The sequence below is a fragment of the Pecten maximus genome, chromosome 14 (assembly GCF_902652985.1).
Source record: "Pecten maximus chromosome 14, xPecMax1.1, whole genome shotgun sequence".
Taxonomy (NCBI): domain Eukaryota; kingdom Metazoa; phylum Mollusca; class Bivalvia; order Pectinida; family Pectinidae; genus Pecten; species Pecten maximus.
This window is the reverse complement of record NC_047028.1, coordinates 13,862,301-13,934,389: the sequence shown is the minus strand read 5'-3', so window position 1 is coordinate 13,934,389 and position 72,089 is coordinate 13,862,301. Positions and strand designations below refer to the sequence as shown.

The following is a 72,089-nucleotide window of genomic DNA, read 5'->3' as shown; positions in this document are numbered from 1 at the left end:
TTTGAAAGTATGGAGGAATCAATACGAATTACGGATTCCTTTTCATGACATCAATAATTGAAATCCAGCAAAATCAAACATGGCTGAAACTTAAATAAAATGCTAATGTAACGAAAACGAACATAATAGCAGTGTAAGAAGGTCAAATATGACAAAATTATTTCGGATATGTTTCAAAAATGATCGAACGGAAATAAAATGAGAGGAAGCGTAATGAAATGTATAACCCGTAGGTCAGAGAACCGAATACAAGTAGTGGACTAGTGGAGATTTCCATGTATTTCTTTCCTATTTAACTATAGAAGGTACCGACGTCATTAATATAATAGATTCCAATAGAAAAAAAAACCAGTAAAATATTATGCGGTGGACCGACATCGACAAGATTTTAAAAATATAAGTCGTTTAAATATGTTAATACTTCATATTGACTGCAGTACTCCCGATGTTATTCTTCATATTTCATATTTTTATATAATAAACAAAATATCACAATATTAGCCACACGAGTGAAATACATCTGGCATTACTGAACATACTGCTAGATATTATGTTTATTAATCTTTATAGCAACAAAATACCGAGTTAGCTTTTAATTTTCCCCATTGTTGTTTGTAAACAGTGTTCTAATTGGTCAAATCAGAAAAGTGATTTTTATAGAATGATTCTTTTCGATATTTAACGAGTAAACATGTAATAAATGTCTATTTTCCATTCACATTGTTTGCAGACTGTGTTACGAGGACCGATGTTATATTTCTCCTGGATGCATCCGGAAGTATTGGAAGTAGTAATTTCATACTAATGAAATATTTCATTAAAAACTACACTGCGAATATTTTGTTGGATAGTAACGCTATTCAGATTGGTATTGCCAAGTTTTCCTCCAACGCGAGCAATGAATTCTGGCTAAATGAACATTATGGAGCATTGACTATTAATCCAGCGATAGATGCGATATACTACACCGGCGGATCAACATATATAGCCAGGGGACTAGAGTTTGTTAGATCAAATTCGCTTGCCGTTGCGAATGGAGCAAGACAGGACGCTTCGAAGGTAATCATTCTTATGACTGATGGAATAGCGCATGATCGCCCGGCAACAATCGCCAGTACACTAAGAGATGAGGGCGTCATCATAGCTTGCGTGGGAATAGGGAATGGAATTAATATGAACCAGTTAAACAACATCGCATACAACTCCTCGTTCATTTTTTTCGCGTCCGATTTCAACGTGTTAGCACAAATTGCGGACACGGTGAAAGGATCATCATGTAAAATTGATAACGGCTCCGGATAACTTCTTAATAGAGCAATATAGACACGATGAACAGAGAAGAGAAGGTAGATGTGAGGAAAATTATAAAACTTTGAGAAACGATAAATGCAAAAAAAAGTAACACAGAGCTTATAAATATTAGGGTAAGATCACCCCCATTAATCATATTAGTTGTTTTAACCAATTAAAAAGCACCCAACATTGTAGATAAAAGAGATATATCTGTTATATCCGATACATAACTTGTAATCCTCTGTTTTCCTGGTTATGTAGTCGATGAAAAAACATGAACATATTATTCTCTCACACCTTTGCCTATGTAAAATACATTTGTTCCATGTGGAACACCAATATCTGTATCCAACATGAGTTCACTAAGTGACCTCGTCAACTTTAGTGCAACTTGACTGTGAACAGAAGTTACGTTAGAAAACACTCATATTCGATTCAAGCTCAGATTGAGCCATGCCCTAAACCTACTCAGTTGGATAGACTTACTAAATGCCGCACACCAAAACTGTGTGACGTCACTTGGAAAACCCTTCTGTTTGTTTATATGTGTAATAACTTTCACAAATGCACTGTATCATTTTTTTCTTTATTTCATTTCAACAAATACTTAATTGTAATCATTGACCTATTTATACAGAATGCATTCCATCATATTGTTATTATTTGTCGAGAAATTGTGTTTTGCATCGGAAGACTAGATAGCTTTCGTTGTGCAAGCAAGCACAGGCACATGCGGTGGAATATGACTTGATGTTCAACATCAGTCGGCAGTTTCCGGAAAGCCGAACTCCTCTTTTCTCATCTTTTCAAATATGTTATTGGTTTTATTGTCAGTCACCGAGAGAGCCATTTTGGATACATTTCTCCATGCATATCACTAAACAGGTGTGAGAAAAATAGTCCATCGTAAGTTAGGTATGGGGGATAGGGAATGTCTATCATCGGTTGTAGAATGTGAGGCAAGCCTCGGTTCTGACCGCAAATTCCAAACAATGGGTAGACGTTCCCACATACCTACATATGATGGACTCTGGTTCATTATATATTTCGTCTCTGTAATTCCTTTTGTGAAACATTTTACTATGTTACATTACACAATATATTTTGTCATCCTAAATCATTAGTATTATAATTTACTATGTTGCTTGATTATGTTATATATATTGTCATTGCTTTTCATAACGTTATAGTTACATTCTGTGTTTTAATTGTCTATATGTCGTTAACAAACCAAATTATAGACTGTATACTTTATTTTACAGTGATTTGATGAGTATGTTCATGGTAAAACAAATTTCAAATAGCTGCCAATTACTTTCGGTACACTATCAACAGGACAAGGGAGCCTTAACATGTGTTAGCATTTAGTAACATAAACCACAAAAAAAACGAAGACAAAAACCATTACAGTTATTACGCTGAATATGCATTACAAGAAATGTAGTTTTCACAAAAATATTATAAGCGTTATTCTAGATACAAAAATTACAAAATTTATTGACGTCGTCATAGGGGCTCGTTTCCGAATTTCAAGAAATGTAAGACATGGGGACAGCAAAAGTCAAGCATTTATAAAAACCTTTTGAAAATCTGGGACATCGTTATGGTTTTCAGATGGGTATACATGTATATATATACTGAATTTTATTGCTGTGGTTATTCAGTGATGTCAACTCGAAAATCCGAAACCGAACCCAATGAAAACCGTCTTCTACCTAGAGACACTGATTTGACCGATTTGACATCCAATCTCTTTCAATATCCTTCGAATGTTTTTCACCTACTGTCAGGATGACTTTCATTTGGAGTTTAAGAGCCGATATCCTTCCGAAAATAACGCAAATTCTGTCGAAAGAAACATAACCGTTCCTGAGGAAACAAAAGAATCCACCCGGTGCAATACACGTTCAACGCCAGAACACTTCTAAATGATGATTATATGTCAGTGCGCCAAAATCCTCTCTAATTATCACACACAAAAAAATGCCTACTTAGCAGCCAAACATAGATCAGTAGAGGAATAAGGTTTTATTCACATTTGTTACGCAAAATGTGTCATAAAACAACACAGAATAACTTGCCGTTTTGGTATAGAATGTACAATAAAAACCCCTCAGAACAAATATTTAGATGCCGTCTCCTCTTCTGCACAATACCACCTGATCGGCAAATCATAGCGAATTCTCGCGTCCACATTAAATTACCATGTCACGTTCTCAAAATGAAATCTGAGGTTCCGTGATTAATTAAAGCAGACTTTGTGGAGCTTTAAACAGATCTGGCTTCATTTAAAATGTAATAATGCTTTGAATTTAACACTGAAATACAATATATATTAAGTTTAGCGTTTCTTTGACGCTATATAGCCAATATAATCATACATGCGATGTCAACTTGAAACTGAAATGTTTTAAATGTGTATTCCGCAAACGATATTATCGATATGCTTGTATCATACCACTAATAATTAATAGATATGATTAATCATTATGGTCTTTTAGAGTTAATCGGTATACTGGAGTATTAAGATATATAATTGTTTTCTTTTGTATAAATTGTGTAAATCATCATTTCAATTTTCTACTTGTACTATAAGTATATCCCACCCACTCAATTTTGTCTTTGTTTATGGTATAATATTAAATCCACTATATTTACTAGAACGTATGCTACGTAAATATGTTAATACGGTATATTTATACCAAATGTATGTACCTTTATCGACTGTTATTGTACATTCCATTTTTATATATTTTCATATTTTTTTTATTTTCATTTTTGTGCATATGTACTTGTTAGTCATATTAATAGACAAGATGTGGATCACAAAAGATAACGTCCCTATATCTAATTGTACAGGGAAAAGCAGTAATAATCTTTTGACATGAATATACATTTATTACATTATTGTTATACATTTGGGTCAAGGGCTTCACCAACCGGGGAGAAACGATTTCAATGAAAATAGTGACAATAATATATTGTATAGAAAATAATGTTACCAACTGAAGGTGTGTTTATTTAGGCAGAATGCACTCTCACAAATCGAAGTTATTTAGCTTAGTCGATAACTAATGATAAACATGTCTTACAATACGACACATTATGATTTAAAGTGTGACAAAACCCCTTTTTAAGGACACTTATTTAACAGGCCTATATTTAATGAAATAAAGCCAATGTTTGGCCCCTGCTTTTGGGATACTAATTTAACAAACCTATGTTTAATGCAATAAAGTCAATATTTGACCCCTGCATTAAAGATAATAATTGAACACGCCTATGTTTAATGCAATAAATTTAATGTTTTACCTCTGATTTAGGGACACTAACTTAACAAACATATATTCAATGCAATAAAGTCAATATTTGACCCCGGTTAGTGAAAGCCGAATCACGTTTTTGGTTATGATATACGACAAATATACGAATTTTGATCATTGAAATGTTAGGGCAAGTGTCGAGATGACCACCATTTCCAAGTAAACATATCAGGAATCATATGCGCCAATACCTGCATTCATTGGGCAGTTATCTTATTGTCCACGGTGGTTTAGACAATTTAAAAAAGGCACGTTTACCTTGACAATTTGCCATTCTGCTTGTCGCCTTTCCTGTATAGGTAAAACTTTTATTGTTTTAAAGATATCGCTTATATTTAATATTGTACGGCTAAGGTTCCACGTAATCACATTATAGTAGTTATTCTAACAAAACGTAGCTCTCTATAAAACCTTCTTGTTATTTACTGAAAAAAATATTATAGTTATATTGAATCTGAATTGTTGTAATTATTTCAACATATGTATTGAGAAACGGATAAGCGTAATGATAAACGAAACTGTTAATGTCCATGGTAATTGTTGTATACGTCTTATTTGGTTTTAATTCAAGTATTGTTTGAAGTATTGTTATTTGTTATTATTGTATATTGATTCATTCTTTATCACAAATAAAGTATAGAAGCTGCCATTCTACATGTCTCCTTTCCTTTATAGCAACAGACACACACGGGAAACCACTGAGGTGCCACCGTACTTCTATATTAAAAGTAACTGAGATACAGGTCCGACAAGTACCTAGTAAACCTAATAAAAGACGGAACAATTATCTTGTTTTTACACGACTTCAATTCATATTGTTGACTTCTATTGCGGTCAATCCATAATACAATTAAAATTTTAAATCATCACATTCATTCACAGAACGTTACCGGGAAGTATGAGAAGGAAATACTCACTGATGGTCAAATGAATGCAAAACCATCACCATCTCCCTGTTGGTGAGAAATGAAGAAGCTAGACAGACATACTCTGGTTCCATCTGAAAGACAAAATCCATTTTGTATCACACATGGTGACTGTAGACAATGAGATGACTTTAGACAGCGTGGTCACTGTAGACGGTGTGGTGAATATCTCAGTTTGAAATACCTATCTAATTAGAAAATCTTATCAATGTACTATATATGCACGCTTGCATATTTGTCCTTACACATACACACACACACACCTATATATATAGTATGCTTTATTGTCGGTGCATTATTTTTGCAATTAAGGTAATGTGTACCCCCGCTTACGTCACCATAGCTTTGTGCGTGAGCAGGACGTATACCGTACACCGCGTCCTGTGTACACCGTTGTAAACCACGTATCATATTTTTCACAACAGGCAGATAACAGTTTAGACCTGACTCGTAAATGGACAGTTGCTCGGCCTTTAAGAACAGGAAGCCTACTTGTGAGCAGAAAGTCTGGTTATAACTTAGCGTTACCATTTTACATATATGTATACTGTATACATTAGTGTCCATGAATTGACTTTGACAAACACGGAAGTAGTATCAGTCGTCACAATACAGGCAAGGCTATATTGGTCTTCTATTGTGTACTACTCTTGAAACCTGTCTTGACTTCAATAATATTTAGCAAACAACAATTACTGTAATCAAGAGTAAGACTCATGAAAAACAATATATGGTACCTTAGATGTGCAGTTTGGAAAATGGTCTGAATGGTCTAAGGTTCGTGAAATTTCTACATACTTGATATCAAAATTATATCTAGTTGTAGATATTGAACTGTTTTAAATAGTGATATAAAATATATAAGAAGGTCTTGTATAATATTATCTAAACACGATAAATATGACGGGGAAAGACAACTATTACACCGTTTTCAGGTAGTAGTTACAAGAAGCCTGCAATTCAATTAGACTACATAGCTTCCCTACCGTAACGGTAAAATAAGGAATACCTTATCAACGTGTCTACCGAACAGATAATCACCACAGAAATTCAAGTGACCGTCCTTTTTAAGGTAGGTGTTAGGCATTATAAGGTTAACTATAATTAACTATAATTCTTTAAATTATACTATTAATGTACAATTCAACACACATAAAAGCATTAAATGTTGAATGCATTATTTCGTAATGCTATGTCAGAGTATATAGAAGAATGTACGCAGTAATACTTATGTTTAATATTACATTCGTCGTACTTTACTCATCATGGTTATTTGTCAAATAAATTACTTATACAAATATATTATATTTCCTGTAAATGTGAATGTCTAAATATGATGTGTAAAAAGGACGTACACAACACAATCCATATTTTATATAATATAAACTACGTATGAGCTATTCGTATTGTGTATACATTATTGAAATCGAAAAAAAAATTCCCGACATTGAATGGTTCCTAATTACAAATCATTAATTTTCAATACACGCTCTATGTATGGAACGACCCCAGACAAATCTCAATGTGCTTTGAAATGGTAATAATAATGTTAAATGACGGTATTACGCACTTGATAGTTTTATATTAAATTAGGTTTTTTTCTAAGCATGGGTAAACACATTGAACCATCATAAAGTAAAAACATTTTTGTTTTATTATTTGCTGACAAATTTCAGAAGATTAGCAGTGTATGTGTCTATAAATAAATGCCTTGTTTTTCATTGTCATAGTATAGTTGTGTACCAAAGGAGGTGAATTATTCAGGTACATTTCTCACTCTCAATTTTAACGGCACCGTTCTTAGAATAGAGCTCAATGTACAGGATTCGTGTCATTAAGGACAGAATCTTACTGATAGGTTTTTTTTTTTTGTTTTTTTTTCAAAACTAACTTATGATTTGTAGGGCTTAATATAAAAAATCACTTAAAAGTCCGCTGTAATCTTTATATACAGCGACGTCACCCTGTGTCATAGCGAACTCATACTGGGACGCCGCTGGGGCATGCTACATGATGAGCAACGCATATTTGTTAGATCGTAATTTGTGATTATATAATTAGAAAAGGAATACATATCAATATTCTATAAATGCATATGTGTTTTGTGTCACACTAAATTTGATGATAATTAGACTGTAAACTGCATTTGTTTTTATACAAGTTAATGGAAGATTGCCCTATATATCGCTAGAGTGTAAATAACAACAATAAGCGGAAAGAGCGTGTCATTTCACCAAAATAAGGATTTTCCCCCATATTATTTCAATATTACTGCTTTGCAGTGATGCACAGTCTCATATTATTATGTTATGCTGTGACATAATAGTCAATATTACAATTAAGCTCTTCAATCGAGACATTTTTTCACGTTGTACATAACGTGCCAAATTTAATCTGTGTCGGGTAAAAATACAGCAGCTACGTAGACACAATGGGTACGTAATAAGAAGAAGTTTATCTGACCTCATTGACCTCATTGTATGTATCTATTGATAATATAAAAATGTCTGACAAAGTGAAATAAATACTAAGACGACAGTATCCGATATATGACAAGGTTAAATAAACAGTTAAACGACAGTATCCGATATCTTACAAAATAAAATGAAATCATCATAAGTGTTAGGACAAACTTTTTATTGCAAAACTCCTTTGGTTTCTGTAAACTCATGTCAGTCTACATGCCTGTTAATTTGAATAATTCGTTATTATTCGTAACCTATCATGCTAAGTAATGTGATGTTCCATTATCATGAGCACATCAGTCGTTTTAAGACATTTAAGGTAAGCTTGTACAAAAGCAAAAACACAGTAGTAGTAAGGTAAGCGGTCTCACGACTGCAAACTTACAATGTACTTTTAATTCTTTTACGAAGATTTACAAAGAACCTAGGTTTAAACTGTGTATAAGATGTGAACATGAGCAATGTTCGTACAGGTTCGCGAGGTTTTACTCTAAATAATACGACAAATGCGTATGAATAGCTCTTTATAAACACAGGCCTGATATAATGGTTTGCTGGTTTGTATTTTAAATGTTCATTGGTAATTCAATCCAATTAAAAACAAGGTATCTTTTGTGTAGGATGATTCAATATATGGGCTTCTTTTAATTAGGCTGTACAAATTCATTTAAACAAGACCTCGATGTACAGTTACTATATAACAACAGAAACATTGTGTGATGGAAAAAGACTAAGTACAACCATTGCATTAATGACACAAAGATTGATTTTGAAAAACGAAGAATGCAGTTTTTTAATATGTCGCGCGGTGTGGAAGAACTTACAACATGCAATTTTAAAATCGTAATCAAGCTCAGATTAGATACATTCATTATATGTTATAGGTTCTATGTTTTCAGAATAATTAGCTAAAATATTAGCAATGACTTTCAAATGTTTGGGAAAAGGAAAACTTTTCAGGTTCCTGAATTTTCCGTTTAGAAAAAAAAAATAATTTTGGTTGCTATTCCTAAAAATGTTTCAAATGTCATCTTCTTTCGGAAGATAATTACGTTTCATTCTTGCTTCATGCACGACAATATCTCTATTGTCTGGACATCTAAATCAGTTGTAAGGAAAACAAAGTCTTTCTAAACACGTCATGTAAAAGCTTATCAGGTTCCGTAACCTTACGTTAAGACCGCTTGCATGATCAACTACACGATATTACAATTTTATCATTGGAACAAAACAAAAGGCATGTTATTCAGCAACATTTTTAGACAGGAATTAATGTCATCTTTGATATTCTCAAACCCGTTTAATTAGCTAACAATTAATTCCTATTTTATATTAAAACTTGTTCCAGAATTCCCCTTGGCAGCATCTGTCCGTGTTACAGAGCTGATTGTACAGCAGTTTATACAACACGTACAGCTACTAATATCTGTATTTAAGCTAAATCAACAGCCGAATAAAATGTTTGTATTAACTGGTCATTTAAATATCATATCTAAAGACATAAGGTTTAAAAATACAAAAGGTTGAATAGCATTGTTTGTTATATCACACCATAATGATTGTTTGCGTCATATTCTTGCATCAATAAAATGTATTTACAAAGTAACTGACCCATTAAAATAGACTCGGGAATATTATCCGACATTGTTCAAGATAAGGTGTACACGTTGATACAGTAAATATCATTAGTCCAAGTCAAATCGTTTGGAAGATATAGTGAATAAGTAATCTAAATAGGGAACGAGAGGAGATAATGGACAAAACTTGGTAAAAAACAATCCCCCGATTTTTTTTCTTTTTAACATAATGATCAGGAGCAGCTACACAGAGGAACATACTGGGTATTGTGGGCTCAGGACAGAAGTAGTTACACGGAGGGACATACTGGCTATTGTTGGCTCAGGACAGGAGTAGTTACACGGAGGGACATACGGGTAGTTATGGGTGATACGGAACTAAACAGTACAGCTTAAATCACAACGGTGGACTGGCACTCCGGTCAATATTTTACAGGAGTTTATATAACTTTAATACCAATAGAGGTCTCATAAGAATAATATAGAAATTTAAAGTAACGTAAGTATAGTGTTTTGCGATATCTTTCAATATTCATGCTTCGTGCGAATAGCCCTCTGTTTTTGTGGTTACTTTGTGCTCATAAACCGTTTTCAACTTCGCGGGTTCATCAATGTGGCGTTGTGTGACGAAATATGTGTATTTCCGGTCTGAATCTTCTCAGTCATTCTAAAACAAGCTATCAACACCTTGACGTAACTGTTTAAGCATTTGTTTTAAATTATTATCTTATGTTACATCAAAACGAATAAACTATCAGAAAGTATAGTGTGCAGTAAATATGATAAAAATTAAGATCTTATACCTAACATTAAATCTCGATTAATATGAATACTCGGAAACCTCGAGGATTTCACTGCATGAAACTTCGAGCTTATAAGGTTTGTTCATATCCATTGTCTGTATTGTGATAGTTTGTGATTTTCTTGTGTCTTGATTAATGGGTAGATTGCCTCGAAAACTGGACAATTTATAATTACTTGTCGACAGAGTCGCTGTTCTGATCATATATCCATTTCATACATATATTGGTTTAATTGAAATACTTCATTTATTTCCAGCACCGTGTGTAAGCGTTTTTGACAAACCGAAAAGAAGAATGTACTACAATGACAAAGGAAAGCCGGGATGGCGGAAAACACATGCTCCAATTTATGAAAACTATGATGTGAACCCCTTCTCCCAAGAAGTATCTCCAGGCTGGTACAAGATGGCTCTAGCCATGTCAAGTAATCACTGGTCACAAGTAGGTCTCCGCCAAAAATGATTATATTCATTATACGTAATTGTTGTTGAAATATGTCTTGATTGCGTTTAATGACGATAACAGCACGTAGCATTATATATACTCAACAGGGTTGAGATACCAAACCATCGGATGGGGATGTAGTAACCGAATGATTTATAAATTATATTTCTAATTTCTGAAATAGCTGTTATGATTCTTTTATAATGCTTTTTAGCCTGTCCAAAGTTTTTTAATCCAGCTGATAACCCCTTTTGTCTCATCCCGTTTAAAGAATTATGATTCGATGGTTTTCTCATTAGTTTTGTCCTGTTTTTCTTTTTTTTTCACCTTGATTAGGGCTTTCCTCTCGAAATTTTCAATCAATTTCATTGACACGTGTTAGACACCTGCAAGTGTATCCGTACTGTCTTCAAGTAGCATTTTGATTAATTTATTTGATATTTTTTTCATATTTTACATTTGCATTACATATTTTTCGACAGTTTTAGACAACAATGTATTTTGCTTGTAAGGTAGGCGATCAGTTCGTAAATTTTAATGTAGTTAATGTGTTCCAATGTGTAGGTTGTTTACCCCAGTTTAATAGATAAAAGTTGTGTGTCTTCGAAAGCACGTTATGTCATTGAGCTGGCATTCCGCCTTTTCATTGTTCTGATATTGCCCCTCTCAGATTCCGACTATGAATATGAACTTGATTTCGGAACGACACCTTTTAAGACGTAAGGTATTTTTTCATTCTAAAGAGGTGAGGGGCGGGTATCTGTCAGCTTTTTGCACTTCATGGACCTTAGCACTATTAAAACTAATGCTCCGTAGCTATTCTCATTTTAATATTCGTTTCGTGTCATTGAAGACCAGGTGACAATTTTCCTTGTATACGCTTCGATTGTCTTTTTATTTATCTATTTATTTATTTATTTTATTTTTTATCACCCAAGCAACCACGAATATCATGAAGGTCATCATAGATCCATCTTCCGCCAATCTCGGCCCAGCCTTGTGACTCGACCTCCATCCAACAGGAAAGAATGTAGCATGAACATAATTATCTCGCTCCTGGCTATACTCACCATAGCGATTGTTGTAGCTACCCCGCTGTGTTTCATTTACATCTTTACAGAAGGTAATTGACAAGGGGATGAAATTAAAAAGTATATGGCCAACTCTACAACTCTATTTCTCTGCTCCTGCACAAATCCATCCACACTTGTGTGTGAGATGGATAAACACTTACATGGCCTGTTTTGTAGACAGGAATATATCAACCCGAGTGTAAGAATTTGACCAGCAGGCACGATCGAGGCTTTATGCATGCTACATGTTTGCCAGTCAAACCATTACACGAATGTTGATATACCCCTTCCATGGTACAGGCCAATGTTTGATTATTCTTTTCACATACTTAACCTAACAAAGTAACGAATTGCAAGATGTTTTAAAACTTTTTCATCGTGCCATCATGTAGATTTGCGTAGAAATTGATGACGTTATCAATTTGCTACTTGGTAACACTACATACAATTATGGCATTACCCTATTGTGAGCGGCGTCAAAGTGCGCGGTAGTTGTCGTTCCTTACCTGTGAGATCAATTTATTCCATCCCTAGCAACCATGTGATCACTCTGTGAAGTATGTGAGAATTTCTTATCTCACGAGCTCACGTGAATGTGCAACATCAATATTTGTATGACCTCTCGCTTACCATTCAATAACGCCACGTCCACAATTAAATCTCGTCGTGTCAACATTTTCTTGCATTGATGTAATGTCAATATAAGATGCTACAAGCGTAAACAGAGTTTAAAGAATAAGACTTTTGAGTGAGACAGGGGATCTCAACTCACGGAAACCAAATTCCTAAGATGCCAGGCAAACCTGGTCTTTGGCAACTTTAAAATATTTTCCTTCATGTTGAACCTCCGTTTCTCCCCCGAGGGGGGGGTTGTGAAAATATCCGTCATGCTTTAGTACCCTTAGTGTTGAGACAGTGGTGTTTAGGGGAGACAATCACGTGGCTTGTGAATTGATAGATTATTTGCTTAATAATCATACCTCGAGGTATATCACTCCCATAAGGTGAATTCTGTTTTTCTCTCACCTTGTTTTCCTTGTAAATTATCAAATTCCCGATTCCCAGACATCATAATCCACATATATGTAGCAGTTGGTTATTTTGTTTTACTGTAATAAATGTATTGTTGTATATGAATTGCCAAAGTGGCATATATATTAAAAGATGGTGTGAGTATTGTATGTGTGAATTTTAATTGTCATTTTAGATATTAGGTATACTTAATGTGCATCAGGTCTGGTTTGTAAAAGTTTTGTATTCCCGCGTCTTGTGCTTACATTTGCGTAATGTTCAGTTTCCCGCGTCTTGTACATGTACCTTGTGTTGCCCGTGTATGTCATGTTTATGTTGTCACGTGACTGAGTGTACCCGACCTGTAGGACCGCGCCACCCGTGGACTATCACATCAGCGACACACGGGTGCGGACGTATATACATGCACGGCTTGACTGTTGACTATCTGCCAGATTATTGTTAAAGGATAAAGTAAGTTTAAAGTATAAATTTTCAATTATGATAGAGAAGTTGTATAACTGTATTTCTATTTTCTATTATTGTTGAATATAAATATATATCTAGTGGGGTTCATCCGTTGTGCTTTTTACAACGAGAGGCCGTATTCTATCTTTAAAATAAAGTAAGTTCTGGTAATTTTAAATGGTTTTATTTATTATATTTAGTAAAATGGATAACGTTAACTTGAAGCGGGTTATTTATCTTTAGCTTTCTTTTCCTTAACAGAACGCTTGCGTGCTCGATATTTATGATACTTTGTCTACGAGTCCCGTAATACTATCGGGAGAGGAACCCCTGTCCAAGGGATAGGGTATGTATGTTATTTCTAGTGTAGGGTAATTGTAATGTAACATGTATAATATAGCCGTTATGGAATTTTATGTAGTTTAATTGTCTAGAACTGTATATTCTCTGAAAATATGTATAAATTGTAAAAAGAGGTTGTAAATGTATCGTAATGTAAAGCGCATTAGGTATTGTGAATTGTAGTTTTAAAATTGTGTATTTGTATGTTTTTACAGGGTTTTTACCTGGAGAATAAAGTGTAAACCAAACTATGGCTTTTTGGATTCTCTATAACCCGTGACAGGCATGAGCACCCTGTTACATTTTGGCGCCCAACTAAAACCTGAAGGCGGAGTCAGCAGTTACGATATTGTCGGAAGTATGAACCGGACAAAAGCAAGTCTACAAACTGTGGGAGTGATATCCGGTGATGACGTCATCCGGTCACCCATCCTGACCTTGACCTACGTTAACCGCTTCCGGTGAAGAACGTGGTTTTTTCTGTGTGATGTTTATAAACAATTTTCTATGATGGTGTTCCTTGCTGAATACTCATCTGTGTTTATTTCATGGACCGTAGCAGTGGATTGGGAACAATTGACAATGCAGGTAAACTATTGACAGTTGTCACAGACAATATTAACAGTGTATGCAGAGCCATTTATGGAGAGACACTCGTGATTTTTTATTTCAGATTTGTGCTGTTTTCAAGTGAATGACTTTATAAATTTATTTCAGATTTGTATTTGAACACGCGTACGAACTTTTTGAAATAATTTTGTGTTCAGTGTGGTATTGCGGGGAGATAAGTAATATAATTATTGCCTTATTATTGATTGTGATAAACTGTCCATGTTTATTTTACATATTTATGATACTGATAGGCTTACTGTATAGATGACAAGTTAGATTTTGACAAGTTGATTATTGAGATTTGGAGAGTGGTTTCTCATAGTCAGTTAGATCATGTTGTAGTGAGCACAGTTCTGTTTACATTTTTTTTTCGAATTTTCCTGCTTTGAGATCTTTTTGATTTAGATTGTGCTTTTTTTGCTCACTATTTTTGGTAAAACTTTAGATTTTTTTTGATTTTTTTTTATTTTTTTTTTCTATTTTTGCCAGTTGATATTTTCATTTTTTTAAATTTGATTATTATTCTTAGTAGAAGGTAACATTATAGATTTATGTTATAGTGGTGTTATGATTGGGTATAGATCTATTTTGTAAATTTTTCTTTGATTTTTTTTCTTGAACAAAGTTTGCATTTGAAACTTAAAATTTTGTTTCGAATTTGACATTGACACTTTGACATTGCTGATTGGAACTGCTATATAGGATGACGGATATATGTTTCATGTTATATGTTTTATGTTGAATGTTCCATGTTTATTTGTTCGGTGTATGGTGAGGAAGTAGTCAGTTCATTTAAATTATCTTCTGATAATTTATTCAGAAGTTGATTTATTTGCGCTGCTGTATATATTCATTATTGTTGTATGCTGGTGTTGTGTTATATTTATTTCATGTGATATTTCCCATTGGTTTCAGATTTAATTTGATTTCCTTTATCCTATATTGATATAATAGTTGACTGTTGTATCCAAGTTTTTGACTTTGTAATATTCACCAGGTAAGTGTGTTGTTTACTTGTTTATTACTTGGAATTTAAACATTCATAATGGAATTCACTCAGGATCAGTTAGGAGTACTTGGTGCTGTCTTCGCAGAGATGGGATTTAATCCAGGTGATGAGGTTAGTGAGGCAACTGTAAAGGAATGGATTAAGACGAAGGCTATTAAAGAAGATCCTGATGAACAGCCGGCACCTGCCCATACTGTGACAGTTAATCCTGCGGTGAGGATTTCAGTTTTCTCAGGGGAGGAAAAGGACACAGCTTATGATGTGTGGCGATATAAGGTGGGGTCCTTGCTGGTAACACATGTAGAGGAAGTGGTGGCCACAGCATTGAGGAGGTCATTGAAGGGAAGAGCCAGTAAGGTAGCGATGAATGTGGGACCTAAGGCAAGTGTAGGGGCGATTGTTGCCAAGATGGACAGCATATTTGGAGCAGTTGAGAAGGGCGAAACCTTGTTAGCTAAATTCTTCAGTGCTCGTCAGAAGGAGGGAGAGGATGTGTCTACATGGAGTTGCAGACTTGAGGATATAATGAATAAGGCAGTACAACAAGGAGATGTCCCAGATCGGAATGCAGAGGGAATGCTACGTACAATGTTCTGGACTGGGTTGAGACGAGAAATCAAAGATGTTACTGGTCACAAGTATGATACTGTCAGACCGTTTGATGATCTGAGAATTGCAGTACGCCAAGTCGAACGTGATTTGATGCAGCGGGAAGAGGAGACAACTCGAGGTAAGGCAGCTGATAAGGTCAAACCTGTTGCGCATATGGCTGCAGCTACAGATGAGCTGAAAGAGATGAAGGGACTTATCCAGCAATTGACAACAGATATGGCGGAAATGAAGAAAACCCAACAAAAGTCTACAGCAAAGCAGAGTGGAGCTAAAGCAAACAAGGGTAAAGGTTCCCATAGTAACCAGAAAAAAGGATCTCGGTCTTGGTATCAGACCAATTATACTCAAGGCCAGCAGCAGGCGAGCTTTCAGCCACAGCAGCCAAATCCAGTTCAACCACAGCAGCCCCTGGCCCAGCAACGAGGCAATCCTCCACCACCACAGTATCAAGGAAATGAGCCCCAATGCTTCAGATGTGGACAGTACGGACATATACAACTAGGCTGTCGTGCTAACATAGATCATCGATGGGAAGGTTTAAACGCCAATCAGTCTGCGATGTAGGGTCAGTTACAGACTGTGATCTACCACAGACCCATTACATGAAGCGTAGTGGTAAAAAGGTTCCGGGAGAACTGGTTGGATCTTCGAATGAGGCAGAGATTCAGGTTTTTGGCACGCAGACCACAGCACTATTAGACACAGGCTCCACCGTGTCAACGGTTTCTGAGGCTTTCTACCAGAAACATTTAGCTCATATTCCAATTATGCCTTTGAGTACTTTACTCAGTGTAGAATGTGCAGATGGAAATATGTTACCTTACTCAGGATACGTGGAGATACAGTTGAGTATACCAACAGTAACCGGATGTGACTCGATAGATTGTTTGCTGCTTGTAGTGCCAGACAGCAATTACAACACATCAGTGCCAATTTTACTTGGAACCAACGTGCTATCCGTAGCTATGGAGCAATGTCGACAACAGTACGGAACTAGATTCCTGCAGGATTCCAATCTAAGTACGTCTTGGTTCTTGACATTCAGATGTATGTCCATGCGAGCACGGGACATGGCCCGGCAGGATAGTCGATTAGGTTTGGTAAAGTGCATCGAGGATAGAGATATAATTATGAAGCCTAACAGTTTTGTGACCATTAGAGGATGTGTGGAAAAGGGAGTGAACTACCCCAGGGTGTGTGCCATGTTACAGCCATCCAAGCTTGCTACTGTTTCAAGTTTATTGGATTTGGCTCCTGGCATGGTGGAGTATGACTACATTAATGGAACTGAAGTACAAGTGCAACTTTCCAATGTTACCAGTAGGACTTTGGTTGTACACCCCAAGGCGATCATATGCGAGTTACACCAGGTAGCTGTTCAGAAAATGCCGCCAGAACGGCCTGGAAAAGGGAGTATTATGGATATATTTGACTTCTCTTCAGCAGCACCTTTATCTCCATCTAAGCTGGCAGAAGGAGTGGATCTGATAAGGAGCTATGAGGACATATTCTCACATCATGACAATGATATTGGACATTCAACAAGAGTTGAACACAACATTGTTTTGGACAACGATGTGCCATTCAAACAAAGACATCGGCGCATACCACCAGGAATGTTGGACGAGGTTAGAGATCATTTACAACAGTTGGCTTCAGCAGGGATTATACGACCATCACATTCACCCTGGTCATCTAACGTTGTATTAGTAAGGAAAAAAGACGGAACTTTAAGGATGTGTGTCGACTATAGGCAGCTTAATCAACGCACGATTAAGGATTCCTACGCTTTGCCTCGCATTGAAGAAATTTTGGATTGCTTGGGAGGATCAAAGTACTTTTCGGTGCTTGACATGAAATCTGGGTATCACCAGGTGGAGGTTAAGGAAGCTCATAAGGAAAGGACAGCATTCACTGTTGGACCCTTGGGATTCTGGGAATTCAACCGATTGCCGTTTGGTTTGAGTAACAGTCCAGCTACATATCAGCGCCTCATGGAAGACTGTCTCGGTGACATGCATCTGCGCATCTGTCTCATCTATCTGGATGATTTGATAATATTCGCAGACAACTATGAGGAGCACTTGCGACGACTGGATCAAGTATTTGCCATATTGAGGGAATGCAACTTGAAACTCTCGCCAAAGAAATGTAACTTCTTCAAAACCCGAGTTAAGTATGTTGGACATATAGTTTCGGAGAATGGTGTGGAGGCAGATCCAGATAAAATCCAGAAGATCGTCGATTGGCCTAAACCTACTACGCCGGAGGAAGTACGGAAATTTCTGGGATTTGCCGGATACTACCGGAAATTTGTACAGGGATTCGCAGCGATTGCCAGACCCCTCACTAATCTTCTGCCTCCAACCCATACTAAGGAGACCAAGGGCAATGCTATTAAGAAAGCATCTGCTTGGAGATGGGGATCAGATGAAGAAGAATCGTTTGCCAAGCTAAAATCAGCGTTGTCTACACCCCCTGTACTTGGATATCCAGATTATAGTTTACCGTTCGAGCTGCCTTCGTGTCAGGCAGTGCAGACACAACGCGGGATCTGTAAACAATGATACGTCATCGGAATGTAAAAGTTGTAACAATGTAAAACAATGTACATTTTACATGACACCAATGAGCAACAAAATGAGACGCAACATTAACCCATATGCGCAATATCTTAGGTATCAAAATTTATCAAAACAAGTTGATATTTTCCAAGCAGTGACGACTAGACAAATACAACTGCCAATATCTACAGATATTTTTTGAGGTCAGTATTAAACAAATAATTTAACAATTTTTACCATTCAAGACATATAGCATACACTTTTTATCTACTGTATATGATAAGGCCATCCATACTAGAATCTCCTATCAACAATCACATACGTGTACATGTAGATTTGGTATTTAGCAACATTTAGAGAAAAGACATTTGGGTGTTAACGTCAGTAAATATATATTGAAATAGATGAACATGCTATCTTCAAATTTAGTCAAAATTCAGTGCTACACTATCAGCTTGGAAGCTGAATCATAACTAACTGTAGATGGCTAATAACCACATGTATGATTTATCAATACAATACATAATCCATAAGATTATTTGAATTACGGATTACACTATCAATAGATACCTGTGGATTAGACTGGACAAGGTATGCATAGGCCTAGCCAATACTTACGGCCGAAATGTGATGCAGCAGCTGTACGCACAGCGTGTAAATGTTATGCATCACATATAATTTTACTGGCAACTTGACCACGTTTTTTTGGTTAATGAGTACCTTGTATATTAAATAATTCCGATATTAAAACCGATCAGGTGCGCATATACCGTATCCCGGGCCCTGGGAACAGAACCAGTAACCCTCATTTTAGGGGCTTGTGCTTAACTATTACTAGGGGACAGAACTCATAACCTTCCTTACATGGACGAGTGCCCAACTTAAGGGCTGTGGACATAATCCATAACCTTCCGCACAGGAGCAAATGCGCAAATTAAGGCAGGAGACTGGACCCAAAGCATTCCTCACAGGGCGAGTGCTAGGCTAAAGGCCTGCATTGAACGTTACCGATAACCTTCCTCACTGGGGCGAACGCTCAACTAATGGGCAGGGTACATAACCCAAAATCCTCATCACAGGGACTGGTACTCAACTAAAGTCCAGGAGACTTATCTCAAAGCTTTCCTCACAGGAGCAAACGTTCAAGTAGAGATAGGGATAAAACTCATAAACTTCGTCACATGGGCGAACAATTAATCAAGGTCAAAAGCGAGTCGAAAGATATAAAGAATGATGATAAGAAAAGAGAGAAAAGACAACAGAGGCAAAACAGTCATATTTTGGTAATTATGCAATTAGACCCGGAGGTACAATTCTCACTTCCTGCAAGGCAAAACAAGTTCTATTTATATGACTGGTTATGTACGATTAATCGATGATGCCGGCAGTATAAAAAGCAAGATATAGGTAATGTTAAACACTTTTTTTCTTGTTTATGCTTTATCATTTTAGGATACAGTACGATTTTTCGTTTGATGATGACATTTCAGCTGTATTTGAATGCGAGGTGCACTCGTTCGATCCAAGGTAGGTAACTGTACGACATGGCAGACAAACATCACAATTCAAAATGAAGCAAAATCTAACATCTATACTAATATTTACATCACAGACAACATGTCTGGTGTCTGGCTCTAGGATAATAATCTTTTCAAATACACAAAACACGTTCAAATGTTAATTTTATGGTTTTTGTACTGTTTATTGTTTACTCTTTTATGTTTCAATACATATTTATATTAAATGGGAAAACATACCAATACCTGCTAAGTCATCATTGTAAATACAGTTATAAAATGTGTAATATTACATTATTATTATTTCTATTCAAGACCCGTTCTTGTGTTCATTTTGTACGGTTGTACGGGAATCCCGATTAAATTTTCTCGACTACAGTAAGGAAATATGTTATTAAGGCGTTGTTAACAAAAACAATACATTTGTAACTACATATACTAGAAAAGCATTTATGAAATGAAGTTTAACACTGCTTTTTGATACTGCGTGATTTCCATCTTTACATTTGCTCTCTGTAATCGTGTTGAAATTTTCAGTATGCACAAGAAGGACCATTTGCACAAACCATCTGTATTTTTCCACGCCACTGGTCTATCTGATTATAATGGTGTAAGTAAGGATATGGCAGGTTGGAAAATGAGGACGATGGAAGCTATACGAAATGAACTGAATCACGTTGAAGTAAGTAACCTGTTAGGGTTCAGTAATTTAATGTCGTGTCAACAGTTAAGGTAATGTGTGTTTAAGGAGGTATGTTGGTATTTGTCACCTTATGACAGTGATAAACTGATGTCGAATTTATATTGCTTTCGCACTGAAACATACTGCTGACGATACCCAGCAGGAAACCTCACCTGGTTATATTATACAGTCGCCCAGTGGTTTGAGATAGTTATCAGCATAAGCGCATAGGTAATATTTTGATGCGTAACTGACATTGCCTATCTGCTGTATATTGCTTGATATCTGACAACAACAGGCGTGTATATTCTATAAGTAGGCAAAGTACACTACAGCCTACTTTAAAATAAATCATTATGCTCATGTTGATTTGCTCTAAATGTTTGTAATGAACTGTTTTGTTAATAGCGCACCCCTGAGGTCATCAAGATGGACATAGAGAGCTGGGAGTGGAGTGTCATACCCGACATGTTAAACACCTCGCAACTTGTAGGCGTCAAGCAGTTTCTAGTTGAGTTTCATGCAAAAACCAATAGACCCGTGAAGGAATATTGGGTTCACAAACTTCTAATTTTACGTGATCTGTACCTAGAGGGATACCGTGTATTCTGGGTTGGACGCAACCATTTATGTACCTACAAATCACCCGTGTTTAATCGTGTTTTATATGCATGTTACGAAGTCTCATTTGTGAAAATTAAATCCAATGTAGGGTAGAAATGTAGACATATCGATATGTGACGAAAAGGGAGGATTGACAGACACCTATAGGTTAAATGTGACGATATAAGTAGTCGAATTTGTACATATGTAATATAAGCCTTAACTGTCACGATTCTGCCTGTAATCCTTTGAAATTGTATGAAGTTTGCTAAAGCAATGAAAAGTTAATATCAACTGTCAATAATAATTCTTCACAATTAAAACATATATGAAAATATGCTTTTTTGAGAAACAGAATAAGGTTACTGCACCATGATCTACTATATAAAGATCATTTGAGATAATCGCGTCCCTGCAACTGTGAAAATGGGTTTGAAACGCACTATCAATTTTCTTTGTATGCCCTCATATTGTACATAAGTAATATATTTATAATCTCAGAGAAAATTTTCGCAGTCAGGAATACTTTTATATTAACATACTTAATGATTCTGACAGCTATTTATATCAGATAAATTATCATCCTTAAAATGCCCAAAGGCAAAGGTAAGAATTAAGACTCTGTTCCCTTTGTATATAAATAAATTCTTAGTGATTTTTTGGATCTGTATCGTAAAAATGTGATATTTAGCTACGTTTGTTTTGTATTCAGTCTTATATTTAGACAATTCCAGCGTATATTATTGTAAACTACATCGAAGAGTTTTGCATAATTGTTAACACGTGTGCGTAATTCCCATCTGCCGTGTTCAAAACACCATGTTCATTTATTCTAAATAACTAATATTTAAGTTCCTTTAGACATTTTACATTGTAGTAATTCAATAGTATATATCATTATCGTGTATGTTAATCATTAGTCCGATGTAAGAGTCGTCTTAAGAGAGGAAGAAATGTGATTTTATGTCTGAGAGCTTGAACGCTGCGACTGAGTCTGGAAGCCGCCATTTTTGCATGATCCTCGTGAACTCTTGTAATCATGTGCACTGTTACGTTTTATTCCGATGTGAATTGGAGTGTTGGGGTCGCTGGGTGCTTTTCGTGGGGTTGATTGAATGTTCGAGGGGAAAGAGTATTGAAAGTATCCGTGGAGTGAAAGCTAATATGAATGAAGGCAAAGCCTTAGAAGAGCGCAGCTATAATCACCTGACTTACCGTTAATCAAAAAGAAAACACAGGGACCTGAGAATAACACTCTAAGAACATCTACCACATTTTAAGATATTTTTTTGGGGGGGGGGGGGGGGGGGGGGGGGGGAGGAGGATGTTAATTTATTTAAAATAATGACACAACGCGTCTGCAAAATATGCTATGTACAAGCTAGGCCAATATTACATATTGTAGGTCCTAAACCAATACATATAGACTGTTAATTTAACATCCCCGATTAAAAAAAAAACCAAACAAACAAACAAACAAAACAAATAAACAACAACAAAAATATATCGATCGTATCACTATGTACATTAATTTAAATTAAAACCTGCCCCGAACACACATTAACCGAGGTTTTATCCCCAATCCGCGACCCCCGGTTTTACTAGTCAGCCGCTTTACAGATTGAGCAAAAGGGCTACAAGGCAACCGTATCACTATATAAACTTTACAATTAAAACTTGCGACTGATATGTATAGTATCTGTTGCTTTATGCATGTTATGGGTTTGGGTTTTGTTTTTGTTTTGTTTTTGAAGCACGGACATATATCAGTATGTATATCTAAGTCCGTGGATAAACTTCTTAAAGATTCCCCTTATCAAATTCAAATTCAAGTGCTATTTATGTATCTTTATATCAAAATTGCATGCTTTGCAGCACTGTGCAGCAGTTGACTTAGTACTGAAAGATCAATATTACTTGTTTGCGTCATAAGTAAATATGAAACAGGCAATGCCTGGAAAGAGCGAAGCTAACTTATCTATTAGTATACTCTAAATTTACCTGTTGTTATATAGTGTAGCCACAGGCATCTTCATACGTTAGGTAATCATGACAAGTAACCACTTTCATGAGCTTACTACTGGCAAGACGTTTGTCTTTTACCAGCATCATTAAGATATCTTTAATTTGAATAGTGAAGTCTCTATTTCAATAAAATTATTTCTGTTTTTAATTCAGATGTCTATTTATTTGATAATAATATATATTTTAAATGCAGATATCTACGTGTAATACATTAATATATTTATCTGTATTTCTAATTTAACTACTAACTTATATCTCTAATTCAATTCCAGATTATTTTCTAATTTAAATTGGCAAATATACTGCAAGACTTTGAATATTATATGTTCAAATTTCAGCTTAACAGTTATGTATTCATGCAAAGTTAGAAACATGGAATCCTATGATATCTAAACAGCAATTTGTCATAAAAAGTCAGTTGTATGTGTCATTTGTAGCAGTTATTTGTTTAGAATGTGAAAATGTATCAGGAGGACAGATTATCCTGAGCTTCTGAAGAGTAAATACTTTCAGACTGCAACAATGGAAATTGGTGTAAAAGTAAACATACGTTGTTGCATCACAGCTTAATTTGAAATTGCTGGAAACATGTACTGGTTTGGATTTGTTATCGATTCAAGTGTGTCTAAATTACCTTGGAGTAATCCAAGGCAGAAAGATTTCTGACCAACATTCGGTATCTCAATATGGATTATTGGGGAATCAAATGCCCAGGTTACTCATTTGGAGAGTACAACAAGACTCATCATGAAGCATTTAAACTCAAGCACATTCATAAGTATATCGTCCCAAAGTTATTGATTATAGTTTTTGGTTTAACTGAACTCTAATGAAGGAAAATGCGGAGAATTAAATCAGGTGGTTATTGGACAATTCTATTTTTGATAATTTCTTGTCTGCAGGGCACTTTAAGGTTGCATTTAAGGTTGCATTTACACTGTAATCTGTAATAAAAAAGTTACTTTAATTTCTTTTCTTTTTTTTTTTTATAATTTTTTTATTTTCAAAGACATTTCATTTTGGATTACAAGGCAATAAACATCACATTCACACACTTCACATTCACACACTTCACATTCACACACATATATACTGAAGAAAACCAGACTGTCAATTAATGGGTTTTTTTCATTACTGTATTATGGAATACATTGTATATATGAAATTGTCAAAAGTCAATTGATCTATAATATTGAGTATAGTTAATTGATTAAACGACATAATAGTCACTATATTGCTAAAGAACTTTTAAGTACATATAAGTTGTCCAAAATATTAATGCTATATATAAAGTTATATGTATATCCAAATTACTATATAATATCAACAGTAACATGTAACATAAACACTGTACGTAATATTACACAATCAAGAAACATACATATCTCTTTCATATATACAGTTTTCCATTTTTAAATTATAACTTTTTTATGTGTGTGCATACATATCTCACAAACATATACACCTTTACATCCATTCACCATGCATACCAGGATAATACAGTAGACAAACATTGATGAGATAAAAATTAACTGTATTAAATTGAAATAGTAACACTAAATATTGTAGGAGACAGAGACACACACAACATAGAAAGAGAGAAATAAAGAGAGAAAGAGAGAGAGAGAGAGAGAGAGAGAGAGAAAGGATGTAGGTAGGAAAGAAAAGGAAGTTAGAGGTCCCATAGCTAAAATATCCGAAATATATTCAAAATTCCTTGTATAATTTGAGTATTAATAAAACATTACATTTTCGAACAATAGGCAAAAGTCAGAGCATGCGATAGCATTAACAATAAAAAACATGTAAGATGGGCATACAGTATTAATAATATTATTTGTACTACTGTTACATTTCAACAATGGCTTTCCATTTCCTCCAATTAATTTCAAATTTCCTTTTCATGTATTCATTTTTGCTGCTGATGATATATTTCTGAACAATGAAGTGGTCTTTAATGACATTGATAAGAGCATTCAGACTCAAAGATTTATGTAGACATCTACTTTTATAGATGTAGTGTTTTATAATTACTAAAATTTCGTTATCAACCATATTTGCTTGAGATGATAGTATACCAAAAAGAAAAGATTCTTTATTTATAAAAATAGGAATGAGGAAAATGTCACATAAAGTTTCAAATCGCTGTAGTAGTTCCTGCACTTCTGTGCATTCCCATAGACAATGGACAATAGTTTCTCTTTCCATGTTACAGAGTGCAAATTTCAATTTTAAAGCAAAATAAACAAAATGCTAAGACTAGAAGTGACATTTGTTAATTTTATAATTCTTTGTTAATATTCCTAAAAAACAAATTATCAAATCAAAACAAAAAATAGATAATTTCATTTACACGGCTGTCACTCTGATTAGTATTAAAACATACAAAATATTTCTTATATTCAAATCTATCATAGATTTATGATGAAGTTTCCAATGTACATATATACAAAACTGAAATCGTCTTGGTTGATAGGGATTTTGGCGCCAACTTTTAAAAGACCATTCCATCGTTTGAATAAAGGTCAGGTCGTCAAAATTAAAGTTACTAATAAAAAAAATATGTTTTCCCAAAGTTGTAAAAGTTATAATCTTACATCGATAATGCAGTTTTACTCTAAACGTAAAACAAAATTCTTCGAGTATTAAGTCTTGGAAATTCTTAATTCGCCCCGACGTATCACCAATTACCGCAAAAAGACATGGTATTTATATTCATTACACTTTGTACATTTCGGCGTTAATTGAATTACATGTAGGCACCGACACTTATATAATCATCGTTCGGACATAGCTTTCATCAATGGAAATTGATAGTCTTATGAAAATACTGATCTTTTCTCTACTTTAGCCTAAAAATCCAAGACGATTTTTCTGTCAGCCATGTTGATTCCCAGAAAAACTCAAATTACTCAACTGATACGGTTTTTAAATGACCATACTTAAGAAGAAATAGTGATAAAAAAACCCATGTCAAAATTCAAGATTGTCACCTATCAGCCATTTTGCACCCAAAGCCCTTTCAGTCTCAAAACTGAATGGTTCAAATAGGGACCAAGGGGAACCTACATATCAACTTATCAAGTTTCAAAAATAGCTTTCATTACTTCTGAAGAAATAGTGATAACAAACTTCAAATGTCAAAATCTAAGATGGCTGCCTCTTAGCCATTTTGTTTTTCCAATCTATCTCAAAATTAATGTGCACAACTAGGGACCAAGGGTAACCTACTTATCAAGTCTTAAGAAATATCCTTTCATACTTCTGAAAAAATAAGAATATTATCCCGATCAGGATCAAAATTGAATGTGATAAAAAAGGGACCAAGGGGAACCAACATGATTTTTAAAAGATAGTGATAACAAAATTCAAATGTCAAGATCCAAGATGGTCACCTGTCAGCCATTTTGTTTGCATGGTAAGATTCAATTTTCCGCCTAATTCCAATTTTTCTATTTTAAAATCTCGATTATGATATTTTAAAAAAGGCAGAAAATTTTATCAAAATTGCAATTTTCTGATGTATACTTGAGGAGCTTCTTGTGATATTTAGAAATAAGAAAGGCAACTGGTAAGGCTTTAAATATACACTACAATACCAGGTAGATTCTCGTGTTTGTCCAAATTCCCAAATATCAATTATGTGGATCCATTTTCCCTAATATGATCAGATTACCAAAATCCCATGAAAAAATGTTACTGTCAATCCCATGTTGAGGTAGCTAAATTGCCAAACTACAAAGCATCAATTTATCAACGTTTTATTACAATAGCATTTGGCCTAATAGTGTCTGTATATACATATATATGGGACCGCAGTGACCGAGTGGTTAAGGTGTCCCAAAACGTTTTCACTGTACATCTTCCTCTGGGTCACGAGTTTGAATCCAATGTTGGGCAGTTGCATGGTTCTGACCCTTGGCCTGTGGTTTTTCTCCGAGTAATCCGGCTTTCCTTCACCTCCAAAACCTGACACATCCTTAAATAACATTGGCTATTAAAAGGACATTGAACAATAATAACCAAGCCAAATGTCTGTATATAGATAGGCCACCTGATTATAGCTTTTGCTGTTGACTGAAATGTGGTAAACATCCTCTATGTTCTCAGTCTTTTAAACCAGTATAAAAATTGATAATCTGGGAACCTAAGGAGAATCCCTCCAAATAGTAAACTTGTTTGCAACTTTGAATATGTTGGAATTTTTCCTGGACAGCTTGAACTTTTCAGCTTTTGGTAAACTGATCGGACACCTGTGGAGTAGAGCAACTGTTTATACATTCAATTCAGGAAATTTTGCATTGAAAATAGGTATTGTCGTGTAAATTGTCCCAATATTAGCAAGAGTAACCTTGTAGTTATTCGTGAATACATCATAAAACAACATACTGGATGCCTGTCATTTACATACTATCTGGGATCCAGAGCCTTTAAATTAGGGGTTAATTGTTTTGCCTAACCAGAAGGTTCCAGAATGCCTGATCTGTGAACCGATTTTCTTTTTCGTCCCACCTATTTTTACATTGACAAATACTAATTTGTTATCTAGGCATAGTATTGTTCCTTTTGATTGATTTAATCATTGAATTGTCATTCAATTCCTGTAAAATAATCACGTTCTGCTGTTGAAATCCTCTTGTAATCAAATAATCATAATCGTAAACCCGTTATTTATAACCTAATCTTTGAGATTTGACACGTAACCGTTTACTCAGTAATACATTGAAATGCAAAATAAAAAGAAAAATCAGACGGATATGGAACAGCACACGCTGTCATATGTAGAATATGTGGATACCCATTATTAGTAATATGTTTTGTTAATGAGCTACTGTGGAACAAAGAAGGTATACGAAACCCCCTGTGCAGTTTTTTCTATCCCTCTATCGTTCTATAATAGTTCAGTGGCAAGCTATATTACGAATTTCTAGTACAGAGGACCTTATAAGATCCCCGTGTCACATCTGAGATATATTTTGTCCTGTTCTATCAGCTTGGACTTATATGTTCTGCTCCTAGCGTAGAAATTACATAGAGTTTCAGAGAGCTAATATTCTGGAGTTCTCAAAATCTACATCCTGCCCCTTTTTGAGTAAGTAATTTTGCAGATTGATTGTTACAGTGCACCGTTCCTCTACACAAATCTTTTTTTTTTTTGGTCAATATCTAGTCGGGTCGTCTGCCGAAATCGTGCCATATTTGTCAACAAGCTGAGTCACCGAGATACATTCTATAGGTACCCGAGGTTAATGTAGGATACTACAGTGGTAAGCAGGTTAAATATAATGTAGTATACTACAGTGGTAAGGAGGTTAAATATAATGTAGGATACTACAGTGGTAAGGAGGTTAAATAGAATGTAGGATACTACAGTGAAAGGGAGGTTAAATAAAATGTAGGATACTACAGTGGTAAGGAGGTTAAATAGAATGTAGGATACTACAGTGGTAAGGAGATTAAATAGAATGTAGGATACTACAGTGGTAAGGAGGTTAATATAATGTAGGATACTACAGTGGTAAGGAGGTTAAATATAATGTAGGATACTACAGTGGTAAGGAGGTTAAATATAATGTAGGATACTACAGTGGTAAGGAGGTTAAATATAATGTAGGATACTACAGTGTAAGGAGGTTAAATATAATGTAGGATACTACAGTGGTAAGGAGGTTAAATATAATGTAGGATACTACAGTGGTAAGGAGGTTAAATAGAATGTAGGATACTACAGTGGTAAGGAGGTTAAATATAATGTAGGATACTACAGTGGTAAGGAGGTTAAATATAATGTAGGATACTACAGTGGTAAGGAGGTTAATATAATGTAGGATACTACAGTGGTAAGGAGGTTAAATATAATGTAGGATACTACAGTGGTAAGGAGGTTAAATATAATGTAGGATACTACAGTGGTAAGGAGGTTAAATAGAATGTAGGATACTACAGTGGTAAGGAGGTTAAATAGAATGTAGGATACTACAGTGGTAAGGAGGTTAAATATAATGTAGGATACTACAGTGGTAAGGAGGTTAAATAGAATGTAGGATACTACAGTGGTAAGGAGGTTAAATAGAATGTAGGATACTACAGTGGTAAGGAGGTTAAATATAATGTAGGATACTACAGTGGTAAGGAGGTTAAATATAATGTAGGATACTACAGTGGTAAGGAGGTTAATATAATGTAGGATACTACAGTGGTAAGGAGGTTAAATATAATGTAGGATACTACAGTGGTAAGGAGGTTAAATAGAATGTAGGATACTACAGTGTAAGGAGGTTAAATATAATGTAGGATACTACAGTGGTAAGGAGGTTAAATAGAATGTAGGATACTACAGTGGTAAGGAGGTTAAATAGAATGTAGGATACTACAGTGGTAAGGAGGTTAAATATAATGTAGGATACTACAGTGGTAAGGAGGTTAAATAGAATGTAGGATACTACAGTGGTAAGGAGGTTAAATAGAATGTAGGATACTACAGTGGTAAGGAGGATATATAGAACGTAAGATGCTACAGTGGTAAGGAGGTTATATATAATGTAGGATACTAGAGTGGTAAGGAGGTTAAATATAATGTAGGATACTAGAGTGGTAAGGAGGTTAAATACAATGTAGGATACTACAGTGGTAAGGAGGTTAAATAGAATGTAGGATACTACAGTGATAAGGAGGATTAATATAGACTGTAGGATACTACAGTTGTAAGGAAGTTAATATAATGTAGGATACTACAGTTGGTAAGGAGGTTAAACTAGAATGTAGGATACTACAGTTGTAAGGAGGTTAAATAGAATGTAGGATACTACATAATACAGTGGTAAGGAGGTTAAATATAATGTAGGATACTAAAGTGGTAAGGAGGTTAAATATAAACAGAATGTAGGATACTACAGTGGTAAGGAGGTTAAATATAATGTAGGATACTACAGTGATAAGGAGGTTAAATAGAATGTAGGATACTACGTGGTAAGGAGATTAAATAGAATGTAGGATACTACAGTGGTAAGGAGGTTAAATATAATGTAGGATACTACAGTGGTAAGGAGGTTAAATATAATGTAGGATACTACAGTGGTAAGGAGGTTAAATATAATGTAGGATACTACAGTGGTAAGGAGGTTAAATATAATGTAGGATACTACAGTGGTAAGGAGGTTAAATAGAATGTAGGATACTACAGTGGTAAGGAGGTTAAATAGAATGTAGGATACTACAGTGGTAAGGAGGTTAAATATAATGTAGGATACTACAGTGGTAAGGAGGTTAAATATAATGTAGGATACTACAGTGGTAAGGAGGTTAAATATAATGTAGGATACTACAGTGGTAAGGAGGTTAAATATAATGTAGGATACTACAGTGGTAAGGAGGTTAAATATAATGTAGGATACTACAGTGGTAAGGAGGTTAAATATAATGTAGGATACTACAGTGGTAAGGAGGTTAAATATAATGTAGGATACTACAGTGGTAAGGAGGTTAAATATAATGTAGGATACTACAGTGGTAAGGAGGTTAATATAATGTAGGATACTACAGTTGTAAGGAGGTTAAATAGAATGTAGGATACTACAGTGGTAAGGAGGTTAAATAGAATGTAGGATACTACAGTTGTAAGGAGGTTAAATATAATGTAGGATACTACAGTGGTAAGGAGGTTAAATATAATGTAGGATACTACAGTGGTAAGGAGGTTAAATATAATGTAGGATACTACAGTGGTAAGGAGGTTAAATAGAATGTAGGATACTACAGTGATAAGGAGGTTAAATAGAATGTAGGATACTACAGTGTAAGGAGGTTAAATAGAATGTAGGATACTACAGTGGTAAGGAGGTTAAATAGAATGTAGGATACTACAGTGGTAAGGAGGTTAAATATAATGTAGGATACTACAGTGGTAAGGAGGTTAAATAGAATGTAGGATACTACAGTGGTAAGGAGGTTAAATATAATGTAGGATACTACAGTGGTAAGGAGGTTAAATATAATGTAGGATACTACAGTGGTAAGGAGGTTAATAGAATGTAGGATACTACAGTGGTAAGGAGGTTAAATATAATGTAGGATACTACAGTGGTAAGGAGGTTAAATATAATGTAGGATACTACAGTGGTAAGGAGGTTAAATATAATGTAGGATACTACAGTGGTAAGGAGGTTAATATAATGTAGGATACTACAGTGGTAAGGAGGTTAAATATAATGTAGGATACTACAGTGGTAAGGAGGTTAAATAGAATGTAGGATACTACAGTTGTAAGGAGGTTAAATAGAATGTAGGATACTACAGTGGTAAGGAGGTTAAATATAATGTAGGATACTACAGTGGTAAGGAGGTTAAATAGAATGTAGGATACTACAGTGGTAAGGAGGTTAATATAATGTAGGATACTACAGTGGTAAGGAGGTTAAATATAATGTAGGATACTACAGTGGTAAGGAGGTTAAATAGAATGTAGGATACTACAGTGGTAAGGAGGTTAAATAGAATGTAGGATACTACAGTGGTAAGGAGGTTAAATATAATGTAGGATACTAAAGTGGTACGGAGGTTAAATAGAATGTAGGATACTACAGTTGTAAGGAGGTTAAATAGAATGTAGGATACTACATTGGTAAGGAGGTTAAATAGAATGTAGGATACTAACATTGGTAAGGAGGTTAAATAGAATGTAGGATACTACAATGGTAAGGAGGTTAAATAGAATGTAGGATACTACAGTTGTAAGGAGGTTAAATATAATGTAGGATACTACAATGGAACGGAGGGTAATGTAGGATACTACAGTTGTAAGGAGGTTCTATATAATGTAGGATACTAGAGTTGTAAGGAGGTTAAATAGAATGTAAGATACTACAGTGGTAAGGAGGTTAAATAGAATGTAGGATACTACAGTGGTAAGGAGGTTAAATATAATGTAGGATACTAAAGTGGTACGGAGGTTAAATAGAATGTATGATAATACAGTTGTAAGGAGGTTAAATATAATGTAGGATACTACATTGGTAAGGAGGTTAAATAGAATGTAGGATACAACATTGGTAAGGAGGTTAAATAAAATGTAGCATACTACAATGGTAAGGAGGTTAAATAGAATGTAGGATACTACAGTTGTAAGGAGGTTAAATATAATGTAGGATACTACAATGGAACGGAGGGTAATGTAGGATACTACAGTTGTAAGGAGGTTCTATATAATGTAGGATACTAGAGTTGTAAGGAGGTTAAATAGAATGTAAGATACTACACTGGTAAGGAGGTTAAATAGAATGTAGGATACTACAGTGGTAAGGAGGTTAAATATAATGTAGGATACTACAATGGTACAAAGGTTAAACTTAGTTTAGGATACTACAGTTGTAAGGAGGTTATATATAATGTAGGATACTAGAGTTGTAAGGATGTTAAATATAATGTAGGATACTGGAGTTGTAAGGGGGTAAAATAGAATGTAGGATACTACAATGGTACGGAGGTTAAATAGAATGTAGGATACTACAGTGGTAAGGAGGTTAAATATAATGTAGGATACTACAGTGGTAAGGAGGTTAAATAGAATGTAGGATACTACAGTGGTAAGGAGGTTAAATATAATGTAGGATACTACAGTGGTAAGGAGGTTAAATATAATGTAGGATACTACAGTGGTAAGGAGGTTAAATATAATGTAGGATACTACAGTGGTAAGGAGGTTAAATAGAATGTAGGATACTACAGTGGTAAGGAGGTTAAATATAATGTAGGATACTACAGTGGTAAGGAGGTTAAATATAATGTAGGATACTACAGTGGTAAGGAGGTTAAATATAATGTAGGATACTACAGTGGTAAGGAGGTTAAATATAATGTAGGATACTACAGTGGTAAGGAGGTTAAATATAATGTAGGATACTACAGTGGTAAGGAGGTTAAATATAATGTAGGATACTACAGTGGTAAGGAGGTTAAATAGAATGTAGGATACTACAGTGGTAAGGAGGTTAAATATAATGTAGGATACTACAGTGGTAAGGAGGTTAAATAGAATGTAGGATTCTACAGTTGTAAGGAGGTTAAATAGAATGTAGGATACTACAAGTGGTAAGGAGGTTAAATAGAATGTAGGATACTAAAGTGGTAAGGAGGTTAAATATAATGTAGGATACTACATTGGTAAGGAGGTTATTTAATGTAGGATACTACAGTGATAAGGAGGTTAAATAGAATGTAGGATACTACAGTGGTAAGGAGGTTAAATAGAATGTAGGATACTACAGTGGTAAGGAGGTTAAATAGAATGTAGGATACTACAGTGGTAAGGAGGTTAAATATAATGTAGGATACTACAGTGGTAAGGAGGTTAAATAGAATGTAGGATACTACAGTTGTAAGGAGGTTAAATATAATGTAGGATACTACAGTGGTAAGGAGGTTAAATAGAATGTAGGATACTACAGTGGTAAGGAGGTTAAATATAATGTAGGATACTACAGTGGTAAGGAGGTTAAATATAATGTAGGATACTACAGTGGTAAGGAGGTTAAATATAAACAGAATGTAGGATACTACAGTGGTAAGGAGGTTAAATATAATGTAGGATACTACAGTGATAAGGAGGTTAAATATAATGTAGGATACTACAGTGGTAAGGAGGTTAAATAGAATGTAGGATACTACAGTGGTAAGGAGGTTAAATAGAATGTAGGATACTACAGTGGTAAGGAGGTTAAATATAATGTAGGATACTAAAGTGGTAAGGAGGTTAAATAGAATGTAGGATACTACAGTTGTAAGGAGGTTAAATATAATGTAGGATACTACAGTGGTAAGGAGGTTAAATAGAATGTAGGATACTACAGTGGTAAGGAGGTTAAATATAATGTAGGATACTACAGTGGTAAGGAGGTTAAATAGAATGTAGGATACTACAGTGGTAAGGAGGTTAAATAGAATGTAGGATACTACAGTTGTAAGGAGGTTAAATATAATGTAGGATACTACAGTTGTAAGGAGGTTAAATATAATGTAGGATACTACAGTGGAAAGGAGGTTATATATAATGTAGGATACTACAGTGGTAAGGAGGTTATATAGACTGTAGGATACTAGAGTTGTAAGGAAATTAAATATAATGTAGGATACTACAGTTGTAAGGAGGTTAAACAGAATGTAGGATTCTACAGTTGTAAGGAGGTAAAATAGAATGTAGGATACTACAATGGTAAGGAGGTTAAATATAATGTAGGATGATAAAGTGGTAAGGAGGTTAAATAGAATGTAGGATACTACATTGGTAAGGAGGTTATTTAATGTAGGATACTACAGTGATAAGGAGGTTAAATAGAATGTAGGATACTACAGTGGTAATGAGGTTAAATAGAATGTAGGATGCTACATTGGTAAGGAGGTTAAATATAATGTAGGATACTAAAGTGGTACGGAGGTTAAATAGAATGTAGGATACTACAGTTGTAAGGAGGTTAAATATAATATAGGATACTACATTGGTAAGGAGGTTAAATATAATGTAGGATACTACATTGGTAAGGAGGTTAAATATAATGTAGGATACAACATTGGTAAGGAGGTTAAACAGAATGTAGGATATACCCTGGGAAGAGGTTAAAAGAATGTAGGATCTACAGTTGTAAGGAGGTTAAAATATAATGTAGGATACTACATGGAAGGAGGTTAATGTAGGATACTACAGTTGTAAGGAGGTTATATAAAGTAGGATACAGAGTTGTAAGGAGGTTAAATAAATGTAGGGTACTACAGTGGTAAGGAGGTTAAATAGAATGTAGGATACTACAGTGGTAAAGGTTTAAATTTTGTGTAGATACTACGTTGTAAGGAGGTTATATATAAAGTAGGATACTAGAGTGGGAAGGAGTTAATAAATGTAGGATACTACATTGGTAAGGAGGTTAAATAGAATGTAGGATACTACAGTTGTAAGGAGGGTTTAACAGAATGTGGATACTAAGTTGGGAAGGAGGTATATTAATGTAGAAAACTACAGTGGTAAGGAGGTTAATAGAATGTAGGGTACCCGTTAGAGGTTAAATATGATGTAGGATACTACAGTTGTAAGGAGGTTAAATATAATGTAGGATACTACAGTTGTAAGGAGGTTAAACAGAATGTAGGATACTACAGTGATAAGGAGATTAAATAGAATTTAGGATACTACAGTGATAAGGAGATTATATAGACTGTAGGATACTAGAGTTGTAAGGAGATTAAATATAATGTAGGATACTACAGTTGTAAGGAGGTTAAACAGAATGTAGGATACTACAGTGGTAAGGAGTTAAATAGAATGTAGGATACAACATTGGTAAGGAGGTTAATATAGAATGTAGGATACTAGAGTTGTAAGGAGATTAATATAATGTAGGATACTACAGTGGTAAGGAGGTTAAATAGAATGTAGGATACTACAGTTGTAAGGAGGTTAAACAGAATGTAGGATACTAGAGTTGTAAGGAGGCTATTTAATGTAGGATACTACAGTGATAAGGAGGTTAAATAGAATGTAGGATACTAAAGTGGTAAGGAGGTTAAATTGAATGTAGGATACTACATTGGTAAGGAGGTTATTTAATGTAGGATACTACAGTGATAAGGAGGTTAAATAGAATGTAGGATACTACAGTGGTAAGGAGGTTAAATAGAATGAAGGATACTACAGTTGTAAGGAGTTTAAACATAATGTAGGATACTACAGTGATCAGGAGGTTAAATAGAATGTAGGATACTACAGTGATAAGGAGATTATATAGACTGTAGGATACTAGAGTTGTAAGGAGATTAAATATAATGTAGGATACTACAGTGGTAAGGAAGTTAAATAGAATGTAGGATACTACAGTTGTAAGGAGGTTAAACAGAATGTAGGATACTACAGTGGTAAGGAGGTTATATATAATGTAGAATACTACAGTGGTAAGGAGGTTATATAGAATGTAGGATACTACAGTTGTAAGCAGGTTAAATATAATGTAGGATACTACAGTTGTAAGGAGGTTAAACAGAATGTAGGATTCTACAGTTGTAAGGAGGTAAAATAGAATGTAGGATACTACAATGGTAAGGAGGTTAAATATAATGTAGGATACTAAAGTGGTAAGGAGGTTAAATTGAATGTAGGATACTACATTGGTAAGGAGGTTATTTAATGTAGGATACTACAGTGATAAGGAGGTTAAATAGAATGTAGGATACTACAGTGGTAAGGAGATTAAATAGAATGAAGGATACTACAGTGGTAAGGAGGTTAAATAGAATGTAGGATACTACAGTGGTAAGGAGGTTAAATATAATGTAGGATACTAAAGTGGTACGGAGGTTAAATAGAACGTAGGATACTACAGTTGTAAGGAGGTTAAATATAATGTAGGATACTACATTGGTAAGGAGGTTAAATAGAATGTAGGATACAACATTGGTAAGGAGGCTAAATAGAATGTAGCATACTACAATGGTAAGGAGGTTAAATAGAATGTAGGATACTACAGTTGTAAGGAGGTTAAATATAATGTAGGATACTACAATGGAACGGAGGGTAATGTAGGATACTACAGTTGTAAGGAGGTTAAATATAATGTAGGATACTAGAGTTGTAAGGAGGTTAAATAGAATGTAAGATACTACACTGGTAAGGAGGTTAAATATAATGTAGGATACTACAGTGGTAAGGAGGTTAAATATAATGTAGGATACTACAATGGTAAAAGGTTAAACTATAATGTAGGATACTACAGTTGTAAGGAGGTTATATAAAATGTAGGATACTACAGTGGTAAGGAGGTTAAATATAATGTAGGATACTACAGTGGTAAGGAGGTTAAATAGAATGTAGTATACTTGAGTTGTAAGGAGGTTAAATGTAATGTAGGATACTAGAGTTGTAAGGAGGTTAAATAGAATGTAGGATACTACAATGGTAAGGAGGTTAAATAGAATGTAGGATACTACAGTGGTAAGGAGGTTAAATAGAATGTAGGATACTACAGTTGTATGGAGGTTAAATAGAATGTAGGATACTACAGTTGTAAGGAGGTTAAATAGAATGTAGGATACTACAGTTGTAAGGAGGTTAAATAGAATGTAGTATACTACAATGGTAAGGAGGTTAAATATAATGTAGGATACTAAAGTGGTAAGGAGGTTAAATAGAATGTAGGATACTACAGTGGTAAGGAGGTTATTTAATGTAGGATACTACAGTGATAAGGAGGTTATATATAATGTAGAATACTACAGTGGTAAGGAGGTTATATAGAATGTAGGATACTACAGTTGTAACCAGGTTAAATATAATGTAGGATACTAGAGTTGTAAGGAGGTTAAACAGAATGTAGGATACTAGAGTTGTATGGAAGTAAAATAGAATGTAGGATACTACACTGATAAGGAGATTATATAGACTGTAGGATACTAGAGTTGTAAGGAAATTTAATATAATGTAGGATACTACAGTTGTAAGGAGGTTAAACAGAATGTAGGATTCTACAGTTGTAAGGAGGTAAAATAGAATGTAGGATACTACAATGGTAAGGAGTTTAAATATAATGTAGGATACTAAAGTGGTAAGGAGGTTAAATTGAATGTAGGATACTACATTGGTAAGGAGGTTAATATAATGTAGGATACTACAGTGATAAGGAGGTTAAATAGAATGTAGGATACTACAGTGGTAAGGAGGTTAAATAGAATGTAGGATACTACAGTGGTAAGGAGGTTAAATAGAATGTAGGATACTACAGTGGTAAGGAGGTTAAATATAATGTAGGATACTACAGTGGTAAGGAGGTTAAATAGAATGTAGGATACTACAGTGGTAAGGAGGTTAATTATAATGTAGGATACTACAGTGGATAAGGAGGTTAAATAGAATGTAGGATACTACAGTGGTAAGGAGGTTAAATAGAATGTAGGATACTACAGTGGTAAGGAGGTTAAATATAATGTAGGATACTAAAGTGGTAAGGAGGTTAAATATAATGTAGGATACTACAGTGGTAAGGAGGTTAAATATAATATAGGATACTACAGTGGTAAGGAGGTTAAATATAATGTAGGATACTACAGTGGTAAGGAGGTTAAATATAATGTAGGATACTAACAGTGGTAAGGAGGTTAAACAGAATGTAGGATACTACAATGGTAAGGAGGTTAAATAGAATGTAGGATGCTACAGTTGTAAGGAGGTTAAATATAATGTAGGATACTACAATGGAACGGAGGGTAATGTAGGATACTACAGTTGTAAGGAGGTTCTATATTATGTAGGATACTAGAGTTGTAAGGAGGTTAAATAGAATGTAAGATACTACAGTGGTAAGGAGGTTAAATAGAATGTAGGATACTACAGTGGTACAAAGGTTAAATTTTGTGTAGGATACTACAGTTGTAAGGAGGTTATATATAATGTAGGATACTAGAGTTGTAAGGATGTTAAATATAATGTAGGATACTACATTGGTAAGGAGGTTAAATAGAATGTAGGATACTACAGTTGTAAGGAGGTTAAACAGAATGTAGGATACTACAGTGGTAAGGAGGTTATATATAATGTAGAATACTACAGTGGTAAGGAGGTTATATAGAATGTAGGATACTACAGTTGTAAGCAGGTTAAATATGATGTAGGATACTACAGTTGTAAGGAGGTTAAACAGAATGTAGGATACTACAGTTGTATGGAGGTAAAATAGAATGTAGGATACTACAGTGATAAGGAGATTAAATAGAATGTAGGATACTACAGTGATAAGGAGATTATATAGACTGTAGGATACTAGAGTTGTAAGGAGATTAAATATAATGTAGGATACTACAGTTGTAAGGAGGTTAAACAGAATGTAGGATACTACAGTTGTAAGGAGGTAAAATAGAATGTAGGATACTACAATGGTAAGGAGGTTATATAGAATGTAGGGTACTAGAGTTGTAAGGAGATTAAATATAATGTAGGATACTACAGTGGTAAGGAGGTTAAAAAGAATGTAGGATACTACAGTTGTAAGGAGGTTAAACAGAATGTAGGATACTAGAGTTGTAAGGAGGCTATTTAATGTAGGATACTACAGTGATAAGGAGGTTAAATAGAATGTAGGATACTACAGTGGTAAGGAGGTTAAATATAATGTAGGATACTAAAGTGGTAAGGAGGTTAAATACAATGTAGGATACTACAGTTGTAAGGAGGTTAAATATAATGTATGATACTACAATGGAACGGAGTGTAATGTAGGATACTACAGTTGTAAGGAGGTTATATATAATGTAGGATACTAGAGTTGTAAGGAGGTTAAATAGAATGTAGGATACTACAGTGGTAAGGAGGTTAAATAGAATGTAGGATGCTACAGTGGTAAGGAGGTTAAATATAATGTAGGATACTACAATGGTACAAAGGTTAAATTTAGTGTAGGATACTACAGTTGTAAGGAGGTTATATATAATGTAGGATACTAGAGTTGTAAGGAGGTTTAATATAATGTAGGATACTACATTGGTAAGGAGGTTAAATAGAATGTAGGATACTATAGTGGTAAGGAGGTTAAATATAATGTAGGATACTACAGTGGTAAGGGGTTAAATATAATGTAGGATACTACAGTGGTAAGGGGGTTAAATAGAATGTAGGATACTACAGTTGTAAGGAGGTTAAACAGAATGTAGGATACTACAGTGGTAAGAAGGTTATATATAATGTAGAATACTACAGTGGTAAGGAGGTTGTATAGAATGTAGGATACTACAGTTGTAAGCAAGTTAAATATAATGTAGGCTACTACAGTTGTAAGGAGGTTTAACAGAACGTAGGATACTACATTGGTAAGGAGGTTAAACAGAATGTAGGATACTACAGTTGTAAGGAGGTTAAATATAATGTAGGATACTAGAGTTGTAAGAAGGTAAAATAGAATGTAGGATACTACAATGGTAAGGAGGTTATATAGAATGTAGGATACTAGAGTTGTAAGGAGATTAGATATAATGTAGGATACCACAGTTGTAAGGATGTTTAATAGAATGTAGGGTACTACAGTTGTAAGGAGGTTAAACAGAATGTAGGATACTACAGTTGTAAGGAGATTAAATATAATGTAGGATAATACAGTTGTAAGGAGGTGAAACAGAATGTAGGATACTACAGTGGTAAGGAGGTTAAATATAATGTAGGATACTACAGTGGAAAGGAGGTTATATAAAATGTAGGATACTACAGCTGTAAGGAGGTTAAATATAATGTAGGATACTACAGTTGTAAGGAGGTGAAATGTAATGTATGATACTACAGTTGTAAGGAGGTTAAACAGAATGTAGGATACTACAGTTGTAAGGAGGTGAAATATAATGTAGGATACTACAGTTGTAAGGAGGTTAAATATAATGTAGGATACTACAGCTGTAAGGAGGTGAAATGTAATGTATGATACTACAGTTGTAAGGAGGTTAAACAGAATGTAGGATACCACAATGGTAAGGAGGTTAAACAGAATGTAGTATAATACAGTTGTAAGGAGGTTCGATATAATGTAGTATACTACAGTTGTAAGGAGATTAAATATAATGTAGGATACTACAGTTGTAAGAAGGTTCAACAGAATGTAGGATACTATAGTTGTAAGGAGGTTAAATGTAATATAGGATACTACATTGGTAAGGTTAAATAGAATGTAGGATACTAGAGTTGTAAGGAGGTTAAATATAATGTAGGATACTACATTGGTAAGGAGGTTAAATAGAATGTAGGATACTACAGTGGTAAGAAGGTTAAATATAATGTAGGATATTAAAGTGGTAAGGAGGTTAAATAGAATGTAGGATACTACAGTTGTAAGGAGGTAAAATAGAATGTAGGATACTACAGTGGTAAGGAGGTTAAATATAATGTAGGATAATACAGTTGTAAGGAGGTAAAATATAATGTAGGATACTACAGTTGAAAGGTTAAATATAATGTAGGATACTGCAGTAGTAAGGAGATTAAATAGAATGTAGGATACTACATTGGTAAGGAGGTTAAATAGAATGTAGGATACTACAGTGGTAAGGAGGTTAAATATAATGTAGGATATTAAAGTGGTAAGGAGGTTAAATAGAATGTAGGATACTACAGTTGTAAGGAGGTAAAATAGAATGTAGGATACTACAGTGGTAAGGAGGTTAAATAAAGAATGGAGTGTAGTAAGGGGCGATAACTCTGTTATCGTTCCTTACGGAACGAAATGAAGGTACGCGAGAATACACCATTTTTGCCGGATATAATGGCTCTTTGAGGACGGTAAAACTGGCACATACAATTTTGATGGGCTTTTGAACCATTGTAAAACTCGGCTCCATCTAGGTCTGGAGGTATCTGGTATCCCTGTGGAAATTGTTATTTATGAGATATTTTGGGTCAAACATGCCAAAATCGTCATTTTGACTAAGAGGTTCTGTTTAAACCGCCCTCAAAATTCGGAAAAAAAATCCAGAAACAAATGCAATGCACGTAGATATAGATAAATGTTTCCTGAAGAATACAGTCTGTTTCGTTTTTCGATATCTTTTACAGAACGGTCACAAGATTGTTTTGAAAATGGCCTAATTTATCGACCTTCTCAGTATTTTTTCACTTGACAGGGATATTTTGCTATAAATAGCAGACGATCGAATGGTTTGATGACGTTTACAAACGCCCATCCTGAAGTCATCGGGTTTTGCCTCTGAAATGTAGATTCCCCGAGGAGTTCCGGATGCTATAACGCCATGACTTCACGCCGCTTACTCTTTCAACTCCAGGCTTTAGCTGCATTCAAAGTGAGTTGTATTACATTTTACCGTCAGGACTAGGACTTTATAATATTCTCTCATTATAAAGGTGACATTGGAAGTTATAGCTGTTCTACTATTACCAATTGTGTTGCTTGACAGGATCAGAATGCATCGTCAACCCAGACCAGCGTTCAAATAATTTTCGATAACAAGCTTCGGTAGGCCTAAGTTATAAGCTTACAGGTCGTATACGTACAGGTAGGCCTCCTGCAGTTCTGTAAATGTCATACGTGTTCATTAACGTTTTAGAGACAGGCGACGTTTAAATATGTAGAGTCTAATATCTATTTTCTTGATTGTTTGTTTGTTTAACGAAATTACTGTTCCGTTAGTTGATGCATGTTGATGTTCAGCTGATATTTGTTTATATCGAGTAGATCTAGCAACGTTTCGAGAATTATATCACGGACATATTTTTAGCTTACGATGACACATACTTTCAGGGACTACTGTACATGTACTTCAGTACACACTAACAGTATATTGAACAGTTTGTTTTCAATAATAGACTAATTTCTCAATAGGCCAGTTTCACAATCGCAAAATGTAAAGAGTTATTTCCCCTGAATTGGTGGTAGAGAATTTGTGTATCCCGAGCCGAGCCCGAGCTTAAGACCCGAGCCCGAGCTTTGGATATTTTCGTTTTTCTCCTTCATTACTGAATGGATTAAAGTATTTTTTTCTACCAAGATTTGATTTCAGGTTTTAAATCAATCCGTGTAAGTGGATTTTCATGAAATGTATTTTAACGTCCTAAATCGACGATTTTCATTTTTTAGGGGGAGAATTTGTGTAGCCCGCAATCAAGCGTGACTATTCATGTTTTTTGCTAATTATTTCCGATACATGCTATTATTGAGAAATATTACTAGATACAAACAACAAGTAAATATAGCTGATTCTAAAAATATAAATTTCAACATATATCTTGTTCTGCCCCTCATCTCTCGTGCGTTACGAATAAGACTGGCAGACAGAAAACGGGTACCATCAATGTTTATTTTAACCATCAACTGTAGCACCGTAAGAACTGCAATGATACAAGCAAAACAGTTCTTACAAATATAGTACATAATAATGTGATAACCCTACATGTACATTAATATCATACAAAACTGTTCTATGAACCTGCAATTAGATACATTGAATAGTATCATTTCTGTAGCATATCATCTTATTTCAACTTGCTCTTTATAATGATGTACATAATGTAATACTACATAATGTAATACATTATGTTATTTAGTATCTAATTTACAAAAAACCTAGTGTGTAATATGTAACCAATCAACATGGACTATTGTTGTCGATATAAGTTCATACATCAAGATCATCATGAAAATATCGACATACAATTATTAGAATTATTTTAAAATGTAAAAGGTCTCTGCATCATTCTTTCCTTAACCGAATTATTGGTCAATACAGTTAATACTGCCTAAATACATGAAATACTGTCGAATAACCTGACAATAACACTAAACTGTAGTTACTTAATAATACAGACATACTTCAATGAAATTCATGAATAGCATATTAGCATATGCATTTAAACAGAATTTACTGTATAAACTTACGCTGTAGGGACACCCAGCTGGGCATTCATGCTCTCACGACACACGTAACATAAGACTGGATATATTAATACTCTCAGCGAGATTCACTGCAAGAACACAAAAACTTACTATCAGTTACGTACAGAACGATAAAACCATATTCTCTATAACCTGACAGTGCTAGATTTGTACCATACAGAACGATGGAACCATATTCTGCACGAAATAACAATACTGGATTTATACCATACAAATCACATTGTTCATTGCTATATATTGTACCGGGTGTCAGACACAGATGTAAATATGATTTCAATCACGAAAAACTTATGAACAACATTTCACAATAAAAATGACTAACTAGCACGTAAACTAATATTTATGGTATTCTGATGACACGATTGACGTTAATCAATGTAATTTTATAAACACACCTCATGAACAATTGACTTGGCGAGAGCTTGGTAATAATTAACATGAAAGTATAACTCGTCAATCATAGGACATTGAACTTATCCGATTATCTGACACTTTCTAAACAAACAAACTTCATTTATCAACTTTTTTCATCTAAATCTCGTATATACAATATCCACGATATATAGGATTATCTTTCAAATACAATGATAATTATAAATGTGTGGTATTTAACACCAGAAACTTACAAAAGACGTAAAATTCGTGTCGTCTGCTAAAGAACACAACGCTGTGAAAAACTACGCAAAAAGTGGTGACGTCACCAAAGGGAGGTAATGACTTTAGCGCACCACTAAGATTCAATATAATAATCAGAACGCCGTTCCGGCACACTCCCCGTCTGATATTATAGATATCATCTAATATTACCATACAAACATTTTTACATTATAATCAATAAGTTTATAAACTTTATACACTTAAATTAACACACAGTTCGACTAATAACGCACTTAGTTACTGTTCTCAACAAGAATGACCATCTCGGTGATAGGTCGCACGAACACAGTTGATTTTCCGTTCCTCACAACACGCACTTCAGCCTTTCTAACTTTCCCATCGCATTCGCTGGGTATAGCATTTTGTACCAAACCGAGAGACCACTCATTGCGCGGAAGTCCTTTGTCCTTTAGAAGAATGACGTCTCCGACACGAACGTTGGGACGAGCGTTTGTCCATTTCCTTCTTTGTTGTAACGATTGGAGATAACCGTCATGCCACTTTTTCCAGAACACGTCCGATAGTAGTTGTACCCTTTTGCAATGAGACTTGTAGAAATCTTTCTCACAAACGGAAACAGAGGATATTTGATCACTTTGGCCTACTTTCTGATTTAGTAGGACTGCCGGACTCAGAATTTCTGGCGATTCTGGATCGGTAGATATCGGTCCGACCGGTCTAGAATTTACAATTGCACACACCTCGGCCATGAATGTAACTAACACTTCGTGTGTGAGACACTTAGATGCGGCACCTAACAACATTGAATCCAGAATTCTACGCACAAGCCCAATCATTCTTTCCCACACCCCTCCCATGTGGGAGGAATGGGGAGCATTGAATTTCCACACCACACCGGAATTGTATAAATATTTGTTTACGGGACTATCGGTGACATTGATCGCATCTATATGAAGGCTGTCCGTTGCTCCAATAAAATTAGTTCCACGGTCAGATCTGAATTCACGGACATTGCCTCTGAGGGCCACGAAACGACGGAGAGCGTTGATAAACGACGAGCTACTCATCTCCTCTACAACTTCGACATGAATCGCTCTAGATGTCAAACATGTGAACAGAATACCCCATCGTTTAGAATTTGCTGCGCCTCCCCGCGTTTTCCTGGTGACAACGGACCAAGGACCAAAGGCGTCCACTCCGACGGATGTAAACGGCGGTCCAGGTTGAAGACGGTCCGCTGGTAAATCAGCCATCTGTTGAATTTCTACACTTCCTCGAAGTTTTCTACATTTGACACAATGATGAATGATGCTCGATACGAGCCTTTTGGCTCCTACAATCCAGAAACCATTACTCCTAAGAGCACCCTCTGTAATATTGCGACCCTGATGACAAACTGATTCATGGTAATGAAGCACAATTAACCTTGACACATGACTCTTGCCTGGGAGAATCCAAGGATTAGTCTCTTCTACTGGAAGCTCGGCTTTGTTTAAACGACCTCCGACCCTTAAAAGTCCTTTGTAGTCTAGAAAAGGGTTGAGATTCCTGATAGAGCTATTTGCATTGATAGGTTTTCCGTCTTTAAGACAAGACATCTCCTCATGATAAGATTCCCTTTGAACTTGTCCAATGATGAATTCCTGAGATTGTCTTAGCATGTCTATCTTGTCACATAAGATTTGCGGTTTTGTAGGTGAGGTACGAATAGCTCTCTTGAGAGCTGCTATACCACTACTAAGTCTTTGCCATGACGAGAACTTGTTAAATCTTTCCGAAAAGTTCTTCTCCACAGAAGTCTTTCGCGATGTAATCACAACCTCCGGCCTGACTTCTTTATCAATGTCGGGGTCTATCAACGTTTTTTCTGTTTCACTATCCTCGCACACCGGGTTTGGTCCTTGAAGCCACATACTGAGGTCAAGTTTATCGGCGGTAACAGAAGTTCTAGTAGCTTGATCTGCTGGATTTTTATTTGTGGAAACGTAGGACCATTGGTCAGATCGAGTGCTTTGTAGAATTCTCTCGACACGATTTGCGACGTAATTGTAGAATCTTCGGGTCTTGTTATAAATGTACCCTAACACTACTTTGCTGTCACTATGATATCTAATAGTTTCTAGCGGAATACCAAGCGCGTCGCTAAGCGTTTCACCAACCTCTACGGCCAAAACAGCAGCACACAATTCGAGTCGGGGAATTGAGTGTCCTTGAGAGGGCGCTAACTTTGCCTTGCCCATAACAAATCCCGTATGAGTTTCATTGTCGTCCTTAGATGTGACGTAGGCTACCGCCGCTATGGCTTTCTCGGATGCGTCTGAATAGATATGAAGTTGTACTGATTTCGCCGTAGTCAGAGATATAGGAACACACATACGAGGGATTTGCACGTCTCCCAAGTGTTGAAGTGAAGAAGTCCAAGCGTTCCATCTCTCTTGCTGTTCGTCGGAAATGATTTCGTCCCACGCAGTACCAGTAGTAAGTTCCCTTAACAAAATACGTCCATGAATAGTTACTGGTGAAATGAAGCCGATAGGGTCAAATATGCTATTGAGCGCTGACAACATGTTGCGGCGCGTTCCAGTTTTCTCTATGACATTGACATCAAACTTAAATATGTCCTTGTTAAGATCCCACGACATGCCTAAACTATGTTGTATGGGAAGAACGTCTTCCTCCAGATCCAACGATTTCAAACCTTGACACCTATCTTCCTCCGGAAAAGAATTCATCACCTCCGCACTGTTGGAAGTAATCTTGTGTAATCGAATATTACCATTGTCTCGAAGAACCTTCTGTGTTCTTTTGATTAAGTCGATAGCTTCATCAGCTGTAGGACGAGATAGAATAGCATCATCCACATAAAAGTCATGTTCAACAAAGTCCTTGACGTCGTCATCAGCTCCTTCTGCAGATTTGCACAAGGAAAACATGGCAACAGTGGGCGACGGGCTGTTTCCAAACACATGTGCCTTCATGCGGTAGTCGATCAGCTCTTGCGTAGGGTCGTTATTTTGATACCACAGAAATCTTAGATAGTCCCTATGCTCTTCCTTGACCAGAAAACGATAAAACATCTGTTCTATATCTGCAGTGATGGCGTAGGCATCCTTCCTGAAGCGAATCAATATCGATAGCAAACTGTTAGTGAGGTTCGGTCCAGACATGAGCATACTGTTGAGCGAAACACCTTGATAGATAGCCGAAGAGTCGAAAACGCCACGGATCTTTTCCGGCTTCTTGGGATGGTATACCCCGAATATGGGTAAATACCACATCTCTCCTGATGAAGGTGGGGCCACTTCTGCCGCTCCGGAATCCAGGACTTTTTCCATAAACTTAACAAAATGCTCACACTTGGTAGTATTCTTTTTCAGGTTAGCATCGAGAATAGTTGCTCTTTTCCATGCTAATTTTCTGTTATTGGGCATCTTAAGCCTAGGATTACGAAAAGGTAAGGGGGCAGTCCAGAAACCGTTGTCGTCCATATGACATTCCTCTTTCATGATGTTGATAAATTCCCTGTCCTCTACTGAATACCCAACTTTTTCGTCGTCTTTAGTCTTGGCGAAGACCGTATCCGTCGGTTGGCTTTCCTTTACTGCCATGTACGACTCACAAGGTTGGAATATAGTTCCTCTTCCGCTTACTATTGATGTTTTATACACGGTCACGGAGTCAGGGGGATGTACTTTTCCCAGACAAACATCGCCTACGACAACCCATCCAAGGCTTAATTTCTGTGCAAAGGCTGATCCTCTAGGTCCCACTATCTGTTCATGAACATGATGAACATCAGGTACATCTCTACCAATCAGAAGTCCCATGAAGCATTCCGGTCTGTAGGGTGGAATCTCATCTTTTAAAACTCTGAGATGTTCCTGGTGGGCGACCACCTCTGGCGTAGCCGTCTCTGTAATATCTTGAGGTATATCGCACTCAATCACTGTCGGAAGAACATGCTGAGAAGAACCATCCATAGCACGGACCACCAAGCCATCAACTCTTCTTCCTGATGTCTGATAAGTGCCAGCACACGACGAAATGGTAAAGCGTATCTCGTCTCCAGCAATACCCAAGGCATCGAGAAGTTCCGAACTCGCTAATGTGCGGTTGCTTTGATCGTCCAAAACAGCGTAAACAGTGATTGACTTTCCAGGTTGTCCTTCAGGATATATGTCGACTAAGAGCGTCTTGGCGCATGATCTACCGCTGACCCCTTCTCCACAGATAGCTGTACATTTATTGGTGACTTTTTCAGCCTGCTCCCCGCCTTGAGGTTTTGGACTTCTTGGTTTATCAGATGTGTTGATAGGATCATGAAGAGCTGTAGAATGTCTTGTGCTGCCACATTCATTACAGTTTATAGTCGCAGTACATTTCCGTGCCATATGCGAAGTAGACTTACAGCATTTAAAACACATCTTATAATCCTTCAAAAGTTGTCTCCTCTCTACAATGTTCTTTCTAAGGAAATTTCTACATTCATTGAGCGAGTGAGAATTTGATTCATGAAGGGGACACTTGACTTCTTTTCTTTCCGTATCCACTTCTGTCTTCTTTACGAACACTTTGTCTTGTCTCTTATTCTGTGTTCCAGAAGGCTTAACTTCTTCTGTAGTAGCATGTATGTCGAAACTTGGGTCGTTTAAAGTAGAACTCATTTCCTGGATAAATCTTACAAAGTAAGAAAATGGAGGGAAAAGTTTCTTGTTTTCAATTTTGTATCTTGAAGCTCTAGTAAACCACTTGTTCTGCAGATGGGATGGAAGCTTAGCTACAATAGGATTCACTCCCCAAGACGTGTCGTAAAAGGATAACATCTGTTTGTATCTCTCATCTTCCTTGACGCTTTCAATCTCTGAAAGAATATCCCCAAGGTCGTACAATCTCTTAGAATCCTTGGGACTTATGGCAGGAAAATTCTTGATTTTCTTACGTAGTGTACTTTCCACTAACTCAGGAGCTCCATACCGCTCATCAAGACGACTCCATATCCTCTTAAGACCACCAGCAGGATTGTGCGCGTTTGCTGCTCTCATATTCATAGCTTGTCTTGAGGATTCTGGCCCCAGCCAGTTAGTCAACAAAGCCATCTCCTCATGTGGTGTGGCCTTCAGTTCAGAAAGGACGTTTTTGAACGAGGTTTTCCATACACCATATATACCAGGATCATCAGTAAACTTAGTGAAACGAGATGATATGAGGTCTTTCTTAAGAAGGTAGTTCGTGAAATCTCCAAACATAGCATTAGCTGAGGAGGGATCTAAAGGTGGAGTCTGCGGTCTGTGAGTGGTCGTAGGAGGAGCTGTATAATCTGGTTGTTCCCCTATCGACGAATAAGAATGTGCGTGACTATGATTCCGATCAGGGGACTGAAAATCTTTCGCTTGATCTATATAAGTCTCGAAGCTGCCATTGTTCTCAATCACATATTGTCTAGTCCTTTCAACTGGATCTTCCTCTGGTACCTTGAGAGATTCTCTTGACGCCCTCCATTCATCCTTGATTATCAAGTTATCATATACGGTGGCCTCTGCTTCAGCTTCCGCACATAATTTCTCTTCCTTAATAAGCTCTAAATCTACATCGATTTCTTCTCTCTCCCTCTCTGTTTTGGCACGAGCCCAGGAATCTCTCTCAGCTAAGAGCGCTTTCTTTCGTTTGAGTTCCGCCTCTTTCTGGACAAAAACAAGCCTTGCTTTAGCTGCCTCTGCTTTAGCCTTCATCCTTGTTGATTCTGAAGACTGGTTCGAAGCTCTGGACTTTGCAGATTTTGACGACCTAATTTCGTGTACGTTTAAACTCCTGGTATCAATCTGTTGAAGAACATCCTTCACAAAGATATCGTTTTCTTTATCATACTTTAAAAGTTCATCATAAAATGATATACTGTCTTTTGTCCTCATATCCTGCAGGTACCCTGCGTAATCTCGCGACACTAGACGGTATTCCCCATACGACAAACACAACTCATGATCCGATTTCTTCAGAGCATCGATAGTATCTGCACACTTAGCAGCTTGGTCCATTTTCGACTTAACTGCCTCCCATCTTCCATATAACTTGGATTTAAACCGCTGAACTCGCACTTGGAATTCTTCCATGGCTACATCCGTCAGGCTTCTTAAACGAGCTGGATATCTGTCATCAGCTCGCTCCAAACCTATCTCGTCGTCTATATGGCTTTGGGGATTCAACATAGCTGCAAGATCTTACCTTACCAATGCTCTGGCCGAAGTGTCGTGTCTCATTCTAGCCCACTGTCCCAGCTTCTTACTGTTCTGCCCCTCATCTCTCGTGCGTTACGAATAAGACTGGCAGACAGAAAACAGGTACCATCAATGTTTATTTTAACCATCAACTGTAGCACCGTAAGAACTGCAATGATACAAGCAAAACAGTTCTTACAAATATAGTACATAATAATGTGATAACCCTACATGTACATTAATATCATACAAAACTGTTCTATGAACCTGCAATTAGATACATTGAATAGTATCATTTCTGTAGCATATCATCTTATTTCAACTTGCTCTTTATAATGATGTACATAATGTAATACTACATAATGTAATACATTATGTTATTTAGTATCTAATTTACAAAAAACCTAGTGTGTAATATGTAACCAATCAACATGGACTATTGTTGTCGATATAAGTTCATACATCAAGATCATCATGAAAATATCGACATACAATTATTAGAATTATTTTAAAATGTAAAAGGTCTCTGCATCATTCTTTCCTTAACCGAATTATTGGTCAATACAGTTAATACTGCCTAAATACATGAAATACTGTCGAATAACCTGACAATAACACTAAACTTTAGTTACTTAATAATACAGACATACTTCAATGAAATTCATGAATAGCATATTAGCATATGCATTTAAACAGAATTTACTGTATAAACTTACGCTGTAGGGACACCCAGCTGGGCATTCATGCTCTCACGACACACGTAACATAAGACTGGATATATTAATACTCTCAACGAGATTCACTGCAAGAACACAAAAACTTACTATCAGTTACGTACAGAACGATAAAACCATATTCTCTATAACCTGACAGTGCTAGATTTGTACCATACAGAACGATGGAACCATATTCTGCACGAAATAACAATACTGGATTTATACCATACAAATCACATTGTTCATTGCTATATATTGTACCGGGTGTCAGACACAGATGTAAATATGATTTCAATCACGAAAAACTTATGAACAACATTTCACAATAAAAATGACTAACTAGCACGTAAACTAATATTTATGGTATTCTGATGACACGATTGACGTTAATCAATGTAATTTTATAAACACACCTCATGAACAATTGACTTGGCGAGAGCTTGGTAATAATTAACATGAAAGTATAACTCGTCAATCATAGGACATTGAACTTATCCGATTATCTGACACTTTCTAAACAAACAAACTTCATTTATCAACTTTTTTCATCTAAATCTCGTATATACAATATCCACGATATATAGGATTATCTTTCAAATACAATGATAATTATAAATGTGTGGTATTTAACACCAGAAACTTACAAAAGACGTAAAATTCGTGTCGTCTGCTAAAGAACACAACGCTGTGAAAAACTACGCAAAAAGTGGTGACGTCACCAAAGGGAGGTAATGACTTTAGCGCACCACTAAGATTCAATATAATAATCAGAACGCCGTTCCGGCACATATCTAATGTGACTTGGTGTCAAATTTTGACATTTTTGTAACCGCGCCGACGATCAATGAACTCGCCGTGTTTACCGAGCTTTCACCGAGCCCGTGCTAAGGGCAGATAACTTTACCGATCCCGAGCTTTGTGACTGTACATTAGTAAAGCCTTTAGTGATATACATGTATGTGAATTGATTGTGATTAAATCTCTCCATGATATTTCAGACATCGGTACTCCTAAAAAGCCCAAACCTAGGTCCAGATTATCTTTAACAAATAGGAGATTATCAAATATAATGGAAGAGAAGGAAGATATATCCAAAGACGTGAGTATTAAACAGTCAGAAGAAAATACAATAAGTGGTGATCACATGAGTATAAATCAACCAGAGGAAATTGCCCCGACTGATGATGTTGTAAGTATAAACGAGCCTATTGTTATCACTAGTCCTAAGGTAAAACCTAATAGAAAACGACTTTCGTTGCCAAAAAGACACAAACCAAAGGTAAGTGGTATATTAGATCTTTCAGATGATAGACCGTCAATTTGTAAGCCAGTAGAAACAAAACGTATTTGGATGGATAACGGTAAGAGTACAATAAGTTTTAAAGAAAAAGATGATATTTTAAAGGATAGAAAATTATGCGGAAATACTATGTGTTATGTTCAGGACATTTTAAAGAAACAATTTCCTAATATAAACGGTATGCAAGATACAGGCTACGCTCCAGTTTTGAGAAACGGTAAGTGGGATTATGCTTTACGAATGAAACCGACGACAGCATCAGCAGCACAAATCCGTCATACATGTAAGGACCATTGGGTAGTATCAGTACAGGAGGTAAGTGGTAACGAAGTTTATATTCTTGATAGTTTGATAGGTATAACTAAGCAGAAAGATCATTTGTCAGCGTCCTTAGAAATGCAGGTAAGTTCATCATACGGGGAAAATAGGAAAATCTTAAAAACTATTTTACCTAGCATACAACAGCAAACAAATGGGGTTGACTGTGGGGTTTTTGCCATCGCTAATTTAGTCGAGTTTTATTTTAATGGGTTTAAAGATAGTGAAGAAATAGAATTCGACATAGATTATATGAGACAGCATCTAGTAAATTGTATTTCAAATGGTAGGTTTTCTAAATTTCCAAAGAAAAAACTTAGTAAATACAGAAAAAAGAAAGTTTCTCAAGCCTTAACTTATGATATTTTTATCGATTGTGAGTCAGATGGATGTCATAGTTCTAATGTTTTTGATGATATGGTAAGTTGTGACGCTGGTTGCGATAGGTGGTTTCACAATAGATGTGTTTGTGATTAGTCAGATTTTCATTTTTCAAGAGACAGTTTCGTTTGGCATTGTACTAAATGTTCGAAAATTCAAACTAGAATACAATAAGAAAATAGTACTGTAGTTGTATTAAAATCATGCATTGATGAAAATATTTTTTACTAAAAGAAATAGCTTTAGTAACAGATAAAAAGTAAACCAGTGAATTGGTTTATACCACAAATGAAAACTTTATTTTCTACGTAAAAAAAATACAAAAGTACATATGTTGATAAAGATATTTTAATGTGATAAACAATAATGAAAAGATGGGTAAATATATATAAAATCATTAAAATAAAATGATATGGGCTCTTTGAAGAACTTCGTCCTCGTCGCAGAGCCCGGAAACATTCTTATACCAGAATGGCTAAAAGTTCTACAAAGCTCGGGATCGGTAGAGTTATCTGCCCTAAGCACGGGCTCGGTGAAAGCTCGGTAAACACGGCGAGTTCATTGATCGTCGGCGCGGTTACAAAAATGTCAAAATTTGACACCAAGTCACATTAGATATATGTTGAAATATATATTTTTAGAATCAGCTATATTTACTTGTTGTTTGTATCTAGTAATATTTCTCAATAATAGCATGTATCGGAAATAATTAGCAAAAAACATGAATAGTCACGCTTGATTGCGGGCTACACAAATTCTCCCCCTAAAAAATGAAAATCGTCGATTTAGGACGTTAAAATACATTTCATGAAAATCCACTTACACGGATTGATTTAAAACCTGAAATCAAATCTTGGTAGAAAAAATCACTTTAATCCATTCAGTAATGAAGGAGAAAAACGAAGATATCCAAAGCTCGGGCTCGGGTCTTAGGCTCGGGCTCGGCTCGGGATACACAAATTCTCTACCACCCCCTGAATTTGCGAAAACGAGGCTCAGCCTGCTGACAAGTTGACAGTCACGCTTCAACAAGACGTCGTTGTTTACAGCACAACAATACATATCGCATTAACTAACTGTGTTGGGAATCGTAAGGTATAACCAATTGGCAGACATAATCACTCACATTACACAAGCCATATTACTGTTCAGTCCCTTTTTAAAATAATCAGAGATCATGAGATCATCCAGACCAGCAACCGCCTATCCATGGGCATGGGCCAGTCGTTACTGCATCAGACGTCAACATATGACCGCGTGTTGATCATGTAGGCTATATCAAGAGATCATTATTTGAGGTAAGTTAACTACATTAATACAAATAAGAAAAATAAAGCTGCTTGAAATTCGATCTTCCGTTTAGATTTGCATTAGTAATATTAATTGTTGCTGATCTTGGCGATGTGAGATAGGCCTAAACATCGGTCCTACAACCCATGGCCTGTAACATCATGTCTCGCGCACTGCGGTACTGCCTACTTCTGGGAATGAATATGTTGTTTTTAATTAAAATGTGATGTTACAGACGGGTTAATTAAGAGTTTTACAGTCTATTGTATTTTTAAACAATCCACACATTGAGGCCAGAGTATTTTGATTTTTTTAAAAAATGAAAAACTACTGTACAGCAGTTGGTCAACGCTGTGGTTCTGTCTGATTTTTTACTATTATTACTCACGACAGGTCAATGAATGCCAACACATAGAATAAAATTTCATGTTTTATTATTACAAATGAGAAAATCATACATTGGTATGCTTACATCTCTCTAGTACTGTATGTGACTTGTCCAACCACAAGGGTATGTATACTTCTATATGTATATGAGGTCTTATTCTACCTGATTACATAGGTGGATATTGCGACAGCCTATCAAAAAATTCCTGCCATGTATGTACCTCTAATATTATTGGAGTAGGGTTTGTATTGAATGTTTATGATGAAATGACCACCCAAATATCTTATGTCTACTACATGTACTTCTGAAATACCACCCAACCAGGAATTCAGGAAAAAAAAATCTACATACCATTATTACAGAGAAAAGTTTGCCAGCCAGCTACATGATACTAAAACGCATAGTGCACGTGAATCTGATAAAAATTATTCATATCTGGTACACATGTGCAGCATTGTTAAAAGCGTAAACCCCTACCTGAGCGTAGAGTGCTGTTCGATAGGGTAAAAGTAAATAAAATTCATCCTAAAAATATCAGCCAATCAAAAACATTTTAACTATAAATCCAGACGGTATTCCCCAAGAAGAATAACTGATGTACAGTCTAGCAGATCAATGGATCCGAAGATCACACACATATACATATACCTTCTGGTTTATTACGCACAACATGAAAGTGTTCTAAACCGAATCCTTTAAAAACAAATTTACTCAAGTTTCAAACACATGAACATTTTCTGAAAATTAGGTAACATAACTTATAGAAAGGCATCATAGAATCATTGAAATGAAAGATATAGTCAACAATGAAAACATATTCATTTACAATACACTTTTAAAATAAATCCACTCAAAAGAAAATGTTATTCATTTAAATTGTGTTATGAAATCTCTCTGAAAATGTATGACTTACAGCATGGTGATGATAATTATGAATACAACTGTATTTGCTAGTGTCTAATTAAAAAGATCTGTAATCTATCCTGATCATTATATTTCTTATTATCATACTAATAAAGAATGAAGTGTAGTGAGGGGCGATAACTCATTAGAGTTATCGTTCCTTACGGAACGTAATGATAATACGAGCTAATTCGCCTATTTTGCCGGATATAATAGCGATTTGAGGACAGAAAAATTGGCACATACAATTCGGTTGTTACTTTAAGTCATTGTAAAACTCGGCTCGATCTAGGTCTGGGTGTATCTGGTATCCTTGTGGAAAATCGTTTTTGTGAGATATTTTGGGTCAAACATGCCAAAATCGACATTTTGACCGAGAGGTTCTGTTTAAATCGCCCTCAAAATTCAGAAAAAAATCCACAGATATATACAACGGTCATACAAAGAGATAAATGTTTCCTGAAGAAAACAGTCTGTTTAGTTTTTTGATATCTTTAGCAGAACGGCCACAAAATTGTTTTGAAAATGACCTATTTTTTCGACCGTCTCAGTATTTTTCCACTCGACTGGGGTATTTTCCTATAAATGGGCTGCCTGTTTTGATGACGCAAGGCCAGGTGTTTCCTTTCCGTTTAGCAGGGTTGAACAGATGGACCGGGTAGGCATACAGAGTTATCAGCATTAAAATCATTACAGATCAACTGGTTTTATATTTGTTTTGCGCGACATCTTGATGATGTCTTTAAAGCCTGCATTAACATCAACAGGTCCGTAAAAATTGCCGTATGCAGTTTATACGAAATAGAAATTATAAACGCACTTGGTTTGGTCGTCTTGTCCGCATAAATAACGGAAAACTATAGAATAACGCCATCCTGAACTCATCGGGTATTATCACTGAAATGAGTCCCCGATGAGTTCCGGATGGAATAACACCGGGGACTTCACGCCGCTTACTCGTTCAACTCCAGGCTTCAGCTACATTCTAAGTGAGTTGTATTACATTTTCCCGTCAGGACCAGGACTTTTTAATATTATGACATATTAAAAGTGACATTGGAGGTTACAGTTGTTCTATTATGACCATATTTGTTGCTTTCCAGGATCAGTATTCATCGTCAACCCAGACCAGCGTTCAATTCTTTTCGATAACAAATCTAAACTCGTATGGAATCGTAGGCTTCCAGTAGGCCTAGTGTAAATGTTACGTGCTTATTAACGTTTTTGAGACAGGTGACGTTTAAATATGTAATATTTAATTTATTAACTGTTTGTTTGTTTGATGAAATTACTGTGTCGTTAGTTGATGCTTTGATGTCTTGATCAGCTGATAGGCCTATTTGTTTATGTTGAGGAGCAACGACGTTTCGAGAATCATATCTCGTACATAGAGTCTATTAGCTTACGATGACACGAACTTTCAAGGAACTACTGTGCATGTACTTAAGTACACACTAGCAGTATATTGAACAATTCTTTTTCAGTAATAGAAGGGTTTTTTTCAAATTTTTAATGAAATATTTATATTCTAGAATCTAATGCTTTAAATTTTGAAATTAAAGTCTCTGACCTGCCCTTTATTGGGATGGTCCCTAGGACAGTGTCAAATTATATCATCTTTTGCATTAATAAATAAATGAAATAAGTTTTCAAATATATTTAAGCCCTTCACTTTTATGCACCAAAGAAAACTTGTATGCACCAAAGAAAACAATATGCAAGAAAGTTGTTCTGATAAATTTAAGCTAAAATATTGTCAATTATTATGTTACATTAAGTAAAATTATGTTGCTTTGGGCAGAGACATGTTATATATGTTATATGTCTCTGCTTTGGGTGTGTAGGAAGATGTCATGTATTTTTTTATCTTTTGAAATTAAATTAATATGTATTTATTGTGTTGCACAATGTTAGGGAACCATATGTAGTTTTTTTTATATCTTTTGAATTGAAACTTTACTTGTATAAAGGTATTATAGAAAATTATTCGACAAATTCAAACAATGACCATAATTTTAATGATAACCATTCTACAAAATAGTCTTCTTCATAATGTCATCTCCACACAGGTAAAATACTGTAACACAGGGACTAGTTAACATGTAGACAGTTTATATGTCTCTTTTTTTAGGCCAACACCATCATATGCAAATATTTACATTGGAAAGGGTGTTCTAAATTGTTGGCCAAAGACCGCAGTTAAGTTCCCTCTATATTCTACTGAAGAAACAAATTCAGAATTTTGAAACTTTACATAAAATTTGGTTTTAATTTCATATTGTAGAACTATTCTCTCAATATCAAATATTTTGATATTGGGATAACACCATTTTATTGAATTTTCACATCTTTTACAATTGCAACTGTGACAAATAAGAATTAAAAAGTTTTAAACAGTTAGTGTTATTGCAAACCTTAGACCACAACTAATTACCCTCTATGTTCTACTTAAAAAAAAATCATTAAAATGTTTTTGAGACTTTGCATAAAATATGGTTTTCATTTCATTTTGTAGAACTATTCTCTCGATTTCAAGCCATTTAGATATTAAGAAACAAATTTTCCACAATTTTCACTGTAATATGGTTTATTAATTATTTATTATTGAGGGGCCGCGGTGGCCGTGTGGTTAAGATATGTCATGACACTATCACTAGCCCTCCACCTCTGGGTTACTAGTTCGAAACCTACGTGGGGAAGTTAACTGGTACTGATCATAGGCCGGTAATGTTTCTCCTGGTACTCCGGCTTTCCTCCACCTCTTAACCTGGCACGTCCTTAAATGACCTTGGTTGTTAATAGGATGTTAAACCAAGTACACCAAGTTGATTAATATTATATTTATAGAAGAAGTATAGAAAAGTTTGAACAGTTATCCTGCAGAAGAAAATGGAAGCTGACAATCAGGCCGGTATGTGCTGTTTTAGTTGTGTCTTTGGGCAAGACCACTTTACCCTTATTGATCTGGATGATTTTTACCTCAAATGATGCATGACATTTTTAAAACTTAGAATACTGCAAGTGCATTTGTTCCTGAGCTGAACTTAGTTTGGTTTCTTTGCTGGTTTTATCACCACACATATGGTTCAGTCATGCAAGATCATTTTGAGACTTGGGCTCCTTGTAGTAGTTGGTGACTACCTCATTGAACAACACACTAGGACCCTGATTTTGACATCATATTATATAATATGCATGACATTTCTAAATCTTTGATGGCATATGTCACTATTTATGGATTAGAATACTGTGAGTACATCTGTTACTAAGCTGAACATAGGTTTGTTTGTTTGTTTGTTTTATCACCACGGTTCAGTCAGGATCATTTTGAGGCTGGATCTCCTTGTAGTAGTTGGTGACTACCTCATTTAACAACAGACAAAAGGCCCTGAACTTATGCTTGGATAGATGCCAATTGATGTCTCATAATCAATTAAAGTGTCATATTCGAGAAAACTGAAGAATTTTGAGAATTATTATTATATAGGAGGTACCAGTTATATATCACTGTATCGGAGGTATGTATTGGTATAAGAGGTGACTACCTCATTGAACAACACACCAGAGACCCTGAACTTATGCTTGGATAGATGCGAATTGATGTCTCATAATCAATTAAAGTGTCATATTCCAAAAAACTGTAGAATGTGTGAGAATTATTGCACTGGTAACCCAATAACTTTCAATTTCCTCCAGCCAGTATGAATTTTTAAACTTAGATAAAAGTCGCGTGTGTCAATTAAGTGCAAATGAGGAAATTTAGTGGAAGTGAGGAAAATCAGTGCAAGTGAAGGTATTAATGCTAAAGGAAGGGAATTTATTTGTATTTATCTGTCTTTCATGCTCAAATAGAGTTATCGCCCCTCACTACACTTCATTCTTTCTGTGACACTCCTTTAGGTGTCACCCCACTAGTAAAGAATGAAGTGTAGTAAGGGACGATAACTCGTTATCGTTCCTTACGGAACGTAATGAAAGTATGAGCTAATTCGCGATTTTTGCCGGCTATTGTAGCGATTTGGGGGTGGAAAAAATGACACATACAATTTTGATAGGGTTTTGAACCATTGTTAAACTCGGCTCGATCTAGGTCTGGATGTATCTGGTATCCCTGTGGAAATTCGTATTTATGAGATATTTTGGGTCAAACATGCCAAAATCGTCACTTTGACCGGTAGCTTCTGTTTAACCGGTCCTTAAAAATCAGCGATTCAATCCAAAAATTTGAAACTCCAAACATAACAAGAAGAGATAGTTCTGAAGAAAACCGTATCTTTAGTTTTTCTATATCTTTCATAGAACGGCCACAATAGGGTTTTGAAAAAGGGTCGTATTTTATCGAGAGGTGGCGGATGTTACGTCACCACTCCCCTAAATATCCAATCAGTAGGCCCGGATGCATTCACCTTCCTATTAAATCTTCTGCCCAAACGGGAAAAACCCACAATCTATTTTTGATTTTGTTTTGTGGTCCCTAGAAGCCCTGATTTTGACATCATAATGATATGCATAACATTTGTTTTATCTTTGATCGTATATGTAATTATTGATCGATTAGAATACCGCGAGTACATCTGTTACTAAGATGAACTTAGGGTTGATTGTTTGGTTGTTTTATCACCACGTGTATATATTGCAATCAGGATCGTTTTGAGGCTGGGTCTCCTTATAGTAGTGGGTGACTACCTCACTGAACAACAACACACGAGAGACCCTAACGTATGCTTGCATAGATGCCAATTGATGTCTCATAATCAATTAATGTGTCATATTCCAGAAAACTGAAGAATTATGAAAATTATTACAGTGGTAACCACCAAACCTTCAATTCCTCTCGCCAGTATTAATATTTAAACGTATTTGAGAGTTTTAAATGTCGCGCGAATAAATTAAGTGCAGGTGAGAAAATTAAGTGAAAGTGAGGAAATTACAGTGCTAACATGCAAACCGTTGACGGTTCAGGCCGTGTATAATCTGGCACCACCCGACAACTTGGTGACCCATTTGTCGAACATCGTTGTGCAATACAAAAGACAGTGGGCGGGACCACGATACCAATTACCGCAGCTCATTATAACACACGAGCGAATCAGCGCTCTCGGATTGACAGGCCACGTGCGACAGAAATAACAGACCGATTGTCTGTCTTGTGGAGCGCATACAAGTATATATGTGCTACTGCATTTGAATAAAGGGTGGATTGTTAAAATAAAATATTTATGGGAATTGTGTACTTTTCCCAAGTGGCAAAAGAAATATCTTTGAATTAAAAGGACTGTTTTACTCTCAACGTAACCCAATTTAAGTATTGTAAAAAAAATCTCAAATCCCCAAGTATCACTAATTGGTTAATTAACCGTAGATAGACATGGCATTTGTGTACGGTAAATTATTCTGTACATTTTCGGTGTTTATTTTAATACTGGTAGGCACAGAAACTCGTCTTATTCTCATTTGGGCACACATGTAGTTCTCATCGTTATATAAATTTTGCACATTTCTGTTGTCGGAACGATAGCGATAACATGGAAGAAATTGAGGTGTTGGGCAATACTGTATGTCCCCTTGTGATAAATGAACATGGCGATTGTTTAAACATTTTCTCATAGATTTTGATTAAAGGAATGTTTTTGAAAACCCTAGCGTATTATTATCGGAGGGACTTGACATGTTACCTTGACAGAAGATCATTAAATGTTAACAAAATTATTCCATTTACATGTAATCCACTTCATATCCCTATGTATTGAACACGTTTCCGTGATAATAATAATATATAAATCCTACCCTAGATCCCTATTTTTGGGTCAATTTGAGAAAGGAAACTAAAAATCGTATGTGAAGTTTCTCAAAGAATGTTTGATTAACCGATCACGGGTGTCGTATCACCGTCGGCTGATTGTAAGGTCCTGTCAAACGCATCTGGTGTTTTGTCATAATTTGGCATGCTATAACCAGTGCCTTTTCACTTGAAGTCAGATTTGTCTCTGGTTGTGTGCAATAATGTAGGCTGTTGGAAAATTGCAAAAAATTCTACTTCCGTGAAAACACCAAGAAATCATGATGTACAGAAAAAACTTACCGACAACGTTCTTCATTTTCAGATCAGGACTAAACTACTCAATGAACACGTGTGTACTGACGATACTGTTCCATCAGTAAATTTAATAAATAAGGCTATCCGGGACGATTTAGGAATGTCACGTAAACGAATTCAGTGTACTCCAGCAGAATCGTTTACAGATAATGTTATTCCGACCGGAGCAAGTTTCATTTTTTCGACGGATCTTCCGTTATTAAAACGGCAGGAAACAGGAATTACGGACATAGTTTTGTAGGTACACCTACACAGTTAAGTTTTTTTGGATGGACTTCTTTGATATTATTCAGGGGCCGTCAAATGCCCTAGAAATGATCAACTTTTTTGACCAACTTTTACGACCACGGAATGAATTTAGAAATCCGATTATTGTATTATTCTTGATAACTGCGGTTTCATCATCACAGGGTCGGAGAACAATTACTACGTAATCTTTTTGGTCAACATGGCGTCGAATTGTTATTTCAGTCCCCGTACAGTCCAGAACTGAACGCTGCCGAGTACGTTTTTCACCTCACGAGAAACGGTCTAAGGGAAAATGCTACATTAACATATATATAACTTTACTGAACTCGCAACGACATTGGCAATTACTGCTATTCCCAATCATGCCTGCGAAAAACTGTTTGAAAAATGTGGTATGTATAGTGACTACTGCTTACATTTCTAATTTAGTACTATATATATCATAGACACGGTTAAATTTAATAGAGAAGTCTAATAAAATCCTGTATATAATTGAACATTGTATCAATCTCATGTTGTCTGTTATTTCTGTCGCACGTGGCCTGTCAATCCGAGAGCGCTGATTCGCTCCCGTGTTATAATGAGCTGCGGTAATTGGTATCGTGGTCCCGCCCACTGTCTTCTGTATTTTACAACGATGTTCGACAAATGGGTCGCCGAGTTGTCGGGTGGTGCCAGGTGATACACGACCTGAACCGTCAACGGTTTGCATGTTAGCACTGTAAGAGCAAGTGAAGGTATTTATGCTAAAGGAAAGGAAATAAAGGTTTTTGGGGTTACCAGTGTTATAAGATAACCAATAATCTATTTAGTGTCCCACTTAAAAAAAAAGACACAAATGTTCTTCAAGGTCATGGGGTTTGCAACTGATCTTTTATTTTCCGATCGGTCAGCCAAGATGGCCGCCGCAGACTTATTTGCCTCTGCCTGGTGAAAATTTAGATATTCTTTGATTTCGATTACCATTGGTATATGGTATATATTGGTATTAGGGGACTGCAAATTCCATTGCATCGGTATCATTGCCAAGGCTTCCGATTGGTCGAAGTTTAGACAATGGATTTGGATGCAAAATGGTACATTTTTGTAAATAGGGGAATTCGAATTCAACCACATGGGATTCATTGCCATATAACCACGCTGATGCTTCTTATTGGTCGAAATATTGACATTGAACGATTTTGATGTAAACCAGGACTCGTGCATGGAACCTCTGAACTCAAGACGGACAATTCTGTATCACCCTCAGCATTTATTTTTTTCTGTCTTTCGTGCTCATCCAGAGTTATCTTCCCTAACTACACTTCATTCTTTCTGTGACACTCCTTTAGGTGTCACCCCACTAGTACATATGCAATTTTTGTTTATTTGTAAATAAATCTGTCCCCACTGGGGTTCGAACTAGCAACCCTTAATAAATAGAATGTACAGGGTGCCTTACTCACCTTGTGACTAGATGAAATTGCCCTTTAGACAAGTGTTAGCATGTTCATTTCTGATCGAATTTTAATCGAAAGCTTGCTACAGTGTAATTTGAACCCCAAGGGGACAGATTTTTTTTCATTATTCCTTCCTACAACAGAATGTGATGTATAAGACCTGTTTTATTTTTTTTCAGTATCATCAATATTATGACCAGTCAGGTGGTCTCCACAGGCAGGGAATGCTGTGTTGCTTCATGTTTCAACAAGGAATATCAGGTGGATGGCACAAAGTCACAAATACATTTCTTCCACATTCCAAAGGTCGTTCTCCAAACTAGAAAACTTAAGGATGAATGGTGTAACCTAATTAAACGCAGAGATGGGAAAGATAATTTTCATATGACTGAGTCCACTGTTATTTGTTCTGAGCATTTTAATAAGGAAAGGGATATCAAAATTTCTATTGGTACAAAGAGATGGAATCTTCTTCCTGGTGTTCGACCTACAGTGTTTAGCTGGACCAAGCAAGTGACTCGACGAAAGCCACCAATAAACAGGATTCCGTTTAAGGTCATTGATGAAAACGAAAGTACTGGCTATGGGGACACCACTCACCATCCAAGTGGTGGCACTTTGTCGGAACATCATGAAGAGGTAATTGATTATGTTCAATTAATTGTACTTGTTTAAAAAAGTGAGTTTAAGATGTTGAGAACCAATAATTTTTTGTAATTTGTTATTTACACACAAAAATTAAGGAAAACAGATAAATAAAAATGAAAAATCATAAAACTTAAATTGTGGGGAAAAAATCTAATACAAAAATGTACATTTGTACATGTGTGATTTTTGAGTTTATAATTTTTGACCAATGAATTCAACTGATTTGTTACCATTTTAAACATTCATTGGGATATCATAAATAATCTTTATGTTAAAAGGTCGCTGCACTTGTACATATATTGTAAAAATGTATTAGACGAGACTTTTACATATTCACAGGAATCTGGTGTTGGCATTCAGACTGAACCGATGTTGACTGTTGACACGGGAACACAGACAGAATGGTTCGACTCTGGGGATCACAGATATTCAGCTGATATGTGTGGGGGAGTTAGTACCAATATTCAAGCTTTAGATGATGAAGTGAACATTCTTAAGGCAAAACTTGAGGAAAGTAACCTTGTTATAGAACAATTAAGTATACAACTGAGTGAATTTGAGATCAACCAGTTTTCATATGAAAAAATCAAGGAAGACTCCAAAGCTATGCAGTTTTATACTGGATTTCAGAACAAGGGAATATTTGAATCTGTTTTCCTTTATCTTGAAAAAAAGGCAGAAAAATTACAGTATTGGAGAGGTCAAAGTGAGGTTTCTGAAACAAAACTGTACCAGTCCAAAGGCAGTAAACCTGGACAGAAAAGAAAGCTGAGTTTGAAAGAAGAATTTTTCATTGTTTTATTACGTCTGAAAGTTGGACTGTTTGTGCGGGATATTTCTGAACGTTTTAACATTTCACAGGGTCAGTTCTCCAAAGTATTTACAACCTGGGTTAACTTTCTCTATCACGAGCTTCCAATCATGTTCCCTTTTCCATCCAGAGAGCTCATTAGAGAAAATCTACCAGATTCTTTCAAACCATATCCCTCAACTAGAATCATCTTAGATTGCACAGAAGTATTTGTCAAAGTGCCATCAGCAATGCTAGCACAATCGGAGACGTGGTCTAACTACAAACATCACAATACGTAAAAAGTACTTGTAGGTGTAAGTCCCAACGGAGTTGTCACGTTTGTATCGGAACTATGGGGTGGTAGAGTTTCTGACAAAATGATTACCAAAGAAAGTGGGGTGCTGGACTTGCTGGAGTCTGGGGACAATGTTATGGCAGACAGGGGCTTCGAGATTGCTGACATTCTTCCTGCTGGAGTAGCTCTGAATATTCCGCCATTCAAGGGAAATAGGAAGCAGCTTTCAGCAAAGGAAGTGGACGACACTATGAATATTGCTGCTGTTCGAATCCATGTTGAGCGTGCAATAGGCAGGATTAAGAACTACCATATTTTAGATGGAGTGTTGCCATTAAGTTTGAAGCATATTAGTAGCCAGATGTTTTTGGTTGTAGCATACTTGACCAATTTCTTACCACCATTAGTGCCCCCTGGAAAATCTTAATTTGCATTTACAAACAGGATTGGAATTTAGATGTTGAATTTGCTTGATATTACCAGATAATGTCCTGTAAACTGTAAAGTATCTTGAACTTACAAATATCTGGAAGTTATAAATTGTATAGTTTATGATGTTAATAACTATTTTGTATTCTCTTTTTGTGCATGTTAAGAAGAAAAAAGAATACAAATTCAGTTGCCAAGGCAAATTATATATGTTTAACTATATGGGTTTCCTGTTCCAACATTTTCAGAGCATTTAAGTAAATAGGCAAAATAATCTAATATCATGAATGATTATATATGCATTGCTATATATTGTGCTGATTCATTGAATTTGTCAGAAACAGAAATGCTTTTCTTATCTCAATTTAATAATCAATGATACAGGTATTTGTATGGTTATTGGTTAACGATGGATTGAAAGTACATTTATATATGTATATATTGTAGGCAATTTCAAAAGTAATTTTTTGCAAGTCATTTAAACATTTCAACCTTTTCATGGTTATGATTCTGAACTTGGATTGTGATTGTTTTATTTACAAAGTTATTCACTCTAGTGATTTAGATAATACTGTGGCACTTCTACACTAATGTGTTTTAAACATTATCCTTTATAGAAATAGATTTGCCTAAAAAATAATAGATTGTAATTATTTTTAAACCAACCAGTGTTAGAACCAATTATGAATAGACGAATGACATTGAACGGATACCCACCACTAATTTCTGCTTGATATATATTTCTATGTGATGAGATAGCAGGGGTCGATTCATACAAGAGTTAAAACCAAAAAGTTCAATATGATCATGATAGTTAATAGCTAGTGACTTGCTTTCAAATTATTCCAATTTGGGTGAAGGGTTAAACCTCTCTGGACTCTCCGTGTTAATAACTCGGGAATAAATGCCCACTTGTAAAAGAAATCTAGTGATGGGAGGTATGTTCTGTACCATTTTTCCTCATCAAATTCAATTCTTTCAGTAAAAATGTCCTGTTCAGGTCCAAACCAAACCACAAAATCAACAAACTCCATTTTTGTCACAAATAGCTGGCCCTGGATTTGAATATAGTAATTATGATTTGTTTTCAGTTTGATCTTTCCAGATTCATCTTCTTCTAAATAGAATGTTTTTGTTTTGCAAGCCTCTTTAGCAGACTTACCACGTTGACTAAGAGGGCACTTGCATTCCAGTCCTCCATAGGTTCCTTTGCTACCGATGACTATTCCATCAAGACTTGCACCATAACCAGGTCTCTCTTTTGACATAAAGATGCCAGACTTTTGAACCTTAACATGTTCTTTTTCATCACAAATTAGTTTAATGTACATAGCGATTGCATCTTCTTCATGATCTTTTCCATATTGAAGATATTTTGAGGACGGATTATCATACAACATAGATTTTAGCAGTCCATTAGGATTTTTTGAACATTTTACAATCCTTCCGAAGTTTGATGCGGTCATTTTACATTCATGTAGTTCTTTCCATAGATCATTTTCTGCCTGTAGTTTTGTATGGATTTCAATATCATTGATAAGTTCATGTGTAATTGTTTCATTTTCTACAATATGTGTTACATATCTGGCTACAAAATCTTCATCTATTGCAACATCATCAGATATATTATAGTTTTCTTTAACGACAGAAATGTTAGACATAATATTAGGTAACACATCAACTTCATTGTTACAAAGGTCCTGCTCAGTTTCAATAGACACATCCTCGACAACATCTAAACTTTCAATAGAGTCAACAAAATCAACTTCTTCAGACACATGCAAACTGGTATGTAATTCAGCCGGTTCTTTGTGAAATAGAAAGTACCCGGAAGATGGAGCACACTCTGTAATGTTTTTGTACAAAATGTCTAGGTCATTAACATCAGCTGTGCGGTGTTGTGGAGCCCTTGGGTCGAATATGCTACTTTGGTTATATACTTTCTTGGATGAATCTATTCCAAACTGTATTTTTTCAATATTGATGTTTTTTACAGGTTTAGGAGGTACAGACAAATTTCTTGGAACTATCCAGCCATTCAGTTTACTGGTACATGATACTTTGCTTGGGTTAGTGTGTAATCCACTGGTATAAAAGCTGTTAACAGCAAAAAGTACTCCTCCTATGTGGTTGCATTTGCCTTGTCCAAGAATACCTAGCCTGTGGGTAAAGAATAATTGTTATAAACATTTCAGTTAAATAACTTGTAGCTGTATATATTTTTCTGCTGTGTTGCAGTATATATCAATTCATATTGTAGATATGACTAGACAGCACATAATAAATGTGATCTTAAAACTATGAACCTGACTTATGCTTACATTTACTTTACAACTGGTTAACAATATTTGCCATTTACTAATAAATATGGTTTTGGTAAATTGATGTGTCGGAGACACAGCTGATGTATAATTTTGTTTTAGATATATTTTCTTGTCAACTTACCCTGCTGGGCAATCACAAGCTGCAAACTTCACGTCACCAGTACTGTGAAACACTAACATAACTCTGTATTTGGTATGCTTCATGGAAGCAAGAACCTTTGCCTTAGTCCAAACATAACCATGTCCTGACGCAACCTCGACATTTGAGACATGTCCCTCCATAAAAAACTGATATGACTTTAACTTCTTGTAGCATGATCCTCTCATTACTTCCTCGTCATATTTAAATGTCCTAACTACGAGATAATTATGAAGTTGGTGAAAATTAAATTCGACCATTTTCCTCAAGTCTCCGCTCCATATACGATCTTTTGCTGATATTTGCAATTGCTCGTAGAAAATTTCTTTCTCTACGTCAAGCTCCCTAAATGGGTCAATACCGGCGGTAGAGTCAGATACATCACTGGCATCTATATCAGCGGTATTTAACTTTATTTTAAGAGAAATACATCTCGCTATTAGAGCAGATTTGTTCCCTGTTACATTCTCATCGTTGCATTTTAAAATCTCTTTCAACTCGGCAACCTTCAGCTTGTTTAAATCTTCCGTGTTGTTCAACTTGAAATTCAAAGCCGACATTGTTGACATTGGAGACGGACACGGAAGTGTTTTTCAGCAGGCTGAGCCTCGTTTTCAGAAATATTCAAGGGAAATAACTCTAAATTGTAGTCGATTGCGGGGATTGTGAAAGGGGTCTATTGTTAGCCGCTTTTGAGAGATGAGCACGCAACGCGCTTTTTACCCCCCCCCCCCCCCCCCCCCCCCCCCTTCGGTTGGTGTTTTGTAAAAAGACAACTGTGATATATAAGCGTGGCAAATTTGCACAAATATGCAACACTGTAAGGTTCGTCATTATTCTGTTAACTTATTTTGCTATGCAAATATAATATAAAGATGAATTTTGACAGAAAAGAAGACTAATGTTAGACTGAATAGCCTCTTATTTATAAAATATCATACCATTGAATAATTCCCCGGTTAGCTCAGTAGGTTGAGACAAAGTGTCCCACTGTGGAGGCTGGGGTTCAATTCCCGGCAGCGGATCTTCTTTTTTTTTTTTATAAATATACTTATTATAATTATATCTATAGATATATTTTAAGACAAGATATATACACATGTATAATTGCATGTCTGTTTATGCTCGGAATGTAAATGGTCTTTTAACACAAACAACAGTAAGGCTAAGCAGTAGTACAGTAGGCTAGAGCTAGATTTAGTACTATCTTTTCGTAGCTCATTTGCAAATATAATTTTACAATAATTTCAATATCTTAAATCAGTGCATTGATGCAGAAAATAATTTGAGTTGCTCGTCAATTTGACGTTTCAAATTTTGACTAACACTTGTGCTGCATGTAAGTTCTTTTGTTTGGTCCTATAGCTATGGTCAGTGACACTAATTTTGACCCCAAGGGGTTAATTACAAGTTGCCAAATTGGGTCACAGGTGAATTCTCTAATTAACAACTTTACCTGAAGTGAAATTTACAACCTTGATATATTTGCTAAGAAACAGTATATTTCAATTGACTTATGAATATTGGTAGGACTGAACTGCAACCATTCTCTCATAACAATCAGCAAAATCTCTCTTTTTTTTCAAACAAAACTGATAAACATGATTTTTTATAAAAAAAAGACAATGACGTATATCTACAGTATTTATATACATATTGTGACTGTAATAACTGTATGTTTAAAATGTTCTGAGCATAAAAGAAACACTGATATATATCTTAAATAAATTCTTGTAAAAACTCATTCAAATTAATGCTTTAAATTTTGAAATACAAATGTGTAAAAGTCTCTGACCTCAGTGACCTGCCATTTATTGAGATGACTCTTAGGACATGTGTCAAATTATATCATCTTTTGCATAAATGAATAAATGAAGTAAAAACATATTGGCCTCAAATACTGTCCCATACAACATACTTAAACCTTTCATTTTCATGCACTGAAGAAAATAATATGCAAGAAAGTGGTTTTGACCAATTCATGCTAAAATTTGTCAAGTTCAATTAAGTTACTTTGGGTGGAGAAAGATGTCATATATTATATTAATTTCTACTTATTCCAAAAGGTATAAGGGTAACAGATGTACACCAGGGTAACATATGTACACCATGGTAACATATGTTGATATCTACACCATGGTAACATATGTTGATATTTACACCAGGGTAACAGGTGTACACAAGGGTAACATATGTTGATATCTACACCAGGGTAACAAATGTTGATATTTACATCAGGGTAACAGGTGTTGATATATACACCAGGGTAACAGGTGTACACCAGGGTAACATATGTTGATATCTACACCAGGGTAACAGTTGTACACCATGGTAACAGGTGTACACAAGGGTTAACATATGTTGATATCTACACCAGGGTAACAGTTGTACACCATGGTAACAGGTGTACACAAGGGTTAACATGTGTTGATATCTACACCAGGGTAACAGTTGTACACCATGGTAACAGGTGTACACAAGGGTTAACATGTGTTGATATCTACACCAATGTAACAGGTGTACACCAGAGTGAACAGTTGTACACCATGCTAAAATTTGTCAAGTTAAATTCAGTTACTTTGGGTGCAGAAAGATGTCATATATTATATTAATTTCTACTTATTCCAAAAGGTATAAGATCGAAAATTATTTGACAAAATCAAAGAGTTAGCAGGTTTTAGTTATCACAATTTTACAAAATAGTCTTCTTTGGAATTTCATATTATAGTAAATTTTCAAATATCTGTTAGTCACTTTATTATAAATTCCATATCATCATATTTCAACCTTTTGCTTTCATGTGCCGAAGAAAACCATGTGCCAAAGAAAACTAAAATTATGTCAATTAATTGATTTGTCACATTAAGTTAAATTAACTAAGTTAAGATGTTGAGTCATGTTGTATTTTTTTTTTTTTTATCTTTTGAATTTAAATCATTTTCAATTTATTACAAAAGGCATTATAGAAAATTCCTTGACAAAATTAAAGAATTACCAATATTTTATAATCACTATCTTACAAAATATTTTGTCTTCAAAATGTCATCTGCACACAGGTAGCAATCAGGGACCATATTACCTTAAATTACTATGCCTTTCAACACTTGCACCAAAAATTTAACATTTGGAAAACCAACGCCGACGCCGGAGTGACAACATAAGCTCTCACTCTTCTTCGAAGAGACGAGCTAAAAACCACCGGCCTACGCAGTACGGTCGGTACCTGGCAACTGCCCCACGTAGGTTTCGAACTCGCAACCCAGAGGTGGAGGGCTAGTGTTAAAGTGTTTTGACACCTTAACCACTCGGCCACAGCGGCCCCTGAATACCTCATAGATATATAGTTATGATGAATAGTTTAACTTACAACAAGCTGTAGTTTGCGCTTTGAACATATATTTATCCCTCACGCTCCAATGTTTGTTTACCATTTACCTGCATGTCCTCTGTTCTCACTTGCTCACGCGTGTGTAACTTATCTTTGTACTCACGAACTAAGAAAAGAGTGAGTAATTTAAAACACATATATAACTATACACAAATATAGACAATGGCATGTGACAGAGTATGAGATGCCACTTAATTTTCAGAAACCGACCAAACTGATGCACACTGAAACATAAGATATTGAAAAAAATCATTTAAAAAGAAAAACATGATTTATTATACTTGGTTAAATCTTTATTTACATAAATTATTGCTGAAGTTCACTTGAAATATTTTAAAACTTGCTAATTTCCTAATTTGTCATCTGGGATGGCTTATCTTGGCATGATATTAAAGGTAC

The 72,089-nt window shown here is 35.5% G+C and overlaps 2 protein-coding genes across 2 annotated transcripts; one reads left to right on the top strand and one right to left on the bottom strand.

The window, feature by feature from the left end:
* Positions 1-44,653: 44,653 nt before the first annotated feature.
* Positions 44,654-50,584, bottom strand: LOC117341759. Its single transcript, XM_033903622.1, has one exon. The coding sequence runs from the start codon at positions 50,582-50,584 to the stop codon at positions 44,654-44,656; it is 5,931 nt and encodes a 1,976-aa protein (XP_033759513.1).
* Positions 50,585-54,301: 3,717 nt separating this feature from the next.
* On the top strand, positions 54,302-65,414 carry LOC117341758. The gene is made up of 3 exons (XM_033903621.1): positions 54,302-54,606; positions 63,854-64,313; positions 64,662-65,414. The coding sequence occupies exons 2-3, from the start codon at positions 63,867-63,869 to the stop codon at positions 65,412-65,414; spliced, it is 1,200 nt and encodes a 399-aa protein (XP_033759512.1). The 5' UTR covers positions 54,302-54,606; positions 63,854-63,866.
* The last annotated feature ends 6,675 nt before the right edge of the window (positions 65,415-72,089 follow it).

What these genes read in the sequence shown, in the direction of transcription:
- LOC117341759 (XM_033903622.1), bottom strand. Translation starts at nt 50,584, where the DNA reads ATGTTGAATCCCCAAAGCCATATAGACGACGAGATAGGTTTGGAGCGA.
- LOC117341758 (XM_033903621.1), top strand. Translation starts at nt 63,867, where the DNA reads ATGACCAGTCAGGTGGTCTCCACAGGCAGGGAATGCTGTGTTGCTTCA. An exon ending in TGTCGGAACATCATGAAGAG is followed by an intron (nt 64,314 to 64,661) that starts GTAATTGATTAT and finishes ACATATTCACAG; the next exon opens with GAATCTGGTGTTGGCATTCA.